Source organism: Lolium perenne, chromosome 5, assembly GCF_019359855.2.
Source record: "Lolium perenne isolate Kyuss_39 chromosome 5, Kyuss_2.0, whole genome shotgun sequence".
Taxonomy (NCBI): domain Eukaryota; kingdom Viridiplantae; phylum Streptophyta; class Magnoliopsida; order Poales; family Poaceae; genus Lolium; species Lolium perenne.
In genome coordinates, this window is record NC_067248.2 from 64,965,515 (window position 1) to 65,037,603 (window position 72,089).

The following is a 72,089-nucleotide window of genomic DNA, read 5'->3' on the forward strand; positions in this document are numbered from 1 at the left end:
CACACTGAACTAGAGAGTACCGAGTTTTTCGAGCCGCTAAAACAGCATTTACTACATCGGATTCATCTTCATCCGGATGCTCCCCTAGGGGTGAATCAAGCACAAATTGCAGATTTCCGCCGAGAGAGGAAGATCCTCACATGACGGAACCGGTCGGTGAAGTTGCTACCGTTGCTCTTAAGTTTCTCTTTCTCTAGGAACTGATTAAAATTGATTGGGGACGCCATCTCTACAACATATATTTGCAATAGTTTAGACTAAGTTTATGACAAATTGAGTTCAAATTTTAATTCAACATAATTAAAAACCTAAGTGAACTCCCACTCAAAACAATATCCCTCGCATTGTCTTAGTGATCACACGAACCAAATCCACCGCACCTAAACCCGATCATCACGAGAAAAGGTGTGATTTCAATGGCGAACACTCAAAGTGTTCATCATATCAACCATATGATTCATGCTCTACCTTTCGGTATCACGTGTTCCGAGACCATGTCTGTACATGCTAGGCTCGTCAAGGCCACCTTAGTATCCGCATGTGCAAAACTGTCTTGCACCCGTCATATGTACTTATTGAATCTATCACACCCGATCATCACGAGGTGCTTCAAACGACAAGACTTGGCAACGGTGCTACTAAGGATGAACACTTTATTATCTTGAGATTTTAGTGAGGGATCATCTTATAATGCTACCGTCGCGATCTAAGCAAAATAAGATGCATAAAAAGGATTAACATCACATGCAGTTCATATGTGATATGATATGGCCCTTTTGTTCTTGCGCCTTTGATCTTCATCTCCAAAGCACGGATATGATCTCCATCATCTTCGGGCATGATCTCCATCATCGTCAGCGTAGCGTCAAGGTCAATGGCGCCGTCTTCATGATTGTCCTCCATGTAGCAACTATTACAACTACTTTGAAATACTACTCAACATGAAATTTAAAGACAACCATAAGGCTCCTGCCGGTTGCCACAATACAATAATGATCATCTCATACATATTCATCATCACATTATGGCCATATTACATCACCAAACCCTGCAAAAACAAGTTAGACGTCTCTAATTTGGTTTGCATATTTTACGTGGTTTAGGGTTTTCGAGAGAGATCTAATCTACCTACGAACATGAACCACAACGTTGATACTAATGTTTTCAATAGAAGAGTAAATTGAATCTTTACTATAGTAGGAGAGACAGACACCCGCAAAGCCTCTTATGCAATACAAGTTGCATGTCGAACGAGGAACAAGTCTCATGAACGCGGTCATGTAAAGTTAGTCCGAGCCGCTTCATCCCACTATGCCATAAAGATGCAAAGTACTCCAACTAAAGATAACAAGAGCATCAACGCCCACAAACCAGTGTGTTCTACTCGTGCAACCATCTATGCAGAGACACGGCTCTGATACCACTGTAGGATAACGTTGCATAGAAAACAAAAATTTTCCTACCGCGAACACGCAATCCAAGCCAAGATGCAATCTAGAAGACGGTAGCAACGAGGGGGTATCGAGTCTCACCCTTGAAGAGATTCCAAAGCCTACAAGAGGAGGCTCTTGTTGCTGCGGTAGACGATCACTTGCCGCTTGCAAAAGCGCGTAGAAGATCTTGATCACGATCGGTTCACGCGCCACGAACGGGCAGCACCTCCGTACTCGGTCACACGTTCGGTTGTTGATGAAGACGACGTCCACCTCCCCGTTCCAGCGGGCAGCGGAAGTAGTAGCTCCTCTTGAATCCGACAGCACGACGGCGTGGTGTCGGTGGCGGTGTAGAAGTCCAGCGGAGCTTCGCTAAGCTATGCGGGATGTGGAGGAGCGGGCGGCTAGGGTTTGGGGAGAGGGGGGCGCCGGCCACTATAGGGGTGCGGCCACCTTGGTGGTGTTTGAGGTGGCCGGCCCCCTCCCCCTTGGCCCTCATTATATAGGTGGAACCCCAAGAGGTGGTGTCCAAGTCTTCGAATAAGACCCGAACCAAAAACCTTCCATAGGAGGGGGAAACCTAGCCCAACTAGGACTCCCACCCAAAGGTGGGATTTCCACCTCCCATGTGGGGGGTGGCCGGCCCCTATGGTGGAGTCCACTTGGGACTCCACCCCCACTAGGGCTGGCCGGCCATGGAGGTGGAGTCCCTTGTGGACTCCACCTTCCTTGGTGGTTTCTTCCGGACTTTTCTAGAACCTTCTAGAACCTTCCATAGAACCTTCCGCGACATTTTATTCACATAAAATGACATCCTATATATGAATCTTATTCTCCGGACCATTCCGGAACTCCTCGTGATGTCCGGGATCACATTCGGGACTCCGAACAAATATTCGAACTACATTCCATAATTCAAGTACTACCATTTCAACATCCAACTTTAAGTGTGTCACCCTACGGTTCGAGAACTATGCGGACATGGTTGAGTACTCACTCCGACCAATAACCAATAGCGGGATCTGGAGATCCATAATGGCTCCCACATATTCAACGATGACTTTAGTGATCGAATGAACCATTCACATACATTACCAATTCCCTTTGTCTCGCGATATTTTACTTGTCCGAGGTTTGATCTTCGGTATCACTCTATACCTTGTTCAACCTCGTCTCGACAAGTACTCTTTACTGCACCGTGGTATGTGGTCTCTTATGAACTCATTCATATGCTTGCAAGACATTAGACGACATTCCACCGAGAGGGCCCAGAGTATATCTATCCGTCATCGGGATGGACAAATCCCACTGTTGATCCATATGCCTCAACTCATACTTTCCGGATACTTAATCCCACCTTTATAGCCACCCATTTACGCAGTGGTGTTTGGTGTAATCAAAGTACCTTTCCAGTATAAGTGATTTGTATGATCTCATGGTCATAAGGACTAGGTAACTATGTATCGAAAGCTTATAGCAAATAACTTAATGACGAGATCTTATGCTACGCTTAATTGGGTGTGTCCATTACATCATTCACACAATGACATAACCTTGTTATTAATAACATCCAATGTTCATGATTATGAAACTAATCATCCATTAATCAACAAGCTAGTTTAAGAGGCATACTAGGGACTTCTTGTTTGTCTATATATCACACATGTACTAATGTTTCGGTTAATACAATTCTAGCATGATATATAAACATTTATCATAAACATAAAGATATAAATAATAACCACTTTATTATTGCCTCTAGGGCATATCTCCTTCATTTCTGGCCCTACCTATAACTTCCACTCACCTCGTCGTTTGTGATGCACTTCGGATACCCTACTTTTCCTCTCGAGCACCATTGCCCTCTACCCCATTCCCCTTCTCCGTTGCCTCTTCCCTTATAAAAAGGGAACATTTGAAACCAACCAACACCATGTACCATCCTTACCACACTGAACCTCCTTAGTCTCTTTCAGAGTGGCGGCGTCTACCATGGGCATGCCGACACAATGCAGTGAGTTATGTGCTCACTTTCGATAATTGCCAACATTAATGGATTCATTGTGTGGCTGCTCTTCTAGCGGCGACTCACACCCATCAGTGTACTCAATAGCTCTCATGTCTATTGCGTACGTGAAATCCATGATCCGTTAATTTCTCAAAGGGAATTTTATTCGACTCCTCTCGATAATCAAAGATGCGAGATTTACGTGATATATACGTACAACATGACGGATTGGCTGTATTTTCATTCTTTATTCTAAGATTTAGTACATGTACATGTGTGCTAAAGTACGCAACATCCTCGCTACAAACATTTCTTCCAACTACGCCACGGGTGGGGGTGGGTGGGGAGGGGGATGTAATAGCATGCAATGTGAATCACCAGTTTTCATTGATATAATAAAATATTTAGTATCGTGACCTTTTTTTTTAAGAGCATAGTAATTATTTGGGATATATAAATCTTAACAACCAATCATGTTTAGCAAAAGTAAAGAAATTATAGGCTGAACTAACCATCTCCATCATATGCAACATGTGTTGAAAGAAAAATTAAAATGAAATAAATTAATAGACATGCCACTTGATGCAAAGAATGAGGGGGACGATAAGAATTATGAATAAAATGGGAATAATTAGGAATTTAGGGCCAACTTTGCTAGTGGCTCCATACCAAGAAACTCTTCTGATTACGATTTGTGGAAATATTTCCACCTCTATTATCCACCACAATTAAAGCTACTAAAGGTGCTAAGTGAAGCCATCTGAAATACCAAATGATGATATATGTACAATCGTTGCCCAAATCGGTTGTGTAAAAAATCAAATATTTTAAGTTTCTTACTTACACAAACACGACCATGTAGCGTATTAGAATATTTGGGCACAATTGGCTTTGACACAAGAGTATCTAGAGTACAAAGAGACACACGAGGAAAAGAGAACAATGAAATAGAACTATTTTTCTGTTGAATGTTAAGCTTTGGTAGACAAAAAAACTCAAAAATAAAAATTATAAAAATAAACCAACCATTCATTAGCTTCACTCTACAGTTAGTTTGGTTACAAGGCAAGTAAGACCAACATAAATGTGTTACCTTGGCACTGGATATGCAATGTATATGTGCAGACATACTTTACATTGTCAGCAATTCCCCAAATGCCAACATTATGCAGAGTTTGAGAAACCAAACTTGATACCAGAATATGGGGACTGTTTTCCAGTTGGAGCATGATTTTCTTCTCTGAAACTAAAGTAGAGCAACGTTGAATTAGGATTTAGAACAAAGAAGATTTTGTAGACCATCCACTATGTTATTGCAGCTCTGCTTCATGTAAAGCGTTTCGGATTAGGCCTTGCAGAGAACATTATCAAGCAAAGCAAAAAAAATCACCATTATGGCAGATGGTTTAGCAAAACCGAACATATGTACAACACCCAATAACAAAATTAATAATTTATCATAAATAGATGGATTAGTACATAGAACACATAAAAGAGAATCTTTACTATTAAATTGGAGTTGGGGATGGTGTGTCACTTTGATATCAAACATTCAGAAGATCCCAGCCGTCCATCATCTCAAAATCGCCCATCAAATCACGTCCAACATCACACACACTTATTGCAAATCACGATTCTTAAGGAAACAAAACCAGCGTGCGTTGGCAACATCATAAGGAAGCTATGGTAATCATGGTAATTATTTAATAGACGGTAATTAATAGGATCAATGATCCACCGACCCAGAAAATCAAAAGATTTGATCTGTTGGTAAAAGGAAAGGAATCATTCCTATTTCGAGTAAATCCTTTGCAGCCGCCCCGTTCAGTTTCCCCATCTCTCTCCTCCTTCCCGGTCGTGAGCTGCGGACGACAGGGGAAGCACCCTCTGCCGATGGCAATGGCGGCCCTGCGTCTCCGGCGTTGCATCGACGGTGATGGCGTGTATCACGGGATAATGGGAACCGGCATGAGATGCACTGGGGCGACCTTCTCTCCTCGATGATTTGATCAGCTTGCCGGCGTCGCTGACCACCGCTCATCAAACAAATAAATTGCAAGACAGAGCTCACACCTGAACTCTGGAAGCTTGGTACTCCTTTTTTTTCTCTCTATCTCTCTCATGGCGACAGGAAACACAACAATGGAATTGGCGGCGAATTCATGTAGTGGAGGTGGGGTGGCGGGTCGTCACTGCCACCGTGTCGCGGGCACATCCTAGGAAGTAGCAGCGGCACAAGTTGGAGTCAGGCCGACGTCCACGAGAAGCAGTCCTCGTGGAGTTGGGGTTGGACTTCTGGAGCCACTTCTAACTCGTGCTCATCTGGTATGGGTCTCATACACGACAATCTTTATATACTCCGATTATTATTAGGTGTCTCCAATTTTTGATGGTGATCACACCGATCCTGATTAACAGACTACACTACACCGAAGAAAGTTACTTCAATATTGTTGAACTGGCAATATGACTATTGTGTCTTTCACCTGCTATAGAGTACTTTTTTCTTTCTTTCTGGAGAATGACTAATATCTCTCCCATATGTCATGTATATTTAAAAATAGTGGTAACGTGATTGCAGTGACCAATAATGAAACAATGTCTTTGAACTTCATGATTTCTTTCCGTGTATTTTGTATCTCCACGATACTAATATTCACTTTATCGGAAAATGATTTTTTCCGTATGTCCAAATCACATAGAAAACCATCTACAAGTTTTAACTGCAACAATTAACTGAATTTTGAAATCCCTTAATGCGGTAATCAACCATCTAGCAAAAGTAAAGAAATTATAGGCTGAACCAACCATCAAGCACAATCTAGGATACATGTGCTCCCTTTTTAATGGCCGGTGTGTATTTGTGGAGGTATTATCAAGTTTTCGTATCTGACTCCATGTCGATCACCTTCCAGAATATAGAGCACAATAAGAGTAACCGTACCGTCTTGTCGTAAGCTTAATTGTTTTAGTACTAATGCAGGTGGGTTTTGAATTATGGATCGGGTGAAGTTTCACAATGGTTCACTTAATTCAGGTTGATATATGTCCAGTTTGTGTTCAAAATAGACACATTTTTCCACTTTTTTGTCTTTCTGTTTATGAATACCGTTATCCACAACCATTCTCATTAGCACACTGACTGTGGTAATTAATTGCACTATTTCATGATTAGCAGGTATTCTCTTTTATGTGTTCTATGTACTAATCCATCTATTTATGATAAATTATTAATTTTGTTATTGGGTGTTGTACATATGTTCGGTTTTGCTAAACCATCTGCCATAATGGTGATTTTTTTTGCTTTGCTTGATAATGTTCTCTGCAAGGCCTAATCCGAAACGCTTTACATGAAGCAGAGCTGCAATAACATAGTGGATGGTCTACAAAATCTTCTTTGTTCTAAATCCTAATTCAACGTTGCTCTACTTTAGTTTCAGAGAAGAAAATCATGCTCCAACTGGAAAACAGTCCCCATATTCTGGTATCAAGTTTGGTTTCTCAAACTCTGCATAATGTTGGCATTTGGGGAATTGCTGACAATGTAAAGTATGTCTGCACATATACATTGCATATCCAGTGCCAAGGTAACACATTTATGTTGGTCTTACTTGCCTTGTAACCAAACTAACTGTAGAGTGAAGCTAATGAATGGTTGGTTTATTTTTATAATTTTTATTTTTGAGTTTTTTTGTCTACCAAAGCTTAACATTCAACAGAAAAATAGTTCTATTTCATTGTTCTCTTTTCCTTGTGTGTCTCTTTGTACTCTAGATACTCTTGTGTCAAAGCCAATTGTGCCCAAATATTCTAATACGCTACATGGTCGTGTTTGTGTAAGTAAGAAACTTAAAATATTTGATTTTTTACACAACCGATTTGGGCAACGATTGTACATATATCATCATTTGGTATTTCAGATGGCTTCACTTAGCACCTTTAGTAGCTTTAATTGTGGTGGATAATAGAGGTGGAAATATTTCCACAAATCGTAATCAGAAGAGTTTCTTGGTATGGAGCCACTAGCAAAGTTGGCCCTAAATTCCTAATTATTCCCATTTTATTCATAATTCTTATCGTCCCCCTCATTCTTTGCATCAAGTGGCATGTCTATTAATTTATTTCATTTTAATTTTTCTTTCAACACATGTTGCATATGATGGAGATGGTTAGTTCAGCCTATAATTTCTTTACTTTTGCTAAACATGATTGGTTGTTAAGATTTATATATCCCAAATAATTACTATGCTCTTAAAAAAAAGGTCACGATACTAAATATTTTATTATATCAATGAAAACTGGTGATTCACATTGCATGCTATTACATCCCCCTCCCCACCCACCCCCACCCGTGGCGTAGTTGGAAGAAATGTTTGTAGCGAGGATGTTGCGTACTTTAGCACACATGTACATGTACTAAATCTTAGAATAAAGAATGAAAATACAGCCAATCCGTCATGTTGTACGTATATATCACGTAAATCTCGCATCTTTGATTATCGAGAGGAGTCGAATAAAATTCCCTTTGAGAAATTAACGGATCATGGATTTCACGTACGCAATAGACATGAGAGCTATTGAGTACACTGATGGGTGTGAGTCGCCGCTAGAAGAGCAGCCACACAATGAATCCATTAATGTTGGCAATTATCGAAAGTGAGCACATAACTCACTGCATTGTGTCGGCATGCCCATGGTAGACGCCGCCACTCTGAAAGAGACTAAGGAGGTTCAGTGTGGTAAGGATGGTACATGGTGTTGGTTGGTTTCAAATGTTCCCTTTTTATAAGGGAAGAGGCAACGGAGAAGGGGAATGGGGTAGAGGGCAATGGTGCTCGAGAGGAAAAGTAGGGTATCCGAAGTGCATCACAAACGACGAGGTGAGTGGAAGTTATAGGTAGGGCCAGAAATGCCAAGGAGTGGGACTGCATGAGGGTTTCATAGCTTCAAGATGGGGGAGGGTACTGAATCTGCAAGTCCACTGGTTGAAGCTAGAATTTGTGCACGCGAAGGACAATAGGACAAAGTACGGAAAAAACACATACCACCCTTCAATAGAAAAGACAATAAGTAATAATTAGTTGGTCTAGATTTTGTCAAAATATACATTAAGCAAAGTTGCACCTTATATTATATTAAACACAATGATATTTCATGAGATTTATGTTTACACGCGGCCTAAGAAATTACAATTCCGTAGCAACGCACGGGCATTCAACTAGTACCTGCTAATCATGAAATAGTGCAATTAATTACCACAGTCAGTGTGCTAATGAGAATGGTTGTGGATAACGGTATTCTTAAACAGAAAGACAAAAAAGTGGAAAAATGTGTCTATTTTGAACACAAACTGGACATATATCAACCTGAATTAAGTGAACCATTGTGAAACTTCACCCGATCCATAATTCAAAACCCACCTGCATTAGTACTAAAACAATTAAGCTTACGACAAGACGGTACGGTTACTCTTATTGTGCTCTATATTCTGGAAGGTGATCGACATGGAGTCAGATACGAAAACTTGATAATACCTCCACAAATACACACCGGCCATTAAAAAGGGAGCACATGTATCCTAGATTGTGCTTGATGGTTGGTTCAGCCTATAATTTCTTTACTTTTGCTAGATGGTTGATTACCGCATTAAGGGATTTCAAAATTCAGTTAATTGTTGCAGTTAAAACTTGTAGATGGTTTTCTATGTGATTTGGACATACGGAAAAAATCATTTTCCGATAAAGTGAATATTAGTATCGTGGAGATACAAAATACACGGAAAGAAATCATGAAGTTCAAAGACATTGTTTCATTATTGGTCACTGCAATCACGTTACCACTATTTTTAAATATACATGACATATGGGAGAGATATTAGTCATTCTCCAGAAAGAAAGAAAAAAGTACTCTATAGCAGGTGAAAGACACAATAGTCATATTGCCAGTTCAACAATATTGAAGTAACTTTCTTCGGTGTAGTGTAGTCTGTTAATCAGGATCGGTGTGATCACCATCAAAAATTGGAGACACCTAATAATAATCGGAGTATATAAAGATTGTCGTGTATGAGACCCATACCAGATGAGCACGAGTTAGAAGTGGCTCCAGAAGTCCAACCCCAACTCCACGAGGACTGCTTCTCGTGGACGTCGGCCTGACTCCAACTTGTGCCGCTGCTACTTCCTAGGATGTGCCCGCGACACGGTGGCAGTGACGACCCGCCACCCCACCTCCACTACATGAATTCGCCGCCAATTCCATTGTTGTGTTTCCTGTCGCCATGAGAGAGATAGAGAGAAAAAAAAGGAGTACCAAGCTTCCAGAGTTCAGGTGTGAGCTCCGTCTTGCAATTTATTTGTTTGATGAGCGGTGGTCAGCGACGCCGGCAAGCTGATCAAATCATCGAGGAGAGAAGGTCGCCCCAGTGCATCTCATGCCGGTTCCCATTATCCCGTGATACACGCCATCACCGTCGATGCAACGCCGGAGACGCAGGGCCGCCATTGCCATCGGCAGAGGGTGCTTCCCCTGTCGTCCGCAGCTCACGACCGGGAAGGAGGAGAGAGATGGGGAAACTGAACGGGGCGGCTGCAAAGGATTTACTCGAAATAGGAATGATTCCTTTCCTTTTACCAACAGATCAAATCTTTTGATTTTCTGGGTCGGTGGATCATTGATCCTATTAATTACCGTCTATTAAATAATTACCATGATTACCATAGCTTCCTTATGATGTTGCCAACGCACGCTGGTTTTGTTTCCTTAAGAATCGTGATTTGCAATAAGTGTGTGTGATGTTGGACGTGATTTGATGGGCGATTTTGAGATGATGGACGGCTGGGATCTTCTGAATGTTTGATATCAAAGTGACACACCATCCCCAACTCCAATTTAATAGTAAAGATTCTCTTTTATGTGTTCTATGTACTAATCCATCTATTTATGATAAATTATTAATTTTGTTATTGGGTGTTGTACATATGTTCGGTTTTGCTAAACCATCTGCCATAATGGTGATTTTTTTTGCTTTGCTTGATAATGTTCTCTGCAAGGCCTAATCCGAAACGCTTTACATGAAGCAGAGCTGCAATAACATAGTGGATGGTCTACAAAATCTTCTTTGTTCTAAATCCTAATTCAACGTTGCTCTACTTTAGTTTCAGAGAAGAAAATCATGCTCCAACTGGAAAACAGTCCCCATATTCTGGTATCAAGTTTGGTTTCTCAAACTCTGCATAATGTTGGCATTTGGGGAATTGCTGACAATGTAAAGTATGTCTGCACATATACATTGCATATCCAGTGCCAAGGTAACACATTTATGTTGGTCTTACTTGCCTTGTAACCAAACTAACTGTAGAGTGAAGCTAATGAATGGTTGGTTTATTTTTATAATTTTTATTTTTGAGTTTTTTTGTCTACCAAAGCTTAACATTCAACAGAAAAATAGTTCTATTTCATTGTTCTCTTTTCCTCGTGTGTCTCTTTGTACTCTAGATACTCTTGTGTCAAAGCCAATTGTGCCCAAATATTCTAATACGCTACATGGTCGTGTTTGTGTAAGTAAGAAACTTAAAATATTTGATTTTTTACACAACCGATTTGGGCAACGATTGTACATATATCATCATTTGGTATTTCAGATGGCTTCACTTAGCACCTTTAGTAGCTTTAATTGTGGTGGATAATAGAGGTGGAAATATTTCCACAAATCGTAATCAGAAGAGTTTCTTGGTATGGAGCCACTAGCAAAGTTGGCCCTAAATTCCTAATTATTCCCATTTTATTCATAATTCTTATCGTCCCCCTCATTCTTTGCATCAAGTGGCATGTCTATTAATTTATTTCATTTTAATTTTTCTTTCAACACATGTTGCATATGATGGAGATGGTTAGTTCAGCCTATAATTTCTTTACTTTTGCTAAACATGATTGGTTGTTAAGATTTATATATCCCAAATAATTACTATGCTCTTAAAAAAAAGGTCACGGTACTAAATATTTTATTATATCAATGAAAACTGGTGATTCACATTGCATGCTATTACATCCCCCTCCCCACCCACCCCCACCCGTGGCGTAGTTGGAAGAAATGTTTGTAGCGAGGATGTTGCGTACTTTAGCACACATGTACATGTACTAAATCTTAGAATAAAGAATGAAAATACAGCCAATCCGTCATGTTGTACGTATATATCACGTAAATCTCGCATCTTTGATTATCGAGAGGAGTCGAATAAAATTCCCTTTGAGAAATTAACGGATCATGGATTTCACGTACGCAATAGACATGAGAGCTATTGAGTACACTGATGGGTGTGAGTCGCCGCTAGAAGAGCAGCCACACAATGAATCCATTAATGTTGGCAATTATCGAAAGTGAGCACATAACTCACTGCATTGTGTCGGCATGCCCATGGTAGACGCCGCCACTCTGAAAGAGACTAAGGAGGTTCAGTGTGGTAAGGATGGTACATGGTGTTGGTTGGTTTCAAATGTTCCCTTTTTATAAGGGAAGAGGCAACGGAGAAGGGGAATGGGGTAGAGGGCAATGGTGCTCGAGAGGAAAAGTAGGGTATCCGAAGTGCATCACAAACGACGAGGTGAGTGGAAGTTATAGGTAGGGCCAGAAATGCCAAGGAGTGGAACTGCATGAGGGTTTCATAGCTTCAAGATGGGGGAGGGTACTGAATCTGCAAGTCCACTGGTTGAAGCTAGAATTTGTGCACGCGAAGGACAATAGGACAAAGTACGGAAAAAACACATACCACCCTTCAATAGAAAAGACAATAAGTAATAATTAGTTGGTCTAGATTTTGTCAAAATATACATTAAGCAAAGTTGCACCTTATATTATATTAAACACAATGATATTTCATGAGATTTATGTTTACACGCGGCCTAAGAAATTACAATTCCGTAGCAACGCACGGGCATTCAACTAGTACCTGCTAATCATGAAATAGTGCAATTAATTACCACAGTCAGTGTGCTAATGAGAATGGTTGTGGATAACGGTATTCTTAAACAGAAAGACAAAAAAGTGGAAAAATGTGTCTATTTTGAACACAAACTGGACATATATCAACCTGAATTAAGTGAACCATTGTGAAACTTCACCCGATCCATAATTCAAAACCCACCTGCATTAGTACTAAAACAATTAAGCTTACGACAAGACGGTACGGTTACTCTTATTGTGCTCTATATTCTGGAAGGTGATCGACATGGAGTCAGATACGAAAACTTGATAATACCTCCACAAATACACACCGGCCATTAAAAAGGGAGCACATGTATCCTAGATTGTGCTTGATGGTTGGTTCAGCCTATAATTTCTTTACTTTTGCTAGATGGTTGATTACCGCATTAAGGGATTTCAAAATTCAGTTAATTGTTGCAGTTAAAACTTGTAGATGGTTTTCTATGTGATTTGGACATACGGAAAAAATCATTTTCCGATAAAGTGAATATTAGTATCGTGGAGATACAAAATACACGGAAAGAAATCATGAAGTTCAAAGACATTGTTTCATTATTGGTCACTGCAATCACGTTACCACTATTTTTAAATATACATGACATATGGGAGAGATATTAGTCATTCTCCAGAAAGAAAGAAAAAAGTACTCTATAGCAGGTGAAAGACACAATAGTCATATTGCCAGTTCAACAATATTGAAGTAACTTTCTTCGGTGTAGTGTAGTCTGTTAATCAGGATCGGTGTGATCACCATCAAAAATTGGAGACACCTAATAATAATCGGAGTATATAAAGATTGTCGTGTATGAGACCCATACCAGATGAGCACGAGTTAGAAGTGGCTCCAGAAGTCCAACCCCAACTCCACGAGGACTGCTTCTCGTGGACGTCGGCCTGACTCCAACTTGTGCCGCTGCTACTTCCTAGGATGTGCCCGCGACACGGTGGCAGTGACGACCCGCCACCCCACCTCCACTACATGAATTCGCCGCCAATTCCATTGTTGTGTTTCCTGTCGCCATGAGAGAGATAGAGAGAAAAAAAAGGAGTACCAAGCTTCCAGAGTTCAGGTGTGAGCTCCGTCTTGCAATTTATTTGTTTGATGAGCGGTGGTCAGCGACGCCGGCAAGCTGATCAAATCATCGAGGAGAGAAGGTCGCCCCAGTGCATCTCATGCCGGTTCCCATTATCCCGTGATACACGCCATCACCGTCGATGCAACGCCGGAGACGCAGGGCCGCCATTGCCATCGGCAGAGGGTGCTTCCCCTGTCGTCCGCAGCTCACGACCGGGAAGGAGGAGAGAGATGGGGAAACTGAACGGGGCGGCTGCAAAGGATTTACTCGAAATAGGAATGATTCCTTTCCTTTTACCAACAGATCAAATCTTTTGATTTTCTGGGTCGGTGGATCATTGATCCTATTAATTACCGTCTATTAAATAATTACCATGATTACCATAGCTTCCTTATGATGTTGCCAACGCACGCTGGTTTTGTTTCCTTAAGAATCGTGATTTGCAATAAGTGTGTGTGATGTTGGACGTGATTTGATGGGCGATTTTGAGATGATGGACGGCTGGGATCTTCTGAATGTTTGATATCAAAGTGACACACCATCCCCAACTCCAATTTAATAGTAAAGACTAAGGAGGACATGTGACACTTCATCTCCTCTAGTGTAGTGTAGGTGAGTTTCTTCCTAGTATCAGAGATCTGCTCTAGCACACCGTTATTTCCTTCTATCCTTTGTTAAATGTAAACACACGTATTCATGTCCTCTAGTGGACTTATTTGTCTTGTAACATTATTACGGCCTGCAACCTTTTAGACAGACTGGGCAAAAGCATTGTTGACCACCTGTGCCTCCATAGAGAGATGGAAGATGGTTTGCATGTTCTGTGAACACAACATAGCACATGGCATCAAATGCAAATTATAGCGAGCTAGACTCAAGATAACAGCACTTGCTCTATATTTCATATGTAACCCTGCAACTGAAGTATGTCCATATGTCTTGTTCCAATAAAAATTAAAAAGTGGAGACATTTCAATATCTGTTTCCATGTAGTGCCACAAGGTATAATAAAATGTGTAAAAGTGATACTGATGGCTCCAGCAAGAACTCTGAATCCAAACATGGAGCAAGATACAAATTCAATTTGCCGTAATCCTTTCATCGACGATATATTTATCTCTCCTGTCATCTACATTCAAGGGTGTGAAAAAAAAGTGCTGTTTGGAACCAGGAACAATAATAACAGGTGATACAAAATTATACATAGAACTCAGTACAAACTAGCAACCGCTATGCACCATGTTGAATCAAAATGTGCCCAACTCCTGATGTCAGGGACTCTGACGGAGGTCGCTGTCTCATCCATCAGTTTTCGCCAAGGGTGTACCTGACAAACCTCCTTACCTTGATGTTCTCTCCCAGGCCAGCAATCGTCTCCTTCACGAGATCCTTCACCGTCTTGCTGTCATCCTTGATGTAGGGCTGCTCCAGGAGTGCCATCACTCCGAGCCTCTTTGCTATCCGCCCTTCAACAATCTTCTCCCGGATGTTCTCAGGTTTCGACTGCAGGTCCTCCCTCTGCATCTCGATCTCCTTCTCCTTGCTGACAATACTCTCTGGTATATCCTCCACTGAGACATATTCGACCTGCGGGCATGCCACCACTTGCATCGCGAGGTCGTTCACCATCTCCTTGAACTTCTCATTGCGAGCCACGAAGTCGGTCTCAGAGTTTATCTCAATCATGCACCCTATGCGGTTGTCGTGGATGTACGAGCCAATCAGGCCTTCAGCGGTTAGGCGAGACGACTTCTTGTCTGCGGACGAGAGGCCCTTTTTCCTGAGGAACTCCTGGGCGCTCTGAAGGTCACCCCCAGTCTCGGCGAGCGCTTTCTTGCAATCCATCATACCAGCCCCGGTTTCATCTCGGAGTTGCTTTACCAATGCAGCTGAAATTGCCACGGCTGGTTTCCTGGAAACATAGGTATGTCAAATATAGATTGAATGCTGACTTTAAGGAGATGAAACATGCAGTTTAAGTTAGAAATGCATAGGCAGTGAACACATTCTGAAGCGCATACTATGTGTACCCTGGGAAACTATAACATATAAGCAACATGAGAAGAAAATTACTTCTCTGCAGTTTCTGCCGATTCCTCAGGCTTGTCATCCTTCTGCGGAGCAGCTGGAGGTGGCTTCGCGGCTGTCTGGGCTGCAACTTCGGCAGCGAAATCCTGGCTCTTTTTCTCCAGCCCTTCGCCCAGGTTGTACCGAACAAACCTCCTGACCTTCATGTTCTCTCCAGTTGTAGCAATAGTTTGCTTCAACCACTCACCAACTGTGACCTTGTCACTCTTGATGAATGGTTGTTCAAGCAATGCAAATTCTCCAAGCCTCTTCTTTACTCGGCCCTCGACAATCTTAGAGCGGATCTGCTCAGGCTTTGACTGCAAATCCTCCCTCTGCATCTCCAACTCTGTCTCCTTCTTCGCAACCTCCTCAGGGACGTCATCAATAGAAATGTACGTAACTTGAGGGCAAGCCGCAATTTGCATGGCAAGATCATCGAGCAGCTCCTTAAAGATGTCACCTCGCGATACAAAGTCAGTCTCACAGTTCAATTCAAGAAGGATACCGATTCTGCTGTCATGTATGTAAGAACCAATTCTCCCCTCCGCAGTGGCTCTTCCAGACCTCTTGTCAGCAGCCGCCAGCCCTTTCTTCCGGAGGAATTCTTGAGCTTTATCAATGTCCCCACTTGATTCAGCAAGAGCCTTTTTGCAGTCCATCATGCCTGCTCCAGTTGCATCACGCAACTGCTTGACAAGAGCAGGAGAAATAGTAGCTGCACAGATGCAGAAAAGAACCATCAATATCTTTCTTCTGCTAAGTACAATATGCAGTGAACTGTTCTATGAAAAATATGGGAAAGAGTATGAAAAACATGGAAATTGTAAATAATGGAAATGTTAATTAGAAGAATTAGTGCACCAGCTAACTTACTCTGCATCCATAAAGCTTTAGGATCATGTTCTGGTGTCGCATTTTAGAACAAATTATGATTGATATTTCGAAAAGATTTAAATCAGGTAATTACATTCTAAATGCATTTACTAGCCACAGTTACAAGTCAACAGGAAGTCTCTTGTGTTATCTTGATATTACTTGACAAAAAAACTTAAAATCTCCATTGCCGTTGAACAAATTTGTAGGAAAATATGTAGTTTCCACTTCATACAACACAATAGTCAGACCGAAACTATGCAAATGCAAAAGAGCAACAAAGCTCCTAATGTGTCCCAAAACTGAAGACTGACGAAAGTATCATGCTGAGGGCCTGAGGCTTATCCTTGATAATCCAAAACTGTACAGTGGGAGATGAGGTGATATCTGGATTGTATATAATCCTCTAGAGCCAAAAAAAAAAAAAAACGTCGAACAATTGAACCCTTTGAGCTAGCAAGAACAAAACTTTAGCACATTGATTCTTGGGTCATTTAACAAAGTACGGAACAATACCACAAGAAAGCTGTAAAAAGAACCGGAAAAAAGGAGTTGCTTGAACAGTTTACATGCAATCTATCCTAAATACTCTTCCTAGTTAGGTAGAGTTGCTTGACGAGCCTTTTGCAGACAGGATATGACTGATCAAATTACTACATGCCAGGGCCTTTGCACATAAGATCTGGTCGACAAAATTACTGCTGACCTGTGGTTGTGCTTGCTTCTCCAGCTCCAGCAGCAGCAACCTCCGTGGTTTTCTCACTCGAGGCTGCTACTTCCTCAGTTTCCACAGCAGCTTCTTTATCGACAGACTCGGTACTTGCAGTTGCAGGAACCTCTTCTACTGATGCTTCTGGCTCCTCAGCTACAGGAGTGATTTCCTCAATGGTGCCGGCAACAGCTTCGGCTGAAGAACTATTCTCCTCTTTGCTTTCAACTTCAGTAGCAGAAAGTGCAGGAGGCTCAACGAGCTCATCAACTTTGCTATCAACCTCAGAAGTTGCAACTGAACTCTCAGTCTCAACTTCTGCTTGTGCTTCTGGAGCTGTTATCTTTTCCCTCTGGTCCAAGAATGCAGAGATTTCCTTGCTCTTACGGAAAGCTAACTCAAACGCGTTAGTTCCTCTGGACCATCCCTGCTTCAGGTTTGTGTTTAACGATGCCAACTCGTCTTCATCATTGTCTCCCCCCTTCATTGTCAAGTTGACCTGCCCTCGTGATACATTCAATACTTTCACATCTACCTCTTGACCAATTTCCAGCCCGGAATGCCCGATAAGGGTAAAAAGTGCGGCCGCTTCCTCTTCCCTTGGGAGGAATCCTTCATCTCCATCAGGCAGGGTCACGAATGACCCTGTTCTGTTTGTACTTTTGACAATGCCAGTCAGAGATTTTCCTCGTGCATACTTTTCCTCATCTATCTTCTTGTAATCCTTTGTTTGCCTTGGCGAGCTTCTGGGTGCAGCTGAACTTGGACTCCTCCCACCGCCTGCGGCATTAGGTGCTTCCTTGACATAATCTCCACCCGTCCGCATTGTCAAGGAGATACGTTTTGTTTGCTTGTTTGCTTCCACTAATCTCACAGACACCTCTTGCCCAACACTGAACAGGGTAGATATATCTTCGACAAAACCGTCACTTACTCGGGAGATATGGACAAGGCCTTCACTGAACGCCCCAATGTCAACAAAGACCCCGAATGGCTTGATAGACCTGACTTTCCCAGTAAAAGATGCACCGGGAACAAGATCCTCGTCCTTCAACGGCGGCATCTCGCTCTTGCGCACGTTGCGTCCTAACTTGGGAGCGGACGAAGCTGCAGGGCGCGTGCCAGCCTCAGCCTTCTCAGTAGTTTCAGCAGCGGCAGGTGCGGCCTCGGAGCTTTCACCGGAAGTTTCTCCAGATGGAGACGATGAGCCCTCCACCGCGACATCAGTCTCCACTGCTGCTGCTGACAAGGTCCTTAGCCTGCTGGCAGAGGACCAGCTGCTTTTGTAGACGCTGATCAAGCGGAACGCTGTCTGCGGCTGCAGCAGCCCATGATGTGACGGCGATGTTAGTCTCGAGTACCTCTCCGAGCCACGGAACCTTCTTATTTGGATTTCTCTGCTGGGCCTGAAACTTCCTATGTGGAACAAGCTGACACTGCCCACCGAGCAATGAACCACTGGCGTCATGTTGAATTTAGGGGAACTGTGTCAGAATCTTGGTTCCTTCAGAACCCTGCACAAAGGGGGGAAACTAAATTCAGTATCGATTATTCTGATGATTATCTAGAGCAATACATGATAAAGATGCTGCGACAAACAGCAAAAGTAATTGCTTCCCCTAGAAAAAACATCAGCGAGAACTCCCAACATGCATAGGCAGTTTCAGGCCCAACCAATCTTTGCAGAAACCGAACTACCGCACTGCAGTTTGAATATGCATCCCGTCCAGCATTCCAGTGCCTACGTACACAATGAGTACCCGACTCTAAGACCCTACAAGTCATCGCTACTCGAGGCAGAGCAGGTTGAAGCGTGCCGAAACCAGCACGGCCATCGACGGTACCCCGCGCAGCGCAGGCATACCCACAAACACGCTCCGCGCAAGCGATAGCGAACAGAGATGCTGCGGAAGAGAGAGAATGAAGCAAAGGGACAGAGAAGGATATGGGATACACAGGCGACGGCTCGCTCAGCATTCCCCTCGCCCACGGCGCGCGCTGGCCGCATTAGTATCACTGACGAGCTAGCCACACGGCATACGAGTCCAGGCAGTAAACAGGTATTTGGCGAGATGGCTCGGAAGACGGGCGTTACCTCGTCGGGGGACGCCGGCGAGGTCCGGCGGTAGCCGTGGTGAGGTGCGGAGGCGCGGGAGGCTGAGGAGGAGGAGCTGGGGATATATATCCTTATCTCGAAATGGAGAAAGAGCAGAGGGGCGCGCGCCTGATGATAGACTGACGGTACTAGTACTAGTGAACAGGCTGGGCCGGGTCGGCACGGGAGAGGCAGTTTGTGTGTGCAGAACTGCAGAGCCTTGTAAGAGCATCTCCATTCGCGTCCCCCAAAGCTATTTTTGGGACGGCGCCAGATAAAAAAATGGTTCTAGCTGTATTCTCCAAAGCTGATTTTTGTCCGGCGCTTTGAGCCCGTCCCCGCCCCACAGGGGACGCTTCGGGCACGCCGGACACAACGAAAAGCGAGGCGGGCTCCCACATGTCGGCGAGTATTTGCATAAACCGTTGATTCGCGCCTTTTTTTTTTCTCGTCACTCCTTCCTTCCAGCGCCTCCCACCCCTCCACCGCCGCTGGATTTGCCGGCCGTTTCGGCGTCTGATCTCTTCTGAGAGTCGGCACCGTCGTCGCGGCTGGCGCTCCCGTCGGTCGTTCCGCCGCCGCCGCTTCGCCATCGCGTCCCAGAACGCGACGTCAAATCCGCCCCACCTCCACGCACAGAAGGTGCTCGACGACTTGTCAGGTAGGCGCGATTGGCCGCTGTTCATTGCGTCGTCTGCCTCGGCGCAATTTTAACCATTGATTTTGCTTTAGACATGGATAGCGACGATGAGATGCTTGTCCTGCTGCTGGAGGACGAGCAAGCCTTCGACGACGACCTCCGGGAGAATTTGCTGATCATCGTGTCCCTCCAGGACATGGTTGAAGCCGAGGCGGAGAAGAGGAAGAGGCCGCGCCGCGGAGGATCAAGGCCGGGGAGAAAGAAGTCCAAGCCCCGACAGAGGATGGAGGGGCATACCATGCTGCACAACGACTACTTTGCAGATGGTGTAACACATGAAGACAATTTTCGGTGCCGGTACAGGATGAGCAAGGGTCTGCTCATGAATATCCTCCACGACGTTCGAGAGTTCGACCCCTACTTCAAGCTCAAGCTCGACGTTGTAGGCGTTGTCGGGTTCTCGTCGATTCAGAAGTGCACCGCCGCCATGAGGATACTTGCATACGGAGCACCTGTCGATACACAGGACGACTACCTTCGCATGAGTGAGTCTATTGTCATTGAGTGCATGTACAAGTTTTGCCGAGCTGTGGTGGGAAAGTTTGGGAAATACTACTTGAGAGGGCCAACTGAGGAAGAGACTGCAAGGATCATGGCACAAAATGCTGCCAGAGGATTTTCTGAAATGCTTGGAAGCATCGATTGCATGCACTGGTCATGGAAAAACTGCCCGTTTGCTTGGCAAGGTATATACAAAGGGCGTCATGGATATTGCAGTGTGGTGCTTGAAGCTGTGGCAGATTATGACCTGTGGATTTTGAAGGAGATATGCCCTAGAGGCAATAATAAAGTGGTTATTATTTATATCTTTATGTTTATGATGAATGTTTATATATCATGCTATAATTGTATTAACCGAAACATTAGTACATGTGTGATATGTAAACAACAAAGAGTCCCTAGTAAGCCTCTTAACTAGCTTGTTGATTAATGGATGATTAGTTTCATAATCATGAACATTGGATGTTATTAATAACAAGGTTATATCATTGTATGAATGATGTAATGGACACACCCAATTAAGCGTAGCATAAGATCACGTCATTAAGTTATTTGCTATAAGCTTTCAATACATAGTTACCTAGTCCTTATGACCATGAGATCATGTAAATCACTTATACCGGAAAGGTACTTTGATTACATCAAACGCCACTGCGTAAATGGGTGGTTATAAAGGTGGGATTAAGTATCCGGAAAGTATGAGTTGAGGCATATGGATCAACAGTGGGATTTGTCCATCCCGATGACGGATAGATATACTCTGGGCCCTCTCGGTGGAATGTCGTCTAATGTCTTGCAAGCATATGAATAAGTTCATAAGAGACCACATACCACGGTACGAGTAAAGAGTACTTGTCAGGAGACGAGGTTGAACAAGGTATAGAGTGATACCGAAGATCAAACCTCGGACAAGTAAAATATCGCGTGACAAAGGGAATTGGTATCGTATGTGAATGGTTCATTCGATCACTAAAGTCATCGTTGAATATGTGGGAGCCATTATGGATCTCCAGATCCCGCTATTGGTTATTGGTCGGAGTGAGTACTCAACCATGTCCGCATAGTTCACGAACCGTAGGGTGACACACTTAAAGTTGGATGTTGAAATGGTAGAACTTGAATATGGAATGGAGTTCGAATATTTGTTCGGAGTCCCAGATGAGATCCCGGACATCACGAGGTGTTAGGAATGGTCCGGAGAATAAGATTCATATATAGGAAGTCATATTCCAAGTTTGGAAATGATCCGGTGCATTTATGGCAGGTTCTAGAAGGTTCTAGAAAAGTCCGGAAAAATGGCACTATGGAAGGTGGAGTCCCGGAGGGACTCCACTAGCATGGCCGGCCAAACCCTAAAGGGGAGGAGTCCAAGGTGGACTCCACCTTGGTGGCCGGCCAGCCCCACCTCAAGGAAAGGTGGGAGTCCCACCTTGAGTAGGACTCCCCCCTTGAGTAGGTTTCCCACTTTTGGGAGGTTTTAGTGTTGGGGTCTTATTCGAAGACTTGGACTAGAACTCTTGGGGCTTCCACCTATATAATGAGGGGCATAGAGAGGGGGCTGAACACTTCAAGCCTCAGCCCTGGCCGCACCCCTTAGAGGGCCGGCGCCCAACCCCCCTCTCTCCCCAAACCCTAGCGGTCTCTCTCCTCCACCACATCCCGCACGCTTAAGCGAAGCTCCGCCGGATTTCTCCACCACCACCGACACCACGCCGTCGTGCTGTCGGATTCAAGAGGAGCTACTACTTCCGCTGCCCGCTGGAACGGGGAGGTGGACGTCGTCTTCATCAACAACCGAACGTGTGACCGAGTACGGAGGTGCTGCCCGTTCGTGGCACCGGAAGCGATCGTGATCAAGATCTTCTACGCGCTTTTGCAAGCGGCAAGTGATCGTCTACCGCAGCAATAAGAGCCTACTCTTATAGGCTTTGGAATCTCTTCAAGGGTTAGTCTTGATCATCCCCTCGTTGCTACCGTCTTCTAGATTGCATCTTGGCTTGGATTGCGTGTTCGCGGTAGGAAAATTTTTGTTTTCTATGCAACGTTATCCTACAGTGGTATCAGAGCCGTGTCTATGCATAGATGGTTGCACGAGTAGAACACAATGGTTTGTGGGCGTTGATGCTCTTGTTATCTTTAGTTGAGTACTTTGCATCTTTGTGGCATAGTGGGATGAAGCGGCTCGGGCTAACTTTACATGACCGCGTTCATGAGATTTGCTCCACGCTCGACATGCAACTTGTATTGCATAAGTGGCTTTGCGGGTGTCTGTCTCTCCTACTATAGTGAAGATTCAATTTACTCTTCTATTGAAAACACTAGTATCACCGTTGTGGTTCATGTTCGTAGGTAGATTGGATCTTACTCGAAAACCCTAAACCACGTAAAATATGCAAACCAAATTAGAGAACGTCTAACTTGTTTTTGCAGGGTTTGGTGATGTGATATGGCCATAATGTGATGATGAATATGTATGAGATGATCATTATTGTATTGTGGCAACCGGCAGGAGCCTTATGGTTGTCTTTAAATTTCATGTTGAGTAGCATTTCAAAAAGGTTGTAATAGTTGCTACATGGAGGACGATCATGAAGACGGCGCCATTGACCTTGGTGCTACGCCGACGATGATGGAGATCATGCCCGAAGATGATGGAGATCATGTCCGTGCTTTGGAGATGAAGATCAAAGGCGCAAAGACAAAAGGGCCATATCATATCACATATGAATTGCATGTGATGTTAATCCTTTATGCATCTTTTTTTGCTTAGATCGCGACGGTAGCATTATAAGATGATCCCTCACATTAATATCAAGATAATAAAGTGTTCTTCCCTCGTATGCACCGTTGCATTGTTCGACGTTTTGAAGCATCTCGTGATGATCGGGTGTGATAAACTCGACATACAACGGGTGTAAGCCATGTTGCACACGCGGAATACTTGGGTTTGCTTGACGAGCCTAGCATGTACAGACATGGCCTCGGGACAACGGAAACCGAAAGGTTGAACACGAGTCATATGGATGATATGATCAACATGTTGATGTTCACCATTGAAGCTACATCATCTCACGTGATGATCGGTTTTTGGTGTAGTGAATTTGGATCGTGTACCACTTAACAACTATGAGGGATGTTGTATTAAGTGGGAGTTCATTAGTAATTAGATTAAAACATGAACTAATTATCATAAACATAGTCTGAGTAGTATTTTGAATTAATTTTGTAGTATTGGCATCCGTTTACTACTATGCGCTAGTCTTATAATTGAGATAGAAATACTGTTAAAATCTGACTAGAAACTTTACGGATTAGTACCGTATTGTTAATGAATCAAGAAATGATTAAGTCCTATTGCAAACATTTAGTGAAACTCACTTTGTTGATTCAGAGAGCTATGGTTTCAATTAGTACCTAAAGTTATCTTGTCTCCGTGAAACTTGAAGTTCAAATCTGTTTGAAAAGTAAGGAGCTGAAAATTAGTTTTCAGAAATAATCAAGGTACGAGATATATGTGATATCTAAGACCTTATTGCAAGATGATAGAATATAAATTTGGTGAGACTACATAAACTCATAAGTTTTATGGGAATGTACGAAGGTTGAAGACGCAAGACGTCCCAATCCTCCAACTATTGGGGCACTAACAATATTCGCATATCCATGAAGTGATTGTCCTTAGTATGCACCGTTGCTAAGACTCGTCGTTTCGAAGCATCACGTGATGATCGGGTGTTATAGATTCTACGTGTGCTTACAACGGGTGCAAGCCAGATTTGCACATACGAATACTAAGGTTAAACTTTATGAGCCTAGCATGTACAGACATGGTCTCAAAAAGTTGTCATGAATTGATGGATAAAATTATGAGTGAAATTGTTCATCATAGTTACTAATAAGTGAAATCTAGAACACTTATCATATGATAATCAACTTCAAAGTAAAAACCTCAAGGTTATTGGTATTTGACCAACAAACCTAGAAGTTATTGATGTTGAAGTGTTTTTCTGAATAATGAGGAAAGCTAAAAGAGAAACTGCAAAAGATATTCTGGCAGAAAGAAAGAAAAGACTAGAAAGTCTAGCTCAGGTGTATATAAATGATATACATGTTATGGATGTATTCCTAGTTTAGTCACACAATGAAATTCTTGGGTATTAGTACTATATTGGTTGGTATGAAGTGTCATACAAAACAACACAATACAAGAATACAATGGCCTAAGTGACTGACAAGGAATATGATAGGAATACACGTCTGGAACAAAATAAAGTGTTATTATGTTCGTCGTTGGCATTCTATCTAGCCCTTAGAATTTATAATAAAGAACTTAATAATTGTTATTTTGCTCTGGTCAAATGAAAACAATGAGTTGTTCAAATTATGACATTACTCCATGTACGATGGATAAGTTATTATAAATCTTAATGGTGAAACACATATACATAAAACTGACGCTAAAATGCCATAAGGCAAATGATTTGAATTCCGCTTATTTGTGGAACCGCCATTTAGGTCATGTTAGAAAGGAACGCATGAAAGGAACTCCATGCAAATGGATTTTTGGAGTCACTTGATTTTTGAATCATTTGGCGCTTGCAAATCTTTTCTAAAGAGAATGATTAAAATACCGTTCATAGGCCAAGAGTTGAACGGGCAACTAACTTAGTGAAAAATACATGATGATGTATATGGTTCACTGGGCATAGTTGTGTGCGGGAGATTCTTCTACTTCATGAAAACTTTCAAACAATGAATTGAGTATATATGTGGATATATTCAATAAGGAAAAGTTTGAAACATTTGAATATGATTCAAATAAATTTCAGCATGAAGTGGAAATCATCGTAATAGAAAAGTCAAATATCTATGATTGGATCATGGAGGAAATATTTGAATTACGAATTTTAGCGAACATCTAAGAGAGTTATGAAATTGTTCTACAACTCACATTTCTTGGAGTATCATAGTGATGATGAAGTATCCGAGAGATATATCCAAACCTTGTTGGATTAATGATGAGATAAAATATTATGACGCCATTATATTTTTGTAGATTATGCTTTAGTGACTACCGCTTTTACACTTAATAGAGCATCATCATGATCCGTTGAAATGACACCATACGAGTTATGGTATGGGTATAAACCCTAATAGTCAACCAAAATTGGATGAATGTCTTTGTTGGTTATCCCAGAGATTTAATTGGGAATTCTTCCCACGAGACAAAGACAAAAGTGTTTGTCAATGTTTCTTATTTCCGAGAAATTGTTTCGAGTGAAGTATTTGAGTGGGAGAACAATATAATTTGATAAGGTTTATGAACCTGAGCATAATGATCAGAGTAGCGCAGCATCGGAATTGGTTTCGGAAGCGGCCACGACGATCATGGCTCTCATGACTACAAAGTGTTTTAGCCATGGAGATCGAAGTACATATTGAACCTTGTAGGTATGGTTTACTTTGTGATCAAATAAATGATTTGTGGACAAAGGATTGATTTTGATCAATGATAAACCAACTACAAAACAAAGAAGTTATGATGGGCCCTGACTCCGTTAAAATGGCTATACGCCATGAAATCCAAGATAAATAAATACTTTTTGAAAGTAAATGGATCTATAAAATTGATGGACTTGGATGAAATATCCTTGAAGAAGCTTAACTTGTCGAAAAGTTGTTTACGACAAAATTCAAATAGTTGACTACAACAAGATTAGATCTTCCGTAGCAATGCTTATAGTCTATGTGGATTATTCTAGTAATCACTACATATTTCTTTTATGAGATATGTTAGTAGGATGGCAAAATACATTACTTATCAGAAGTGTGTATTAAAGGTGTATACAAGATACAACCAAGAGTTTTGCTGGTCCGTGGAATACTAGATAGGTATACGAACTTCAATTGGATGAAGTGAGTATCACGGAGTTGGAATCTTCACCAAGATGAAATAGTCAATGAGTTTTTGATTTCATCAAAGACGATGAAGAGGCTTGCATTTGCAAGAAATTAAGTGGGAGCGCTAAGACACATTTATAATACTTTATGTAGGTGACATATAATTGGTTATAAATGATGTAATTATATACTTGATTAAAAAGGTTTCATTGAGAATTAAACTTCAATGAAAGGATATGGACTGAAACAAATTTAGTGTCAAGATCTATGAAGATAGATTGAAACACATAAATAAGTTTAAGTCAAAGTACATATGATGGATATTGAAGTAGTTCAATATAGAAAAATTAAGAAAATGTTCTTGTCATGTGAAGGTTTAACAAGACTTGAGTGTATCTGACACTCAATGAATAAAAACACATGAATGATTATAGATCACGAATAATATGTACACAATCAGATATCATGTGCTATAAAGTGTTATGAGCATATACCAGAATGATTCATATGATGATCATTGGACAACAGTAAGAATATCCTTGAGTACTTTAGAAGAACTAAGGATATATATATATATATTTTTGTATGAAGAAATGACAAACAAATCGTTGTAAGGTGTTACACCGATATTGGTTTTGTCACATATAAAATATAATTTCAATCTCAAATTAGACTAAGTGTTGTTTAAAAGGTAGCACAATGAGCTAGAAGTTGTCTATGCTAGATTTAGAAGAGTTCTAAATATTGTGACGGAATCTACAAAAGAAGGCAGAGTATGTCATTGTTTTGACAATGACAAAGGATGTTAAGTCAAGAGGTTCTTTGAGAACTTGGTGTATTTCCGACAGAGTCAGAACTTTGAAGCTATATTGTGTGTGACAATATTAGTGACATATTTCAGACCGCGGAATTAAGGTTCCACCAGAAGACCAAACATATTTAAGGCCGACTCATTTGGAAATGAGTGATGCGTTGAGACGCAAATGAATTACAAAATACATACGGTTCTGAGCATGTCAGATCCGTTGACTAAAACCTCTCTCGTGAGCGAAACATGATAAAGCACCAGAAGGCCAAGGTGTTATATCTTTACAAATGTAAACTAGATTATTGACTCTAGTGCAAGTGGGAGACTGAAGGAGATATGCCCTAGAGGCAATAATAAAGTGGTTATTATTTATATCTTTATGTTTATGATGAATGTTTATATATCATGCTATAATTGTATTAACCGAAACATTAGTACATGTGTGATATGTAAACAACAAAGAGTCCCTAGTAAGCCTCTTAACTAGCTTGTTGATTAATGGATGATTAGTTTCATAATCATGAACATTGGATGTTATTAATAACAAGGTTATATCATTGTATGAATGATGTAATGGACACACCCAATTAAGCGTAGCATAAGATCACGTCATTAAGTTATTTGCTATAAGCTTTCAATACATAGTTACCTAGTCCTTATGACCATGAGATCATGTAAATCACTTATACCGGAAAGGTACTTTGATTACATCAAACGCCACTGCGTAAATGGGTGGTTATAAAGGTGGGATTAAGTATCCGGAAAGTATGAGTTGAGGCATATGGATCAACAAAGGATTTGTCCATCCCGATGACGGATAGATATACTCTGGGCCCTCTCGGTGGAATGTCGTCTAATGTCTTGCAAGCATATGAATAAGTTCATAAGAGACCACATACCACGGTACGAGTAAAGAGTACTTGTCAGGAGACGAGGTTGAACAAGGTATAGAGTGATACCGAAGATCAAACCTCGGACAAGTAAAATATCGCGTGACAAAGGGAATTGGTATCGTATGTGAATGGTTCATTCGATCACTAAAGTCATCGTTGAATATGTGGGAGCCATTATGGATCTCCAGATCCCGCTATTGGTTATTGGTCGGAGTGAGTACTCAACCATGTCCGCATAGTTCACGAACCGTAGGGTGACACACTTAAAGTTGGATGTTGAAATGGTAGAACTTGAATATGGAATGGAGTTCGAATATTTGTTCGGAGTCCCAGATGAGATCCCGGACATCACGAGGAGTTCCGGAATGGTCCGGAGAATAAGATTCATATATAGGAAGTCATATTCCAAGTTTGGAAATGATCCGGTGCATTTATGGCAGGTTCTAGAAGGTTCTAGAAAAGTCCGGAAAAATGGCACTATGGAAGGTGGAGTCCCGGAGGGACTCCACTAGCATGGCCGGCCAAACCCTAAAGGGGAGGAGTCCAAGGTGGACTCCACCTTGGTGGCCGGCCAGCCCCACCTCAAGGAAAGGTGGGAGTCCCACCTTGAGTAGGACTCCCCCCTTGAGTAGGTTTCCCACTTTTGGGAGGTTTTAGTGTTGGGGTCTTATTCGAAGACTTGGACTAGAACTCTTGGGGCTTCCACCTATATAATGAGGGGCATAGAGAGGGGGCTGAACACTTCAAGCCTCAGCCCTGGCCGCACCCCTTAGAGGGCCGGCGCCCAACCCCCCTCTCTCCCCAAACCCTAGCGGTCTCTCTCCTCCACCACATCCCGCACGCTTAAGCGAAGCTCCGCCGGATTTCTCCACCACCACCGACACCACGCCGTCGTGCTGTCGGATTCAAGAGGAGCTACTACTTCCGCTGCCCGCTGGAACGGGGAGGTGGACGTCGTCTTCATCAACAACCGAACGTGTGACCGAGTACGGAGGTGCTGCCCGTTCGTGGCACCGGAAGCGATCGTGATCAAGATCTTCTACGCGCTTTTGCAAGCGGCAAGTGATCGTCTACCGCAGCAATAAGAGCCTACTCTTATAGGCTTTGGAATCTCTTCAAGGGTTAGTCTTGATCATCCCCTCGTTGCTACCGTCTTCTAGATTGCATCTTGGCTTGGATTGCGTGTTCGCGGTAGGAAAATTTTTGTTTTCTATGCAACGTTATCCTACAGATTTGGCATTCTTTCTTTGGCACGGCGGGATCACACAATGACATCAACGTGTTGCAGCAGTCTCCGGTGTTCAGCAGACTAGTAGAAGGGCATGCTCCACCATGCAACTATGAGGTCAATGGCCACCAATATACCAAAGGCTATTATCTAGCCGATGGTATATATCCAAAATGGGCCACTTTTGTCAAAACAATCTCGAATCCATCAGGTTTGAAGAATTCCCACTTTGATACGCGATAGGAGGCTTGCAGGAAGGATGTCGAGCGGGCATTTGGTGTGCTTCAAGCACAATTTGCCATTGTCTGGTACCCTGCTCTAAGCTGGTCTCACGACCAAATGTGGGAGGTGATGCAGGCTTGTGTGATCATGCACAACATGATCATCGAGGATGACCGCAAGAATCATGTCTGGACACATGTTGGTCCCTATGAGTGTGAGGGCCCTCTTGCGGAGGTTGATCATGAGTTGCCTGCAGATTTAGCTGATTTCCTCGCCATGCACGCAGAGATCCGTGACAGTAATTTTCATGATCAACTTCAAGCTGATCTCGTTGAGCATTTGTGGAGGATCAAAGGAAATGCCGCGGCACCTTGATCTAGCCCTATTTATTATGTTTGTTTAGTTGTTTTATTGTTTGTTGTATTTTAATTTGAAAACAATCTCCGCAAACATATTTATTCCCATGCTATATTTAATAAATGGTCGTGTGTAAAAAAAGCATTATTTTTAATGTTTGGGGGCGGCATTTGGGGGACGCGGCTGTGGAGCGACGTCCCCCAAAGGCGGCATGAAGAAAACACATCCCCCGAACGCTCAATCCGGTGCGGTTTGGGGACGCTTTGGGGACGCGACTGGAGATGCTCTAATCTCATCTAAATAACAGAGAGGAATATTAGGAGTACATAAATATAAATGGTAGCAAAAGATAACCATAGTAGAGTATATGTAGTACATTCTTTTAATAAAGCATAATATATTAATATTAAGATGGTACCAAAAAATATGTATATAAATCAAGAAAAACCTCAAGACTAAAAAATTTCAACATCACTTTGCTCTTGGCCGTTAGATGATCATTGGGGTAATTTTTGGATTTTTTTTCCTTTCATCCAGTATTGGCTGTGTTGTAACTGGGTTTGATTTACCGTCGACATAGGAAAATGATTGTGTTTAACCGCAAATTGCATAAAACAAATTAGTCGCTTAGCTCGATAGAGAGAAAACGATTTGGTCGAGCTTCTCTACTAGCTCACCCCTTCTCTCTCCCTCGGAGCAAGTTTGTCGTGGAGGGCGCAACCCATCAGCTTTTCCTCTTGATTCGCACCCTCATCCTCCCCCAATCCTTCTCCTTTTGGCCCCTGGTGAAAGCTCACATCCATGGACGGTTTACTTCGTGGAAGAGATCGAGTCCACGACACTGATATTGCTCCGATCAGGCTATGGTGAGTTGGATTCGTCGCGGAGAGCTCGGTGCTCTGAATCGAGATTAACGATTTGCGATTTATTTTTGTGCTGCATATGTTTTTCTCACACATGTTACAAACTCTTGTGTGTCTTCATGCAAACACACGAGCGAGATGATGTGATGCCTCTTGGTGCCGGCTGCAGACGTTGTGTTCATATTGCAAGTGTTTTCTATGTTAGCTGCAGGCTTTGGTTTCTATGTTGTGTGTCATAGTTCTTTTGGAGGATTTGCTGCCAGAAATAGAGTTTTGATGCATACGCATAAAATTGTGTTGCATTCATGTTTCAAAAAATATTGCGACATGCGTATGGTTTTGACATATTGGAAGAAGAAATGCTATGACCATGTAGCAACGATGTTGAACTAGATCTCACGTTTAATTAAAGATCGGACAAAAATACACCAAAAACTCCACTGTTGTTGTAGCATTTCTTTTGAGCGGTACGGTCTTCTGAGCGTTTGATCGATCGACAACAAATGAGTAACATGCGATGAACTCTACTCTGATGGAATCAAAGTCTGCCCATCCAATATTGTTAAGGATATCAAGTTAAGACTGAATGTTCTGCAGGACTAACAGGTTTTCCAAGTCTAAGGTATGCCGATCAGGAAATCAAGCCATCAAGGGGCACATGAACGTGCGAGGGCAAACTGATCAGTCGTTATTGTTTTCTATTCCTTTCGCTCCTAAATACAAAATAAGTGAGTTGGCTTTGTTGGTATCTAGACGAAGCTGAATTACTTATTTCTGAACCAAGGGAGTATAAACATCTTATATTTAGTAATAGAGTGATACTTGATTGTAATATAAGCCCAAATTAAGAAAAAAACATTGCTATATGGACCTGTTCCCAACTCCCTACAGCGAATTTCCTAGTCTCCATGTATCAATTTCCATAAATCACAGTCTTATCAATTTCCATAAATCACAGTCTTTGTGAACAATCAGCAGTACTTAACAATTATAACCAGTTCCATCTCAAAATCAACCAAAAATGAGCCTAAATGGGTTCACAAAAAATCAATGCAGCAACTTGAAAAGACCTGCATTATTACAGGATTACCTTGCAACCTACCAAACAGACAAAACCACGCAGATTAATTTTGGCCTGACTTCTAAGAGAGACATCTCCTAGAAGTTTCATCCATGAAACTCAGGTTCCCACGAGATCTATCGTTAGTAAAACAATCCAACTCAAGCAAAAAAATGCAACTCCCTGCTATCCATAATAGTAAGTGCCAAGGTTTTAGTTCAAAGAAATAAAACCTGGACTTATTATGGACGGAGGAAGTATAAACTTTGAAGGGACTCTACGATAATTCAGGTCATTAATTAGGTTGCAACAGTTAACTAAGTACCGGAGCCCACTCATGGCAACAGCATTCGAGAAAGGCCATGCTTCACGATCAGGTGATCACAGAGAGCATGGATGATTCCTTGTACAGGAGCCAATCTACTACTGCTCTTTAAATTTCTACAGCAGGGGCACCAAAGAAGTGACACCATTTCTAGTTTCCATTCATGAACTAATTCATTCATCGCTTGAACTCTCCTTCTTGGTAACTTCGTCCACCACGCTATCTTCAGGGGTCTCCTGCGACCATCAGGAATGGGAAAGGTCAAATGAAATATTGCAGAATTATATCGTAAGCATACACTGATATGCAGTATACCAGGGAAAATAAGACCATCAGAGTATGTAATTTTCATCATACAGTTACTTATCCACCTACTTGTTTTTCTGGTACTACTGCTAGCATACATACTCAATGATCTCAGAAAAGAATTAGGTGTGGCTCCTCTGCTTCTCCACAGTTCACGACCGAAGCATAAATTGGAGTAACTTATTCATACTTATTCTACCGGCACTATTGTTAGCATGATCCAAAAGAACTACATATGTCATATCTGCATCTCATGAATTTAGTGGATGGGGTGTTATTAAGTGCTTCTCCAAGAAAAATGAGGTCTCTGTATACTCCTCTAAATAGGACAAGTGCAGAAGAACAGATTTGATCGTTCAACAAAGTTGAAATCCTACACTTAAGTTGAGAAAAGAAAGACAACCAAGTCATGAGCATATTTACATCTTTATTAAGATAGGATCATGCTACATTAGGACAGATGCCATGCTAAAATTCAGAAAATTTGAATTTCAAAATTCTCAAATTATCCAAGAATAAGAACATCGATTGAATTTTGAAATTCCAAAAGAGATACAAATCAATCATTGCAATCTGCTCATACACTAGCAGTGTAATAAACAGATACTCACATTCTTTTCCTCTTCAACACCACTGCTTTTGTCATGATTTTCTGGATTATCATCCAACTGAAGAAAGAGGGGAAAGGCACAGGTTAGGAAACATCGTCTGTAATTAAGTGCAATTAAAACCATTAATAGGACACGAGAATTTTGACTATCCTATGGCTGGGACTAGCAATATACCCATAAATTGTGAAGGTGATAACCAAGATTAGAGCACAAGTATTGTACGGTTGCAACGAGTCATACACCCAAACATTATAACAAGCCATAATATACTTACTTTTAGGTTGCCCAAGTCAGTTAGTGCACCCTCGCTTATATTCTCATCCTCACTTCCCTTTTTCCCATCATTTTCAGTAGCATCTTCAAGCTGAAAGAAGAATCAGATACAATTGATACAAAAGTACACAGCTATGATTTCCCATAAAAATTACACCATCATGAATGTAGAAGGGTAATTACCCCCAAATTCTTCAAGCTAACCGTCACATCTTCCTGTTGTTTCTTAAGGGTGGTCCTCAGTTCTTGGAAATCCTAGAAATGGCAAAGGAGATAAACTGTTTGCAATAGGTACAAAATCAGATTGAAACTTTTACAGAATATTTGGACATGGCCTTACTGATTTTAGCTGATCTATTTCACTATTGAGTGCAGTTTTGATATCGGAGATTTCCTGCAGAACATATAGAATCATATAAGCTGGTATACGAAAGCAACGAGTGTCACCGTAAGTCATGCTGTTGGGAACACATGTAGGGATTTTCTGAAAAAAGGAATTATCATCTTTCATAATCCCCTAGCATATTTTATCTTACTAGCAGATATTTTTTCAAGATTTTATTGAATAGTAAAGAATCATCTAGAAAACACAAACATGACAACAAAGTAAGCTGCCTTCTGAAAATAAAGTGTCAACACAATAATCATAGGATACAACTCATATTTTCTTTATAACAATTCAATACATATAGCATCAAGTAAAGTGCGCAAAAACTCACAGTTTTGTATTTCTTGACTTGGGTATCCAAATTGTTTCTCCAACTCTGCAAATCCTGAAAACAACAACAGGGTAATTATGAACAGTGCAGTTGCAGTCTGTAACAGTTCAAAGTAAAACAATGAAACAGTATGCAAAATGTTAACAGAAATGTAGTCACGCCTTCCGTAAGTATAACAATATTCATATTATTTCAAGATATAGATATTACAAGTAAAAAAAACACAAAGATGTAAATTCTTTCTATTTATGATGAGCCCACCCTCATTGAGTATCATTCAAATGGGAAGATAAAACTTGTGCATACAAAGTTACAAATAACATATATTATTACACTAACATCGAATAAATGGAGACTTCTAACGAAACTCAACATTCATGAAATAAATAATGAAGATGCTTGGATAAAAGAAGAATAAAGATAACCACTTTCACAATATTTCAGCATACCTCCTTTAGTCCTCGGAGTCTGCCCAAAAGCTCTGACTGTGATTCATTTAATTCCTGTTATTTAGAAGAACCCGTTAATTCCTCCACATTCTCTTAGAATACAAACATTACTTACAAAAAAAAGATCAACACAAAATGAAAAAAAAATGAAACAAAGAGTAAGGGCAGATATAAGTATAATCATCAACCAAATCAGAAACAAGGGAGCCGTAACATTTCACAGGTAAAACAACTTTGGTTGGTAAGGATTTTTTTACCAGACCAATATGTGATCATTACACAGTACTCCCTCCATCCTTAAAAAAGCTGCTCAACTTTATCCACATACGGACGTATATAGGCATATTTTAGTTATATATACATCTGCATCTAGTTATCTACAAAACAGTTGAGCAGCTTTTATAGAACGGAGGAAGTACATAGTTGATAAAGTGATGTGTATGACATAGCAGGCCTATAACTGTACATCCATAAATCTTAAAATCGGAAGGTCAAGGACTAATGGTTCAATTAAGCAATATTGCTCACAGAGAGAGGAAGGTTAACACCATTCACCACCCAGTAGTTCAGTGAAGCGATGATCTTCTGATCCTGATCACTGAACTCTATTTTTTCTAAATCCTAGAAGCATAATCTGTAATTTAAGCGATTCAACCATACTTGAGTTTGTCCTGGTAACCATAGTTGTGGGTGTGCAGTAACGAGGAACATATGGAAGCCATTCTCAAAGTACTGGGCTTGGGGTAAGTTCAGGAAAATAGTACATAGGACTTGAAACTATGTACCGTATGTGGACCATGACTTCTCAAACATGACAGCAAGATGCCAATACGTCAAACATTTACAGCAACCATACTTACAAGTACGGTACTCATCTAATCATAGATGGAAAACCGACCAGTAACAACTAATTATGACGCCTTCCAGTTGCATTTAGTACTATTTTTCTCCTCGTTTTCATGCCCGCAAATAAACCAAAAGGGGCTACGTTTGGGGAAATCTACAGTTTATCGTAGCCACGGAAGAAGATGCTAAAATAAGAAAACTTGGAAAATAAAATACTAGGGCCAATCAGGAGGGGATCCTCACCGAGATCTTCTCCCCGACCGGCACCAGCTCCTCGCTCCACTGCAAAACGAAACAAGGATCAGAAACCAGGCCGCGGCCACTGAGATCGGAGGAAGGGCTGGCCGATGCTCACCGCCGGAGACGGGGAACTCTCGCCCGCCGGCGCCTCCGCCAGCGGTGCAGCCGCAGGCGACGGGGATGCTTCGGAATCCGACATGGGGCGGGAGGGTGGCTAGGGTTAGGGTTTCGCCGGGCGGCACTAACGTTGCGCGTGAGAGAGAGCGAGAGATTTGAAACTGGAATGGAAATGGGGAAAGTGGTGAGGAGCGGAGGCGGTGGTGGGACCCAAGGCAAAGATATAGCAACCGCTATGTCCCGTCCGCGCCGCGGTCCGCCCGTCCCTGCACAGCCCGTCGATTTTTTGAGGGGAATTTTTGCCACTGTTTTCTTTGAGACTCTACGATTTGCCCTTGTTTACATGGGACTCTCTTTTTTGCCTCAGATTACTTTGGCACTTGATTATTTGCCCCTTGACAGGATTAGCCCACGCGCAATGACTAAATTATCCCCCTTACGGCCTTGCCTATTTGACTTGGATGGACTCCCCGTACCATTCTGCCTCGCGTTTGTCCCCACAGGAGCCCAGCTATAGGGACGGCGGTGGCCGTGGGATTCGCGCAGGGACGGCTCCGAGCGGCGGAGGTGGAGCGCCCTGCGGCAAAGCTACAGGGGTGGGCGCGCAGGGACAGCTGCGAGCTTCGTCGGTGCAGCGGTATGCGGCACGGGGGTGGAAGCCGGAGCAGCGATCTGCAGCACGGACGGCAGCCGGGCAGCGTAGTAGGCGGTGGAAGCCGGAGCAGTGGAGGTGGTGCAGTGATGGGGCGCCGTGGCTGGGCCGGACAGGGGCGCTCCGTAGAGACAGGAACTGAGCCAAACGAGGATGTGGCCGGACCTGGAGAAGAACGCCGTATTTGGCAGCGGAGGCGTCGATCCAAAGCTGGAAGTGGCGTGGAGGTGTCCGTGGGAAGAAAGGCGACATAGTTGAACATCACCGACGGCTACGGCAGCCAGCGGATCCGGCGGCAACGACGGCCGCGGCGGCAACGACGGCCGCGGCGGCGCGGCTTCGGCCTTATGGGGCAGCTCGGTCTGTTCGAACGAAGGAAACAAGCGACCAGGGTAGATTCGTCTTGCAGATTTTGCGTATGTCCTCAAAAGAAAAGAAGGCAATTTAGATTAATAGAAAAAGGGCAAATGGTAGAGTGGTAAAGAAAACAGGGGCAAAAAAGAGAGTACCTAGTAAAGAAGGGCAAATCATAGAGTGGCAAAGAAAACAGGGGCAAAAAATAAAATTTCCCATTTTTTGAAACGATGCTTAGAGTATTTTATAGTGGTTCCGATAGTGTTTTGGGGGCTAGTATGTTTTTGACTTGCATTGATGCGTTTTTAAAAGGCGCCGACTAGTTTTCGAGCCCAATAAAATAGTCGGTAACTCTATGCCGGCTCCTTTCTAGAGGACGTGAATCGGGTGTGCCGGCGCCTCGCGGCACGTCAGAAAACGAGCGTGGGCACCACCTGGCAGCCAGCCACACCGCTTTTCCCATCTCCTACCCACGCCTGAGCTTAGGTATGGAACTAAAACTCGAAACTCGCGACTCGGCTCACCTTGACTCTAACTCGATGTATAACGAGCGGAGCCGAGTTTTAAATTTTATCGTTAAATGAGTTTAAGCTAAACGAGCCGAGTTCATCGGAGTCGCGAGTAGCTCATTTAGCTCGATAGAAAATGAGTAGTAGGTTGTATAATCTGGCGAAACAAATTAATCCAACATGAAATAAGCAAGCAGTGTCGTGTCGGCTCAAGCCCACCATAATGGGCAAGTATATTTGTGCATCTCGACATGACGATCTTATGCTCATGATATTAGATTGTTGTAGTTTATATTGTTCTGATACCATAATCATAATGATTGTTGTGCATCGTTCATGCCCAAATATTCAGGAACAATGCATTATACGTTTTACATACTTTATTTGACAATTTTAAACGAGCTACCTCAATTTGGACTCAATTTTAAGCGAGCTTTGCGAGTCGAGCCAAGTTTGAAATATGGACTCGATTGTTAAACGAGTCGAGTCGAGCTAACTCGATTGTTGATCGAGCTTTAGCGAGTCGAGCCGAGCTGGCTCAGCTCGGCTCGGATTCCAACCCTCTCCGGTGTTTTCCAGGCTAGCTGAGGGACAAGCTCCTGCCGTGAACTTTGAGGTAAACGGTCACGCATACACCAAGGGGTACTTCATGTGGTTTCTTAACAGCAAAGTGTTACTCACCAAAGATAACCTAGTTAAATGAAATTGGAAAGGGTGCCAAAAGTGTTGCTTCTGTAATGAATCAGAGACTGTACAACACTTATTTCTAGTTTGTCCTTTCGCTAAGATTATCTGGGCGTATGATTTATTTAACATATGATTTGCCTCCTCCGGCTAATATTACCAATATGTTTGGCACATGGCTCAGTGGGGCCAGTAAAAATGATAAAGCACGAATACAAATTGGAATTTCAGCTATATGTTGGTCTATTTGGATAACTAGAAATGACATTATTTTTTACAGACAAAAGGGAACTAATTTTTTGTAGGTTATTCGACGAGCAACATACTGGATTCAGCAATGGGCTTTTCTTCTCCCGAAGGATCAGCGGGAGACTTTGGTTACTGGGTGCAACCGTCTGCTAACGACTTCTATTTCTAGGCTACTGGGTGGCGGACACTAGTAGATTACAAAATTCTTAAGATGATATTGTTTTTCATTTTTCGATGGTTGATATATGTCTCAGCCCTCTCTAATCTGCGATGTAAAACTACTACTCTACTGAACTCCGCAATAGATAAAGGCAGTGTGCATCGTTTCGATGCAGAGGCTGGGCTATGCCCCATTTCGACAAAAAAATATACAATATGACAAGTACATAAGTTTGAAGTGTTGCATGCCATCAAAGAGAAGAGATTGTTGCCCAAATACCATAAAACTAGATGATACCCCGCGCATTGCTGCGAGAATTTAGAAAACAAAATCATGTGTAATAAGTTAAAATCTGGTCCCAAAAAAAGTAGTAGCAGAAGGAAGGGCAAACGACAGACAAACTACTCAGTATCTAATAGAAATGTCCAGTTGGACATAATAAGATGTAAACAGTAGTAAAATGAATCTGAAGATCATAAGTGAGTACGTAGATGAAACATATTTCTTTACATTTATCCATAAAACAGGAATTTGAGAAGTAAACACTAAAAGATAGTAACTGGATGTAAGTTCATTTGCAGCCAGTGAGATGCATACATTGGAAAAAAAAAGATTCATGTTGTCACAAATTCTTTGAGGTTTCTTATGTATTCTATTGGATGTTCCTCAGAGAAGGATATTTGTGACAACATGAATCAGCCATCAGGTGTGGAATGAACTGCACTTAGAGACATGGTGACATCTGGTCAGTAAGGACGTTGTCAGGACAATGGGCAAAATGATAGTTTTCAGCACAAACTCTGTTTTCTCTCCAACGGAATATATTTTTCTTTGAGGAACATCCAATAGAATACATAAGAAACCTCTATTTATTTTATATCTTCCCTACGTACAAAGAAGCGACACTCATATAAGCTTTATCTATATAGTTCTTAATTGAGTAGCAATGGATTTATAGGACCCATTAGCATACAATAAGAAACGTACAGTTCCAGCTGAACCATCAATAAGCAGATGATGAAATTCATCTTGGACACTGCAGAGTAATACACATTTTAGCAATCCCAAAGTACTATGGAGAAATAAAGCAAACACACGATACTCCTCTGCCCGCATTCCATAGTATAATCACAGAGAAAACAAAATACACTCAGCGTGATCTGAATGTTCAATATAAAATATCAGAAGTGGCAGGGTTTGCATTTATACTTCCTCTGCCCGCATTCCATATTTGCATGTTCTCTGATGAGGGTAAGCAAAATCAATTTGCGTTCTATATACCTGATTAGAAAGGATTGAGTAGTTTCATATCTGAACAATGAAACAAAAAAGGGAAGCTGACATAAACGTCATCAAATGTATCAATCTCTTGGCTTAAAAGTCTGCAGAACAACACTTGCATGCTTTAAACATTAATCTGCTAGCATGTAACTCAACTTGGGCAAGGAGGCATGAAGCAAACAAAAACGGCTAGAAGAGCAGGACGAAACTTACATTGTCACTGCATGTTTTTGTGAAGTGGGAGGAGATCGATAAAGCCTGTGAAAATCTGAGTCAACTCGCTAGGGCACCTCTGAACTATGCCTCTGATACAACGTTGTTGTTGTGGAGCGTTGCACCTGCAGGAATTAAGAAAAAGAAGAACGACACTGTGGCAGATGGGGGCTGAGGGAAAGGGGACGTGGCCATGAAACTCATGTTGATGGATCTTTATAGCTGCTCCTGGATTATGCTTGCTGGGAGGTCTCTGCTCAATGGGGGCGTTTGAGATTTAAATCAGCGCAGGTGTGCTCCGGTGTAGGGAATGGAGCTGCTCCAATGAGTGGTTATTAAAAGGCATTAATCGGCCACTCTTGCTTGCAGAACTTGATGAAGAAAATCTATGAGTGCCTTTTTATTGCTGTTCTGCGTGATGAAGAGGAAGGACAATACTAAGGAGGCGAAGAGTGCCGTGGAGAGATAAATTTGAGGAGATTAATAGACCGTGGGGAGAATGCCAGGTGACGCCCGTGGATAAAAGAAATAGAAATCAAATATGATGTGGCAGATGACATGGGTTCACAGATTGCAATGAGTCAGAAGTGTGATGACGTGGAAGGCTCATGAGGTGGCATAGCTGCATGTTGAGAGAAATACTTTTAGTGGGTTGCTCCTATTTAGTTATTATAGATATGTCGTTTACCTTACACGATTTAAATATCTCTATTGGTTTAGACATGCAGGTCTCTCAGTATAGTTACACGAACATTTTTTTAGTTCAATTTGAATGAGAAGATACAAAGGCAATGGAATTTTCCTGGCCATGGTTACAAACTGGAAACTACTCTAAAATATAAATGGAAAATTGCAGCCAAACAACGACCTAACATTGGCTTTCCGTCTTTACTCTGCACCAACCTGACGCAGATCAAGGTTAAACGTGCTTAAGCTTCTGAGTGCTAAAATCAATTTGTACCATCACTTTGCTCTCACCCGTCTATTTCTAACAGTGAAAATATAATAATAGCTTTCATTCAAGTAATACCAAAATACAGAGAGATTATATTGCATACGTACATCAGATGATGATAGCAAGATCCATTAATTGGGTGTCAACTTGACTGAACCCACCCGACAAAGCTTGGAGAATAGTGAAGGTTTTAGATCAATCTGATACGAAATCTCACTGTTGCATGTATTTCATAAGCCATAGTTTGACTGCAGTTTGCAACTTTTACTCTGAATGTAATGCCATATATGAACCTAGAGAAGTAAACCGCTGTGTTCCGAGTGGACATTTCAGTGAATAATTAACCATGTATAATGATTCAACCTGATCTCCAACGTAGCCGATGATGCAAGATAGCCAACGCGATATTCTCAGAGAACACAGTGGATTCCCATGTTTTCATGGCTGTAATACCGAGACTTGTGCTTGATCATCTGAAGCCCATCGCCGGCACGCACCACCTCCACGCCCGTCAACACAGTAACAACCCTGGCCTTGTTCACGTCATGTTCCTCCTCAGGGGAAGGCGTGTAGAAGCAGCGGGTGGCGATACAGAGTCGGCCCAGGTCCAGGTTCACCAGGTGGCGCTCCGAGGGATACCACCCATCAGGCAGGGCATGGAGATAATCCCAGGCATGCAAGGAAGCAGGAGCCTCCACTGCAGCGGAGGCTAGGTCGAGAGCACACAGACGGTGGTTGTAGGAGTTCTTGGGACCTTCGAGACCGAACCAGAGGCGAAACTCGGGGACATACTCCGCTGCACCGTGGAAGGGCAGCGTCCACCTGCCGGCCTGCCTCCACACGCCCCTGGCCATGTCGAAGGCTTAGGTGCCTTCCTTGGACGACGCACATATGGTGGAGCTATCGACCACCGCCGCCGCGAAGGGAGGACTGGCAGAGCTAAGAGCACCGTAGCTGTATTGTAGTCACGGCGGCACGTGCCCCAGAGGCTGCCAGTTCCAGTCGTCTGGAAATTGAGAGCAGTAGGGGAGACTAGTCGTCCTGCAGTGGTTGAAGAGTTCGAAGCTGCCGTCAGTAGTGCTCATGACATAAAGACGGTGTTCGCCAAAGCGTCGGCTGGCATTGGCCATAGACAAGGTGATGGAATTGACTGGCTTGCAGAAGTTGGCCCGGGGTATGGCGACGACGGACTGCATGTCTGCATCGTAGAGCGAGACGCTGCCGGACTGATCCACGAACATGACGCAGCCCTCGCCCTGCGCCGGCAGCAGGGAGAAGAAGTGGGAGCCTCTGTTGCTGGTCAGGCTAGGCCGGGCCGAGAAGAAGATCTCCGGCCTGGGCAGGCGTCCGCAACTTAAGAATTTCGACGGCCACCCCCCGTTCTTCTTCTTGGCGTCCGCGGCTTCTTGCGCCTTGGCGACATCTTGGGCGGTTGCGTTTTCAGTCGCTTCGTAGAAGAGGTTCTTGGAGAGCCTGATTCGGTGCAGCGCGTAGCGTCTGGTGTCGGGCTCGCGCACCACTAGGTTCAGAAAATACCGCTGCCATGGCATCGCACTCAACCAATTTATATCTTCCTGACTCGGGAAAAAGGATACTAGTATCAGTTGTCGAGACGGTAATACCTGATCGTTGGAAAAGGATAGATTTCAGGCTGTAATTTCCCTGGCAAGGAGGATAACAAATCTGGAAGTTCATATATACCTGCAGCAGCAGTCCGAGCCTCCAATTCCGAAGTCCAAACCAGGGGTAGCTGTTGGGGTGCGAAGAACTAATTTAGTTGCACAATCACTAGCCTGCAGTGCCGTCAAAGATGTTAATCAACAGTTCGAACGGAATCGAATGCAGTCTCTCGTTGTACCTCCAATTGCTGATCATCCACCAGAGGCCGAGCAGAAGGGGATCGATTAGTCTGATGATCTGCCGAGCATTGGAAGGAAACGGCGACAAGTACCACACAGATGCGTTAGAGTCGGGGAATAGAAAGGCGACGGCGCTGGGAACCTGGGATGGGATGGCGGCTGGGACTGGGAGTCCTAGACTCTTCTGCTATTTGGGCCAGCCATGGGGAAGAGTATTATTCTAGCGGATCGCCAAAACAAGAGTACCCTTTCACAAGGTTAGGCCTGTATTGCATACTCCTGGAAGATTTTTTTTCTTTCTATCGTTATTAGTTGTAGAAAAAAGAGCTGTGCCTATGACCTATGTGTTATTTCCCATACTGAAACTTCAAAAAAGAAGGTAACTCATAGAAGAAACATCCAAATTTAAAAAATCGATTCGATCGCTGCGTTGCTTGCGTCGATACCATGGAAAGAAGATCCTACATTCAGTGACCTTTTGTTGACGCCTTTGTGTACTTCCATATTAGTGTGTATATGAACCGAAAATTCACTTTGGAGCTTAGGTGTCACGAAGCTCTTTATTTTTTGAAATTAAGAACATGATTTTAAAGTTTCAAAATATTCTAGAAAAAACCTAGACATAGATAATTGGGCCTTTCCAGTTTCGAGGTCGCTGCAGCCTGCAACCATTAATGGAGACCAACAATACTATTATGTTCCCAATCATCTCTCCTTCCATCCTCAAAGTTGCCCCTCTCCTGATCTTGTTCCTAGCTTATTTGATTTGCTATTAAATAGCCCTACTGAAAGGACAAACTAGCGACTAGAAGGGGGGTGAATAGGCGCTACCAAATTATATATTTTTCAATTTTTATGTTGACTTGCGGAAACGTAAAGGTGAGTGCGGGATAGTAGATATGATCCTATATGAAATGCAAGCACAAACAAGGAAACACCAAATGCAAGACAAGATGAAAAGGAAGCGGTACGACCGGGGAAATGCGTGGAGACGAAGGAGACAAGGTTTGTTTCCCGTAGTTCCCTCCACAAAAGGAGGTATGTCTACGTTGAGGAGGTGTGGCACCACAAAGGTGCCAACTGCCACAAAGGTGTCACCTTATTCCTCGTAGGCACACCACAAAGGTGTTCCTACTTCTCCACTGAGCAAAACCGATCGAGGTGACTAGCCTTCACACAAGGTTGGGCAAACTCCACAAAGGACGGAGGCTCCCAACAACATCACGAACTAGTCACAACAAGATATAGGATGAGATTGTCTTCCAACAACAACGATCCCCACAAAGGAATCTAGGGTATCAAAGTCCACAAAGAATGAGTAGGGGAATCACGAAATTTCATGGGTAGATAGGTAGATCTAGCCCTCCTCCTTTGATTCCCCAAGTTTGGGGGATTCGGTTGGTTGAGGAGGTAGATCGACTCGATTTGAGCTGCAGAACAATGGAGGAGAGAGAAAGTCTTCGTGCCACTCAGATCTAATTTGAGGAAGAAGAAGGCCCCCCTTCTTCTTGAGCGAGGGGGCAGAATTTCTGGGTTTATTTACCCCGGAAGTTCCGGTATGCTCTTCACTTGAGGTTGGGGCGGAAGTTCCAGGTGCCCCGGAAGTTTGGGGCCGGATGGAGTGAACATCTGGCCACCATGCCGTGAGATGTCACTCGGGGGGTCCTTAGCTGGTGAAAGGCGGGCCGAAAGTAATTCACTTCCGGTGTGAAACTTCCGGCGAAGATGGTCGAAGTGGATTCCCGCAGAAGCTGGGGCCGGACGTAAAGAAGTTCCGGCCCGGCAAAACCTTCAGAAAACCCTTGGCATGTAGTGGCCGGAACTTCCGGCCGCTTAGGGGCTGGAACTTCCGGCCTCGAGAGAATTCATCTTCTTTTCTTCAACTCAGCAACAAGGTGACCTTTCTCCTCACAAGTTCTCTTCCACCAATTGTAAAGATCACATACCCAATTCAGAGGAACCAGATACAAAACCAAAACAAAAGGTGGGTCTTCATCCATAGTGCTAAAATTGATTCCTACACACTTGCTAACATATGATAAAATTCTTATTCAAGTGTTGTGATCAAACACACAAAAACACTAGGGATAGAGCATGCTCTTTCAGCTGCTTCCACCCTCCCCTAATCTTACTCCTCATTTGATTCGTTGTTAAAAAGTGTGGCTCCCTTGCTCCGACTGCTCCACATCTCTAATTCTTCTCTACTCATGTTTGTTCTGGAGTTCTTCAAGGTCAAAGAGAGGTTCAATTGTCATTTTTTTAGAACTGGAAGTTCTTCGAGGGACTCCCTACAGTTGGCCATATTAAACATTCAGGAGCAAAAAAACTCAGAATTTAGCTGATTATTGTGATGTAGAAACGTTTTCTCGGAGTGATGTTGAACTAGATGATCTCTTTTCTGCATTAAGTTTGCTGCAAATGGCTATACCAAAATCCGGTGTGCCATTCAGTGTTATGGATATTTTTTAGTTTGTTAGACATATGATGTTTCTCAAATGTACTAATAGATTATCGATTTTCATAGTTCAAATAACATCCATATATGCTATGTACTGGATAGCTTTTTTTTTTTGAAAACATCATAATATATTAAGCACGCAAGCCGCCTCATTAAAAACCTTCCAGTCCCCTTTGGTACCCTGGTAAGGAAAAGAGCGCGTCTGAAACTTGCGGCTACACAACAGAATTCAGTTTACATAGTAAAGAGGCTTACATCATTAGCTAACTCAGCTATTACAAAATCAGGAGGTTCATCAATCCAAACTACTGATTGATGCCCCTGTACTGGATAGCTTTTGAAACTAGATGATACCCCGCGCGTTGCAGCGGGACATATTGTTCTTCATTTTGCACATAATCCCTCGTAAATAATTAGCAAAAAAATATAAATAATTTAAACTTAAGACTGCTCGCGCAAAGAGAAAATGTGATTGTTTTCGTAGAAAACATATATGCATATACGGAGTATTCTGCTGGATGAAATGAAGAAGAAAACAAATAAACACGTAATTGTACTTGGTAGAACCTAGTTCAAAAGACCTATGAAGGGTGATATGATATACATGCCCCTTATAAAATGAAGGTGGTACATATTTCTAGATGAAAAAACAGCAAGTGAGTCATGTAACTCCAAATATCCTGCCGGCCTTCCATTTGTAAGGCGGGTGTGCAGCTTTGAGAGAATACATAATAGAAATAGTAGGTAATTACAGATTGTTACCCGGTCCATCTTATTTGTTTGCATTCTAGTGAAATGAAGCTCCACTTTGAAAAAAAAAATGAAGATCCTTATAGATTTTTACCCGGGCTATCTTATTTGTTTTCATTCAGGTGAAATCGCTCCACCTTGCACATGCAAAATAATAAATCAAGAGGAACAATCAAAATCACATGAATAGAAAGGGCGTGATGAGTAGGAGCCATATAGTAGGAGACGGTTAACATATTGTATTTTATTGCAAAGCGGCTCACTTGAACAACCAATGAGTAAAACAGACTCGAGTGCAGACTCTTAGATGTTTCAAGTTCTTCTTCCGCCATAAAATGAGAGATTAATCATTTCAAGGAAAGCCTCAACATCATCATGTACTCCGGCCAGCTCATATGGGTCTGCCTCCAGCCAGCTCCAACCTGACATAAGTAGAGATGACAATCACATAGGAATCTGATAAGTATTTAAAGATAATTAATAATGGTCAATCTAAGAGATCTGGTGCAGTCAGTTCAGCCCATCATTCCATCAGCACATGTACACGGAGCAGATGACTTTCACGAACAAACACAGACTATAGGAGAGAAAAACTCGGCTGATTATTGCATATAAGCCAGAATTCGAGAACTGAGATCATCAATATAGGTGAGGGACCATCTAATTCTGCCAACAAATTGTGATCCTTATTCAGATGACATGTGGCCAATTCAATCAGAATGCGAGAGAACGGGACGCCCTTGGAAATGTGTTCGAAATTGTACGATTAAAACTCAATCAGAATTTATCCAAACCTGCAAAAAAATGAGTAGGAAAATTAGGAACCTTCATGGAGGATAGCATCTCCATCCTCTGGTGCTTCAGGATCATGGCTGAGAAAAATATATGGATCAAATCAGATTTAAAAAAATAGCATCTCATGGCCAAAAGGAAAGAAATTTCTCATCCGGACCGTCAGTGCCTAGAACTCCTCGACGCGGCAGTGCTTCTCTTCCTGATCACCACGGCGATGCTTAAGTTGTAGTTGGCGGCAGCTGATTGCAGGCTCTAGCTGATTTGGTAGATTAGTAGATGGAGAGGAAGGTGTGGGAGACAATAGGCCACCTTGAAACTGAGGATGAGAGGAGGGGACGATTGCTCGATGGCATTGGTGAGCGAAGCGACAGATAGGAAGCAAGGATAGCAAGCCGGCAAGGGGTATCATCTTTATAGAAAGGGAAGAAAAATCAATGGTAACGTAATTAATATGATGTCTGCCCATGTAATGGGAGCCGAGAGGGCCCGATGGTTGATCTTTTATATACCCGAACAGCAAACCCACACATAAATAAAGCTAGATTATTGGCATAAAGGCAGGATAGAAATTCGAACAGCCATCAGAAGAATTCTTCGTATGAACTGGTCAGCTCCACTTTGCATGCATGGCATGAGGTGAACCTGAGTTGGGAGATGTGGTGGGCTTGATGAGGTGGCATAACTGCATGTTGAGAGAAATAGGTTAGTGGGTATGAACTTCTTAGTTATATAGGATACCAGGCATTCTAATTTTTTTTCACTTTTCCTAATAAACAGCTAGTTGTTTTTGCAATTGGCAAACAAACACTTTTTGCACCCTCCGATGTCCCCACCAATCTCGGCGCAACTCTGTCTAGCTTCTACTCTGTTTCTATCAAGGCGTCGTGGGAGTTTCCTTTTTAGTCTTTACTAGGAAATATGCCCGCGCGTTGCGGCGGATCGATTCGTTCAGTATTATTTTTCCTCGGTGGTAGCCGGTAAAACCGGTTCCCTCGGAAATATCGGAAATTCCGTCAGAGAAAAAAAACCTTCATACATATACAGATTATCTTCGGTTGTAGGCATTGGATTTGTTCCAAATAAAGAAATAACAACGCTGTTGTATGAACAATGCAAACAATTTGTATCAACTCACGCCTGAGAAAACATAAACTTAAAGATGGACAAAATTCACCTAAAATAGAAAAAGAGTACCGTTCTCAAGGTGAGAATTGTTGGAGATATGCTCAAGAGGCAATAATAAAGTGGTTATTATAATATATCTTTGTGTTTATGATAAATGTTTGCATACCATGCTATAATTGTATTAACCGAAACATTAATACATGTGTGTTATGTAAACAATAAGGAGTCCCTAGTGAGCCTCTTGTATAAACTAGCTTGTTGATTAATAGATGATCATGGTTTCGTGATCATGAACATTGGATGTTATTAATAACAAGGTTATGTCATTAGATGAATGATATAATGGACACACACCCAAATAAGCGTAGCATAAGATCATGCCATTAAGTTCAACTTGCTATTAGCTTCTGATACATAGTTACCTAGTCCTTCGACCATGAGATCATGTAAATCACTTATACCGGAAGGGTACTTTGATTACATCAAACGCCACTGCGTAAATGGGTGGTTATAAAGGTGGGATTAAGTATTCGAAAAGTATGAGTTGAGGCATATGGATCAAGAGTGGGATATTGTCCATCCTGATGATGGATTGATATACTCTGGGCCCTCTCGGTGGAATGTCGTCTGATTAGCTTGTAACATATGAATGGTTCATAAGAGATGATATACCACGGTACGAGTAAAGAGTACTTGGCGGAGACGAGGTTGAAAAAGGTATGGAGATACCGATGATCAAACCTCGGACAAGTAAAATATCGCGGGAGAAGTCTCAACCATGTCTGCATAGTTCACGAACCGTAGGGTGACACACTTAAGGTTTGATGTCGTTTTAATTAGATATGGAATATGGAATGGAGTTCGAATGTTTGTTCGGAGTCTCGGATGGGATCCAGGACATCACGAGGAGGTCCGGAATGGTCCGGAGAATAAGATTCATATATAGTAAGTCACTTTCCAAGTTTGGAAATGATCCGGTGCATTTATGGAAGGCGCTAGAATGTTCTAGAACCTTCCGGATGAAATCACCATGGAAGGTGGAGTCCTGGTTGGACTCCACCAAACCCAACCAGCCAACCAAGTGGGAGGTTGGAGTCCATGGAGGACTCCACCTCCTTGGCCGGCCAACAAAGGGGGAAAGGGGAGAGTCCCTGTCCCTCTAGGTTTCGTCCATATGGCAGTTTTTGAATTGGGGTCTTATTCGAAGACTTTGGGCAAACCCTTAGGGTTCCACCTATATAATGAGGAGGAGAGGGAGGGGCTGCCCAAGACTTGGCCGCACCACCATAGGGGGCCCCTGGCCGGCGCCCCTACCCCCTCTCTCCCAAACCCTAGCACACCTCCCTCCTCATTGTTATCACCGGATTTTGGCCAAGTCAGGAAATGGGCCGTAAGTGAAGATGGGCTTGAAGGACGTACACATGGAGCATCTTCGAAGCGGCCTTGCGCTAAAAGTTTGGGCTAAGTTGCCCATGTATCTGTAATATAGTAGATTGTATCGTGTTTAGAATTAGCAGATAGAGTCCGGCCCGTGCACGGTTAGATGCACGCCTCAATTAGAAAGTCCCTTGGACTATAAATATGTATCTAGGGTTATCGAGAAAGGAGGACAATCACGTTCACAACAAACACAAATCAGGCGCATCGCCACCCCTTTCCTTCAAGGGTTTCTTCCGGGTAAGCATCATGCTGCCTAGATCGCATCTTGCGATCTAGGCAGTACACGTTTATCCGTCTACCTTGTGTTGCTCGTGCTAAAGCGTTGTTGATGGCGAGCAGCACTACTTATCATTAGGTGTTTAGGGGCTTGCATTGATGCTTTCTCGTGCATATCTGCGTGGCAATGCCGTCCCTCGACACCTAGCTGCCCTTACACCTATCTGGGTGTAAGGGCAGCATCTTGCTTGTTCGTTACTTCGTAGATCCGATCTGTTATAGTTGCTCCTTGCTCCGCAGGGATTAGTTTAATATCTGCATAGTTAGGCCTTATGCTGGGGTCGGACGATCCGGTAGTGCGTTAGGTGTTGTTTACCGTCCCTGCAAGGGATGTTCCGGGAATCAACGTTATGTTGGTTTTTAGGCCTCTTGTAGGGGTAGTTTGCATCATCTTCCGTAGCTGCTAGGCCCGATCGCACGTAGGACGTTCCGGTTATGCGGTGAAAACCCTAAACTATCGTAGATCGGTTTAGCTTTGTTTTGATCAAGCAGGATCCCCATGTCATTGCAAATCCAACGTGAACCATGGGGCGATCGGCTCTTTGAGCCGATCCACAGGGCAACCTGAGAGCCGATAGGGCTCGTATTTAATGTTTACGTGTCTACCATGCAGGAACAATCGAAGCACTCTAACACCTTCCTGATCGGGTCTAGGTCAGGTGGCACGCCCTAGCAACCGCCAGGACGTGGCTGGAAGACTTGCGGGACGACGCGAGGTGCCAGGGTCCACTAAGCGGCCTTGGGAGCCTCCCGGCTCTTCGTGTTGCTTAACCATTGCCCGACGGTGGGTTTTGGCGGGTAACACATTCTGGCACGCCCGGTGGGACATCTTCTGCAACATCCACGTCAACACCGACACCCGAGATGGCAGAGGAACAGATCACATACGAGGATCTCCCTGCTGAACACCAGAAGAAGTACGATGAGCTGAAGGCCATCGTTGATGCCGAACTCATCGGCTCCTTTGAGAAGACCCGTTCGCACGGCATCAGGTTCAAAGGATTCACGCCACAAGACGTCCTCGACGGGTTGGATCTGTCTCTCCCTTCAGAGGAACGTACCAGAGCCCTGCGACAGGAAATCAACTACGTGGTGGCTCATTCGCTGCATCGGCATTCTGAGAGCCTGGTAAATGCTTTGGAGCGCGTAGCGCTCCAGGTGGTGCAAGAGATCATGAAGCATCAGTACTCCCCTTCAGGACCTGCTCTAGGGACTCACCAGGGAGAGGTGCAACTCCACACCAGGCCACCATTGCCGTACTCGATGGCAGCTCCACAACAACAAGGTTCACCGGCATATGTTGTCTACAAGGTTGGAGGTGATCCGGGCGACTATCAGTTCTTATATGAGCCGCCCAAGGAGATCCCGCACGGATACGTGTGCACGTTTGTGCCGGACTGCAACAACTGGACGCAGGCGATCCAGGCTCCGACAGGAGGGATTGCCGGAGCAGGAGCAATTGTTCCGGCAGGAGGAACGGCTGCAGCAACGGGGAGTTTGGGGGCAGACGCTGAGAAACAGGCGTGGCTAGCCAAGTACGCCACTGCACCAATTCATGAAAGCTCAGCTGCTACTGCCTCCACCGCGGATCAGATCAGTGCAGTCCTGAGAGATCAGTTCGGCATCCTGCCGAAGAAGAAGATAATCGGCTATTCCAAGCCGTACCCCAATGAGTTTGACCTGATCCCACTACCACCTAAGTACCGGCTCCCGGACTTCACCAAATTCAGTGGGTCAGAAGGATCAAGCTCAATCGAGCACGTGAGCCGATACTTGGCCCAGCTGGGCATGGTTTCAGCATCGGATCAGCTACGGGTGAGGTTCTTTTCGCAATCCCTCACCGAGCCGGCTTTTGGATGGTACACCTCGCTGCAGCCAAATTCAGTGCGATCATGGAAGCAGCTAGAGGAACAGTTTCATACACAGTACCATTCAGAAGCTACTGAAGCTGGCATTGCCGAACTAGCACAGGTTCGGCAAAGGCGAGGAGAGACAGTGTCGGAATACATTCAGCGTTTCAGAACTGTCAAGAACCGATGTTATTCGGTTTATTTAACTGAGAAAGAAGCAGTCGAGCTGGCCGTGGCAGGCCTTGCAGCGTCATTCAAGGATCTGACGTTCCAAGTGGAGTACAACTCGCTGGCGCACATGGTCCAGAGACTGACCTTATATGAACAGCGCCATCCCGAACTATACCAGGACAAGTTCAAGCGCGCGATAACCCTGGTCAATGCTGATGAGGATGAAGATTCTGCGGAAGATCAGGAAGTCGCAGTAGCCGAATGGACTCGGACGGCAGTACCTGTGTCCTGCAAATGGGTGAACCCGCAAGGGACTCCAAGAGGGTTTGACTTTGATGTGAGCAAAACTGAACAGATCTTCGATCTGCTACTGAAAGAGAAACAGTTGAAGCTACCTGAAGGCCACAAGATCCCTATGGCACAAGAGATGAACAAAAGGCCATACTGCAAATGGCATCATACGTTCACGCACGCCACCAACGACTGCAAAGTATTGCGCGCACAAGTTCAGATGGCGATAGAATCAGGCCGATTAACTTTCGGACAGTTTGCCATGAAGGTAGACATGCGTCCGTTTCCGGACGTCAACATGGTGGACCTAAGCCACTCCATAAGGGAGCCAGGGTTCTCTTGTGATGTCAATATGGCAGGGTTTGTGATCCGCCATGGCAAAGATAAAGCAGAGAGCAGCAACTCTCGTGGCAAAGATAAAGAGGAAGCCGTTCCACGCGACCGGCCCCAAGATGATGATAGACGGTACCTAACCGAGGAGGAGGTGAGAAGCATACGGTATCAGCGCCCACTCTCCGTGCATCTCCTCAACAAATACGAGCCGCAGTATGACCGACGTCGGTGCTACGACGAAGACGATGAAAGGCATCGTCGGTCTAATGCAGCAGACAGGAGGTACCGTCAGCACGACAGAAGCAACGACGGGTACGAGCGTCGCGCTAGAGGGAGGTCAAGGGAGCAAGACAACGTGGATAAGCACTGGGATTGTCCTTTCTTCAAACATTGCTGGGACTCCGGAATGAGCCGATTGCCAACAATCGAGAATTGCCCAGAATGCAAACAGCAAAGGAGGAGGATAAATGAAGTTTCAGTGTTCGAGCGTCTAGGGCCTCTCCCACCTCAGAATAAACGAGCTGAGTCATCTCAAGAAGAAGACTTTGAGGAGTCAGATGGAGAAGAAGATAGGTATCACCGACCAAGGTGGTGCCCTGATGGACTCAGCCATTCTCAGAAGCGTAGAGTGCAGCGGCTGCGAAACCTGGAAGAAGCCGAGGCACAGTACCTGTACACGTTGAGAAGAGCACGGCCCGATCTGGCCGCGAAAATTAAGCTAACATTGGAGACAAAGGCGCGCCCGCCAAAGAAAGTATGGCGCCCTAAACAGACGAAAGCCGATGCACAGGCATCGGCTGATGCCGATGCAGAGGCATCGGCTGACACAAACATGGTGTTCATACTCCCATCAGAGTTTCGCGCTCCAAGCGACGAGGAGGTTTCAGTGGCTCAATTCGACTGCGGTCCGCGACCAGTTATCTTTGAGAAGCCACGAGATAGAAGCTACAGGCATTTGAAAGCCCTATACTTGAGGGGTTACATCAATGGGCAGCCTGTCAGCAAGATGTTGGTTGACACCAGAGCGGCAGTCAACATAATGCCATATTCCATGCTACGACGTTTGGGGCACTCCAGTGATGATCTGATCAGGACCAACGTCACGTTAAGCGACTTCAACGGCCAAGCGTCAGAAGCGAAAGGTGTTCTGAATGTAGAGCTTACTGTAGGCCGGAAAACCATACCTACCGCGTTCTTCATCGTCGACAGCAAAAGCAATTACGCCGTCCTATTAGGAAGGGATTGGATTCATGCTAACTGTTGCATTCCATCTACAATGCACCAATGCATCATACAATGGGATGGAGATGAAGTGGAAGTCGTTCAGGCAGATGACTCAATCGAGATATCGTTAGCGGCCATGAGTGTGTGGGAGGCAGATGACCAAGAACCGCTCTCTGGAATCAGTTTAGAAGGCTGTGAGCGCATCGAAGCTTCGAGAAATGGGGTAAGGCTGGTGTTATCCACCGGCCTGACGGAGTAGCAACGTCCAAGGCCGTGGACGTACGTGGCAAGGCTGATCCCTGTGATCGGCCCTCAAACATGAAAAGCAAAGGATCTTATCTCCAGCATGTCACGTAGCTACAGTGGAAATCCAAGAAGTTGCAAACCATCGTCAAGCATTGCAACGGAAAAGGAGGCCGATTCTGGCAATCGGCCAAAACTATCCTTAACATACCTTTGTCTGTGTTCAGCATTGATCCAACAGATGCCTGAAGAGCCGATACCATCAATTACTTGACAGAATCGGCTCGGGGGGCACATAGACGGAGGAGACAAAGGATATGAAGCTGAGAATGCATGTCAAATGCCCAGCAGAACAGCTCAAATATGGGGGCCGATACGTAGACAAATCGGCCGTAAAAAAAAGGAAAATCCAAAAAATTTAGGCACAGCCGATGCATAGACATCGACTTAAGAATTAAAAGCCGATGCACGGCCATCGACTCAAGGGATACGACTGTTACAAGATCCGATGCAGTCACCAAGGTACGTAGCGAGGTTCTACTGAAGGAGTCCCTCAGTGGAATGGTTGGTGGTTCCGGTGGCAAATCTTCAAGATCAGCAGCGCCTGCGTAAGCATGCAGATCAGGTTAGGATCATGAGAACGGCCGATGACCATCCAATTGGCTGTGATGTTTCCTCCTGGGGCTTGACCAAGGTGACAACTTCATCAAACATCTTCACCAGAAGCTGCATCAGTCGCCCGAGGTGATGAACCAATCCGAGCAGCAAGACGCAAGAATGGGGATAGGAGGAGTTCAAGGGCCACTACGTTTGAGGCTTCTTAGTTCAAGGGAGCTGCTGATCTCCTTGGGCGTAAGCTTTCCTGCCCTGTTTTGATGAAGAGCTGGAGTGGCTCGGGGGGCAGCTCACCTTGAAGGTTCTCTGCTATTGAAAGCCGATTTGGTCAGAATCGGCTGACGCTGCACTACAGTTGGGAAGCCGATGATGGCCCATTTGGCTGGTCCACTTCTGTTCTCGCCTTGACTGAGGCTCGGGGGGCAGCTAGCCCTGAAGATTCTTCGCTCTGAAGAGCCGATGGTGTCGAAATCGGCTGTCTCCGCATCATGACCATTTCGAAAGGTGGCAAGCTCTTGCAGAAGAAGACTACCAGGTTGATGGGAGGAGTTTGAAGAAGGAGCCATCATCATTGATTAGGCTCTAGACCAGTGTGTTGCTGCAAAGAAACAGAACATCACAGGGGAAGCTGTGAGCAAATGGCACCTGTTTTGCAAGAGTATCAGCTTCAACATCAAGGTTGTCAGCAGCGGGCTAAGAAGCTTTCCTGGAAGCATTAACCCAGGAGTTTTGCCGTCAGAACAAACATCACGATCGGGTGATTTTGAAGTCCAAAGATCTTACGGTCTCAAGGCTGTGTGCTGGATGTGTTCGATTGGGAGTTTGGATCTGAATGTCAAGGATTGCAAGTTACCATTTGAGGAGGTGATTAGATTGATCAGTCTTGCAAGTTATTATAAGAGCTGATGCATTGCCATCGGCTCATTGGACATCGACCAAGGTGATAATCGGCAAAATCAATACAAGGGAGAATCGGCTAAATCAATTTGCAAGGAATCGACAGAGTCAAATTGGGGAAATTCTTCATTGATAAACAAGATTTCTTACATGAAGAGCTGATTGCTCTCAAAAGGAAGAATTAGGGGTACATTGCCCCTCCTACGACTACTGATCCTATGCTAGGGGTCCTATTTAGGGGCTATTGTTGCCCTCATCATCGCCGCCACCATCGGTGCTTCCGGCGGGCTCGTCGTCGCTGCTGCCGCGACCACCTGGAGGGCCCTCGTTGTCCTCATCACCTTCGCCAGCGTCGTCTTCGTCGCTGTCGAAGTCACTAAGGTTGCCCGGCCAAGGGCAGAGGCGCTTGGCCGGCGGCTCGTCGGAGGAGGTGCTGTCCTCCTCCTCTTCTTCTTCCTTCACCTCCTCGGCGGAGGAGAAGCCGTCCCAGGAGTAGCGATCATCGTCGCTCTCCTCCTCCGGTTCCCCAAAGGCGAGGAAGCGGAGATCGCTCTCCCCGTCCGTCAAGGACTGGTCATCTTCGGACCAGACGGAGGAGTCGTGGCTCGACTCGTCCCCGTCGGCAATGGCGCGGCGGATGATGGCTGCGTGGGCCTCTTGCGGGTCCCACTCTGGCGTCGGCTCTCGGAGGGGGGAGGATTGGACAGAGAGGCTTGATGCCGCAGAGGAGGAAGAGGAAGAGGACATGGTGGCAGAGAAGGGCTTTTGGAAGTGCTGATGCAAGGGGATGAAGAGGAGAACTGTTCGATGCGGTTAAATAAAAGGAGATGGAAATTTAATTGTCGAGCAGTTTTCGAGGACATGGTGCCAAAACTGTCAAATCGTGCAGAGAAGTTGGGAAGGCAAGTCGTCATGATGAGAAAATACTGCGACGGTTCTGCTCTGCCACGACATGACCCTTCGAAGAAGACAGATGGTTTTGCAATTATCATTATCAAAACCAGGGGGGCATGTGTTATCACCGGATTTTGGCCAAGTCAGGAAATGGGCCGTAAGTGAAGATGGGCTTGAAGGACGTACACATGGAGCATCTTCGAAGCGGCCTTGCGCTAAAAGTTTGGGCTAAGTTGCCTATGTATCTGTAATATAGTAGATTGTATCGTGTTTAGAATTAGCAGATAGAGTCCGGCCCGTGCACGGTTAGGTGCACGCCTCAATTAGAAAGTCCCTTGGACTATAAATATGTATCTAGGGTTATCGAGAAAGGAGGACAATCACGTTCACAACAAACACAAATCAGGCGCATCGCCACCCCTTTCTTCGAGGGTTTCTTCCGGGTAAACATCATGCTGCCTAGATCGCATCTTGCGATCTAGGCAGTACGCGTTTATTCGTCTACCTTGTGCTGCTCGTGCTGAAGCGTTGTTGATGGCGAGCAGCACTACTTATCATTAGGTGTTTAGGGGCTTGCATTGATGCTTTCTCGTGCATATCTGCGTGGCAATGCCGTCCCTCGACACCTAGCTGCCCTTACACCTATCTGGGTGTAAGGGCAGCATCTTGCTTGTTCGTTACTTAGTAGATCCGATCTGTTATAGTTGCTCCTTGCTCCGCAGGGATTAGTTTAATATATGCATAGTTAGGCCTTATGCTGGGGTCGGACGATCCGGTAGTGCGTTAGGTGCTGTTTACCGTCCCTGCAAGGGATGTTCCGGGAATCAACGTTATGTTGGTTTTTAGGCCTCTTGTAGGGGTAGTTTGCATCATCTTCCGTAGCTGCTAGGCCCGATCGCACGTAGGACGTTCCGGTTATGCGGTGAAAACCCTAAACTGTCGTAGATCGGTTTAGCTTTGTTTTGATCAAGCAGGATCCCCATGTCATTGCAAATCCAACGTGAACCATGGGGCGATCGGCTCCTTGAGCCGATCCACAGGGCAACCTGAGAGCCGATAGGGCTCGTATTTAATGTTTACGTGTCTACCATGCAGGAACAATCGAAGCACTCTAACACCTTCCTGATCGGGTCTAGGTCAGGTGGCACGCCCTAGCAACCGCCAGGACGTGGCTGGAAGACTTGCGGGACGACGCGAGGTGCCAGGGTCCACTAAGCGGCCTTGGGAGCCTCCCGGCTCTTCGTGTTGCTTAACCATTGCCCGACGGTGGGTTTTGGCGGGTAACACTCATACAACTCCCGTAGCGCTTAGGCGAAGCCCTGCCCGAGATCTCCACCACCACCGTCACCACGCCGTCGTGCTGGCAGGATTCCGAGGAGGATCTACTACATCCGCTGCCTGCTGGAACGGGGAGAAGGACGTCTTCATCAACACCGTACGTGTGACCGAGTGCGGAGGTGCTGCCCGATTGTGGCACCGTCAAGATCTTCTACGCGCTTTTGAAAGCGGCAAGTGATCGTCTACATCCACCACGAGATTTATCTCGTTAACGCTTAGCGATCTTCGAGGGTATGTTGATCTTCACCTCGTTGCTACCATCTACTAGATTAGATCTTGGCTTGTTGTTCGTTCTTGCGGTAGGAATTTTTTTTTTCAATGCTACGAATCACAACAGTGGTATCAAAGTCGTGTCTATGCATAGATTGGTTGCACGAGTAGAACACAATGGTTTTGTGGGCGTTGATGCTTTTGTTGTCTGTAGTTCGTGTACTTTGCATCTTGCGGGATGGTGGGATGAAGCGGCCCGGGCTAACTTTACATGGCCGCGTTCATGAGACTTGCTGCACGCTCGACATGCAACTTGTATTGCATAAGTGGCTTTGCGGGTGTCTGTCTCTCTCACCATAGTGAAGATTCAATTTACTCTTTCTATTGACAACACTAGTATCACCGTTGTGGTTCATGTTCATAGGTAGATTGGATCTTACTCGAAAACCCTAAACCACGTAAAATATGCAAACCATATTAGAGGAGTCTAACTTGTTTTTGCAGGGTTTGGTGATGTGATATGGCCATGATGTGATGATGAATATGTATGAGATGATCATTACTGTATTGTGGCAACCGGCAGGAGCCTTATGGTTGTCTTTATATTTCATGTTGTAGTATTATTTCAAAACAGTTGTAATAGTTGCTACACACGGTGAAAAACCATGAAGACGGCGCCATGGACCTTGACGCTACGCCGACGATGATGGAGATCATGCCCGTTGATGATGGAGATCATGTCCATGCTTTGAAGATGAAGATCAAAGGCGCAAAGACTAAAGGGCCATATCATATCACATATGAATTGCATGTGATGTTAATCCTTTATGCATCTTATCTTGCTTAGATCGCGACGGTAGCATTATAAGATGATCCCTCACATTAATATCAAGATAATAAAGTGTTCTACCCTCGTATGCACCGTTGCTACAGTTCGTCGTTTTGAAGCATCTCGTGATGATCGGATGTGATAGATTCTACGTTCACATACAACAGGTGTAAGCCATGTTCCACACGCGGAAATACTTGGGTTTGCTTGACGAGCCTAGCATGTACAGACATGGCCTCGGGACAACGGAAACCGAAAGGTTGAACACGAGTCATATGGATGATATGATCAACATGTTGATGTTCACCATTGAAGCTACATCATCTCACGTGATGATCAGTTTTGGTGTAGTGGATGTGGATCGTGTGCCACTTAACAACTATGAGGGATGTTGTATTAAGTGGGAGTTCATTAGTAATTAGATTAAAACTTGAACTAACTATCATAAACATAGTCTGAATAGTATTTTGAATTAAATTTATAGAATTGGCATCCGTTTTCTACCATGCACTAGTCTTGTAATTGAGATAGAAATATTGTTTAGTCTGACAAGTAACTTTACGGACTGGTACCGTATTGTTAAAGAATCAAGAAATGATTAAGTCCTATTGCAAACTTTTAGTAAACCTCAAATTGTTGATTCAAAGAACAATGGTTTCAATTAGTACCTAAAATCATCTTGTCTCCATGAAACTTGATGTTCAAATCCGTTTGAAAAGTAAGGAGCTGGAAATTTTGTTTTTAGAAATAAGCAAGGTATGAGATATATATGATATATGAGACCTTATTGCAAGATGATAGAATATAATCTAGTGAGACTACATAAACTCATAAGTTTTATGGGAATGTACGAAGGTTGAAGACACCAGGCGTCCCGATCCTCCAACTAGTTAGGCACTAACGATATTCGCATATCCATGAAGTGATCGTTCTTAGTATGCACCGTTGCTAAGACTCGTCGTTTCGAAGCATCTCGCGATGATCGGGTGTTATAGATTCTACGTGTGCATAAAACGGGTGCAAGCCAGATTTGCACATGCAAATACTAAGGTTAAACTTTACGAGCCTAGCATGTACAGACATGGTCTCGGAAAGTCGTCATGATTTGATGGATAAAATTATGAGTGAAATTGTTCATCATATTAAAAGTTACTAATAGTGAAATCTAGAACACTTGTCATGTGATGATCAACTTCAAAGTAAGAACCTCAAGGTTATTGGTAATTGACCAATGGACCTAGAAGTTATTGAAGGTGAAGTGTTTTCTGAGAATGAGGAAAGCTAAAAGAGAAACTACAAAAGATTTTTGGCAGAAAGAAAGAAAAGACTAGAAAGTCTAGCTCATGTGTATATAGATGATATACATGTTATGGATGTATTCCTTGTTTGGTCACATAATGAGATTCTTGGGTATTTGTACCATATTGGTTGGTATGAAGAGTCATACAAAACAACGCAATACAAGAATACAATGGCCTAAGTGACTGACAAGGAATATGACAGGAATGCACGTCTGGAACAAAAATAAAGTGTTATTATGTTCGTCGTTGGCATTCTGTCTAGCCCTTCAGATTTATAATAAAGAACTTTATAATTGTTATTTTGTTCTGGTCAAATGAAAACAATGAGTTGTTCAAATTTTGAAAATATTCCATGTACGATTGATAAGTTATTATAAATCTTTATGGTGAAAAACACATACATAACACTGACGCTAAAATGCCATAAGGCAAATGATTTGAATTCCACTCATTTGTGGAACCGCCATTAGGTCATGTTAGAAAAGAACGCATGAAGAAACTCCATGCAGATGGATTTTTGGAGTCATTTGATTTTTGAATCGTTTGGCACTTAAAAATCTTTTCTAAAAGAGAATGACTGAAATACCGTTCATAGGCCAAGAGTTGAACGGGCAACTAACTTAGTGGAAACATGCATGATGATGTATGTGGTTCACTGGGCATAGTTGTGTGCAGGAGATTCTTCTACTTCATGAAAACTTCCAACAATGAATTGAGTATATATATGTGGATATATTCGATAAGGAAGAAGTTTGAAACATTTGAATGGATTCAAATAAATTTCAGCATGAAGTGGAAATCATCGTAATAGAAAAGTCAAATATCTATGACAGGATCATGGTGGAAATATTTAAATTACGAGTTTTTAGCGAACATCTAAGAGAGTTATGAAATTGTTCTACACCTCACGTTTCTTGGAGTATCATAGTGATGATGTAGTATCCAAGAGACGTATCCAAACTTTGTTGGATTAATGATGAGATAAAATAAAATAAAGCCATTATATTTTTGTGGATTATGCTTTAGAGACTACCTCTTTTACACTGAATAGAGCGTCATCATGATCCGTGAAATGACACCATACGAGTTATGGCATGGGTATAAACCCTAATAGTCCTTTCTTAAATTTTGGTATGCATAGCATATGTAAATAAGTTTACAACCAAAATCGGATGAATGTCTTTGTTGGTTATCCCAGAGAATTGATTGGGAATTCTTTCCACTATGAAGTAAAAGACAAAACTGTTTGTTAATGTTACTTGCTTATTTCCAAGAAATTGTTTTCTAGCGAAGTATTTGAGTGGGAGGACAATAGAACTTGATAAGGTTGATGAACCTAAGCATGATGATCAGAGTAGCGCAGCATCAGAAATAGGTTCTGGAAGCGACCACGATGATCATGGCTCCCATGTCTACAAAATGTTATAGTCATGGGGATCAAAGTACCTATTGAACCTTGTAGGTATGGTTTACTTTGTGATCAAATAAATGATTTGTGAACAAAGGATTGATTTCGAACAATGATAAACCAACTACATACAAAGAAGTTATGATGGGTCCCGACTCCGTTAAAATGGCTATGCGCCATGAAATCCAAGATAGATGAGTACTTTTTGAAATTAAATAGATCTATAAAATTGATGCACACGGATGGAATATCCTTGAAGAAGCACGACTTGTCAAAAAGTTGTTTACGACAAAGTTCAAAGAGTTGACTACGATAAGATTAGATCTTCCGTAAACGATGCTTATAGTCTATGTGGATTTTTCTAGTAATCGCTACATATTTCTTTTATGATATATGCTAGTAGGATGGCAAAATACATTACTTAACAGAAGTGTGTATTAAAGGTGTATACAAGATACAACCAAGAGTTTTGCTAGTTGTTGCCGTGGGAGGCAATTCTCTGTGGTGTAACTTTTCTTTAGTTCCCCGGCAACGGCGCCAGAAAAAGTAGCTGCTAGCGTGTAGAAGCTTCCTTGTGACGGTACAACACACGTCCGTTGGGAACCCCAAGAGGAAGGTATGATGAGCACAGCAGTAAGTTTTCCCTCAGTAAGAAACCAAGGTTTATCGAACCAGTAGGAGATGAAGGCCACGTGAAGGTTGTTGGTGGAGGAGTGTAGTGCGGCGCAACACCAGTGATTCCGGCGCCAACGTGGAACCTGCACAACACAATCAAAATACTTTGCCCTAACTTAACAGTGAGGTTGTCAATCTCACCGGCTTGCTGAAAACAAAGGATTAAACGTATGGTGTGGAGAATAATATTTGCTTGCGAAGAACAACAAAGAACAGAGATTGCAGTAGATTGTATTTCAGACGTAAAAGAATGGACCGGGGTCCACAGTTCACTAGTGGTGTCTCTCCAATAAGATAAATAGCATGCTGGGTGAACAAATTACAGGTGGGCAATTGACAAATAAAGATTCAATACATATCATGATGATCACTATGAGATTTAATCAGGGCATTACGACAAAGAACATAGACCGCCATCCAGCATGCATCTATGCCTAAATAGTCCACCTTCAGGTTAGCATCCGCACCCCTTCCAGTATTAAGTTGCAAACAACAGACAATTGCATTAAGTATGGTGCGTAATGTAATCAACACAAATAACCTTAGACAAAGCATCGATGTTTTATCCCTAGTAGCAACAACACATCCACAATCTTAGAACTTTCACATCCTTGTCCTGCATTCAATGGAGGCATGAACCCACTATCGAGCATAAATACTCCCTCTTGGAGTTACAAGTATCAACTTGGCCAGAGCCTCTACTAGCAACGGAGAGCATGCAAGAACATAAACAACACATATATGATAGATTGATAATCAACTTGACATAGTATTCTATATTCATCGGATCCCGCCAAACACAACATGTAGCATTACAAATAGATGATCTTGATCATGTTAGGCAGCTCACAAGATCTAAACATGATAGCACAAGAGGAGAAGACAACCATCTAGCTACTGCTATGTACCCATAGTCCAAGGATGAACTACTCACGCATCAATCCGGAGGCGGGCATGGTGATGTATGATGACCCACAAGTATAGGGGATCGCAACAGTCTTCGAGGGAAGTATTACCCAATTTATTGATTCGACACAAGGGGAGACAAAGAATACTTGTAAGCCTTAACAGCGGAGTTGTCAATTCAGCTGCACCTGGAAACAGACTTGCTCGCAAGAGTTTATCAGTAGCAACAGTTTTATAGCAGTAGGAGTACTGAAATAACAGCGGCAGTGAAATAAAGACAGCAGTAGTGATTATAGTAAATAGCAGGATTAAAATACTGTAGGCACATGGATGGATGAACGGGCGTTGCATGGATGAGAGAATTCATATAACAATCATGGTAGGGCATTTGCAGATAATAATAAAGCGGTATCCAAGTACTAATCAATCCATAGGCATGTGTTCCGTATATAGTCGTACGTGCTCGCAATGAGAAACTTGCACAACATCTTTTGTCCTACCAGCCGGTGGCAGCCGGGCCTCTAGGGAAACTACTGGAAATTAAGGTACTCCTTTTAATAGAGTAACGGAGCAAAGCATTAACACTCCGTGAACACATGTGATCCTCACATCACCGCCTTCCCCTCCGGTTGTCCCAATTTCTGTCACTTTGGGGCCTCGTGTTCCGGACAGCAACGTGTGTATACAACTTGCAGGTAAGATCATAAAACAATGCATATCATGATGAAACAATAACATGTTCAGATCTGAGATCATGGCACTCGGGCCCTAGTGACAAGCATTAAGCATAACAAGTTGCAACAATATCATAAAAGTAACATCTACGGATACTAGGCACCATGCCCTAACAATCTTGTGACTATTACATGATCAATCTCATCCAATCCCTACCATCCCCTTCAGCCTACAGCGGGGGAATTACTCACACATGGATGGGGGAAACATGGCTGGTCGATGGAGAGGCGTCGGTGGTGATGGCGGCGATGATCCCCTCCAATTCCCCGTCCCGGCGGAGTGCCAGAACGGAGTTTCTGGTCCCGAGACGGAGTTTCGCGATGGCAGCGGCGTACTGGATGGTTTCTGGAAATATGGTCGAACCCCCTGGCGTTTTTAGGTCGAAGGGGTTTTGTAGCCCGAAGGAGAGCGTCGAGGGGCCGCCGAGGCGCCCAGACCATAGGGCGGCGCGCCCCCCTGTAGGCCGCGCCAGCCTATGGTGTGGGGGCCACGGGCCCTCCATGGTTCGCCCTTTCGGCCTCTCATCTTCAAGGTGAAAATAGGCCCATTGCGATTATTTCCGGGGTTTTTCCTGAAAGTCGAGTTTCTGCACAAAAACGAGACACCAATGCAATTCTGCTGAAAACAGCGTTAGTCCGTGTTAGTTGTATCCAAAATACACAAATTAGAGGCAAAACAATAGCAAAAGTGTTCGGGAAAGTAGATACGTTTTGGACGTATCAACTCCCCCCAAGCTTAGCTTATTGCTTGTCCTCAAGCAATTCAGTTAACAACTAAGTGCGATAAAAGAACTTTCACGAACACATTTGTTCATATGATGTAGATATTCTCATGATATGGCAAGTGCTTAAGCAATTCATAATAAGGTACATGCAAATAAAGTCATCTAGTAGCTGTGTCAATCATGAAAAAGATACCAACAAACTAATAACAAGCATCATGAAACACTTCTATAAGCAGGATTGCAATGTTCATAGAAAGATATGATAAAGTGGTATCTCGCTTGCCTGTATTTGTACAGCAAAACATAAATGCCCAGGCACCTCTGAAGTTCATAGAAAGACTAGAAGTAAAATTGTCAAAGATAAAAGCATCAAAGTTATACCACAGCTGATCATATTTTGGGACAAGCATATTATACTAAGAATGACAGTTATGCTCTCAAGAAGGTACTCAAAGAAAGGATGGTGACTCAACATAAAAGTAAAAGATTGACCCTTCACAGAGGGAAGCAGGGATTAACATGTGCTAGAGCTTTTCATTTTTCAAAGGCAGAAATAAAATTATTTTGAGAGGTGTTTGTTGTTGTCAACGAATGATAGTGGGTACTCTAACCACCTCGCCAACCAGACTCTCAAGAGCGGCTCCCATGAAGGACGTTATCTCTACCAGCAAGGTAGATCATCCCTCTTCTCTTTTGTTTACACATGCATTTTAGTTTCATTATGGATGACACTCCCCCCAACCTTTGCTTACACAAGCCATGGCTAACCGAATCCTCGGGTGCCTTCCAACATTCACATACCATGGGGGAGTGTCTATTTGCAGGTTAAGTTGCTTACTGATGAATCAGAGCAAAACATGTGAAGAGAATTATTAATGAAGGTTAATTAATTGGGGCTGGGAACCCCGTTGCCAGCTCTTTTTGCAAAATTATTGGATAAGCGGATATGCCACTAGTCCATTGGTGAAAGTCTGTCCGGAGTAAATGACAAGGTTGAAAGATAAAACACCACATATTTCCTCATGAGCTATAAAACATTAACACAAATTGAGAAGTAGTTTGAAGGTTTAAAGGTAGCACATGAGAATTTTCTTGGAATGGTTTGAAATGCCATGCATAGGTATTTATGGTGGACACTTTGGAATAACTTGGTTTTCAGTATTTGGAAGCACGAGCAGCGTTCCCGCTCAGTACAAGTGAATGCTAGCAATAGACTGGGAAGCGACAATCAAGAGAGCAATAACTGTCATAATCATGCTTGCGACAAAATAAAATTAACGGAGGCATAAAAGTGATACAAGAACTCTGAAGCAAAGTAGATCATCGAGGCTTAATTGACTTTTGTTCAGTCATGTGCATGCGTGAGCATGTGCCAAGTCGATTCAAGTGAATTATTCAGAGGAGGATACCACAATGTCATACCTATCTATGAATAAAGCAATGCAAGCAAATATTCATGACATGCTACTCATTACTAATAAATTGGAACTAATCATGAGAGATCATGAACTACTAGAATTTCATTAAATGACATATACCTCACATGAACCAACTAAGCATGCTCACATGGATGAGTATATGTACAAAAATGAAAAAATAGAGTTCATACCAGCCTCTCACCACAGTCAAATTGCCGTAGATCGTCATTATTGCCTTTCACTTGTGCAGCTTGAATAATAATATGGAATGAAACCAAGCTCCAACCACCGGAGACCTCTGAACTCCCTAATGAACTTTAAAAAACCAAAGAAGAACAACAAATATTTTTGGTGTTTTCGGGTTAGAAGCAAGAACAAAAGGAAGCAAGCAAACAAAACAAAATCTTTTTGGGTTTTCTCATAGCAAACCAACGATAGCAAATAAAGTAAAATAAGAGCAAAGAACCAAATAAACAAATGGTGAAGAGAAACAACAGAAATATTTTTGGTCTTTTTGTGTTTAGGAAAGAAACAAAGCAAAAACAAGAGAATACAAACTAACAGAAACACATAAAAGCAGGATGACAGAAATCTGCCAAAACCTGACAGCAGTACAGAAATCGATTTTTACAAAAATCTTCCATTGCTCAGTTCGAAAAGTGTTCAACTAATGAAAGTTAGATAACAACCTGGGGAACATGCAAAAAAAATTCAACTCAAAATAACGTTCTGGCTGTGCGTACGATTTTTTTTTGTAACAGCCCAGAATCTGTTTTTGGACAGCACTTCCCCAAATATCATCTCCCTCTCATTAGAAAACCACTTTAAGAAACTAAACAAGTATGTACAAGTATCCAGCAACCATAATATGCAAAGAATGAGTGATGCCGGTATACCTCCCCCCAAGCTTAGGCTTTTGGCCTAAGTGGAGATCATTCCCACGGTCCCCATGAAGTGGTGTCTCCGTAGTATGACGAAGAAGGACCCTGTTCTGGGTATGTGCTGGAAGAAGCAACATGATACGTGACGGTGTAGTCGTAGGAGGGCTCTGCGTCCTCGGAGTCATGTTGCTGGTGGAAGCCTTGTATCTTCAATTCCTCATCCACCTCCTCCTTAGAGCGCGACCATGGTTCCCTGTGAACACTGAACAAATCGGTTTGGGGCAAGAGGACTTCCCTCTCATCCTCGTCAGCAAATAACATTCTATAGACAATATTATCCATACTAGAGTCAGTTGTAACAAATTGGTGACTCTTCATAGCAGCAATATCTAACCTAGCAGGGGTTAGTTCCACATCAGTAGGGTCAAGAGGAAGATCTAGATGTGCCAAAATACGCAATGCAATTATTCCTCCAAAAATAGGCCCCTTGTTAGACAAACGGCGAGCAACAAGAGCACCAAGATGATAAGGTGTCTCTCCAGTGAGTGCAGCAATTAAGAAAGCAATATGATAACTAGAAATATTACTAGTATTCTCCCTACCAAGAATGCTAGTAGCAAGGTAATAAGCAAAATACTTAATGGCAGGGAGTTGGATGTTTCTTATCTTGCCACGCTGAATGGTGCGGCAATCATCATTGGTGATTTCTCGATAGAGCTGCAGCAAAGCCTTGGGGTTGTCCTCGATCTTCTTTGCTGTACCTACAGGGGCAATATCCAATGCAGCACAAAAATCTTTCAACTTCATAGTAATGGGATTACCATAGATCCTGAATGCAACTGCAGGGTGAAAGTGCTTGTTGTTGAACTTGAAGCTCTCCACAAAGATTTTAGTGAGCATGTAGTATTGCTTCCTCTCATCCTCCATATAGGTGTTTAACCCCGCCTAACCGACGAGAGTCAAGAAATCATCCAACAACCCTGCATTACTCAAAAAGTTATAACATGGGGAAGATGAAGCATTAGGGACTCCATTGTCCTCTTCGAAGCTCGGTGCAATGACGTCCTCATTATAGGATCGTCTAATCCGAGTGGATGCCGTTGAGGGCCTCCCCGTGCTCGTCGTCTCTCTTTCGAACACCTCTCCAAAGTTGTGGTTGTCCATTTTCCTTTTCTGAAATTTTTCAACAATCATTATAAAATTTGATTTCAAGGTATATAATTGAGGGGAACTACTATAGGAACTTGCAAGAGTACTAAACATGCATCAAAACTAGTTTTTATCACTTAGAACAAGCATGCAAGCTCACTAAACATGTTACCTACAGCAGCAAAATATTCAAGATATACTCAACCAAACAAAATTCTAATTGGATAATCAAAGGAGTCACATACCGGAGAGCAAATGTGCCAAATTTCAGACAGAAATCTGGGCTGAGCAAAGAGATCGAGAAATCTTGAGCTCTTGAGCAGAAACGCGAGTGAGAGAAAGCTGGTGCGAGTTTTTTCGGGAGAGAGAGTGAGCTGGGAGGAAGAAGTGAAGAAGTGGGGGAAGGAGGGGCCCACACCACAGGGTGGGACGCCCCCCTTGCTGGCCGCGCCGGCCTGTGGGGTGCCACCCTGGGGTGCCCCACTGGTCATCCCCAGGTGCTCCCAGGTGCCCCTTCGAAAAATAAGACTACCAGTAAATTTTTTGTAAATTTTTGAGAACTTCGAAAAATGCACATTTCTGGGTGTTAAAGTAATTATTACATCGCAGGAAAATGATTTCCAAAATCTTAAACAACTAAAGCATCTTGCAAAACAAAAAGTGCTACAGCAAGTAAAACAAGTGGAGGAAGAAATAAATGTTGTTTAGCTCTCTTATGCATTAAAATATATTTGTTAACAAGGTTGATCAGGTCTTGCTACCAAATAAATTTTATATGACCTAAGAAGAAATAAACCTCAAATCAATCATGTTACCTTATATTGAATTGATATGGATCCAATCACAAGAGTTTGATATTCTTCTTTAGGCTCATATATAGGACAATCAAATGATCCCACCTTGATAGTTTCACATTACAAATTGTATTTACTCCATATACTTTATCAATCTTCTTTGGAAAATAGACAGTATGTTCCTTGTCATCAACATTGAAAGTAACTTTTCCTTTATTGCAATCAATAACAGCCCCTGCAGTATTAAGAAAGGGTATTCCAAGAATAATAGACATATTATCATCTTCAGGCATTTCCAACACAACAAAATCAGTTAATATTAAGCAATGTTGAGTAACTTGAACAGGAACATTTTCACATACACCAACAGGAATAGCAGTAGATTTATCAGCCATTTTCAAAGATATATAAGTTGGTATCAACTTATCTAAATCAAGTCTCTTGTAAAGAGAAAAAGGCATCACACTAACTCCTGCTCCCAAATCACATAGAGCAGTTCTAACATAATTATTCTCGATGGAACAAGGAATAGTCGGTATACCTGGGTCTCCCAGCTTCTTTGGAACCTTACCATTGAAAGAGTAATTAGCGAGCATAGTGGAAATCTCCTCATTGGGAATTTTCCTTTTGTTAGAGACAATATCTTTCATATACTTTGAATAAGGAGGCAATTTAATAGCATCAGTCAAAGGGATTTGCAAAAATAAAGGTTTCATCCAGTCACAAAATTTATTATAATGTTCCTCCTCCTTTGATTTTAGTTTCTTAGCAGGAAAAGGCATTTGCTTTTGAACCCAAGGCTCTCTTTCATTACCATGTTTCTTTGTAATAAAATCTTCTTTAGTGTACTTCTTATTTTTAGCATGCTTTTCAGGTTCTTTTTCAATTTCTTCTTTATCAGGAATATCATTCTTATCATTATCTTCATCATGTTCATTACCACTTTCAGTTTCAGCATGAGAAATAGAAATACTATTAGGATCATTAACAGGTTCAGAGGATTGTACAACAGTTTTATGTTTCTTCTTCTTTTTCTTAGAAGGACTACTAGTTTCTTTAGTTCGTTGAGAATCTTGTTCAATTCTTTTGGGGTGCCCTTCAGGATATAGAGGATCCTGGGTAGAAACACCGTCTCTAGTTGTTACTTCATAAGCATGTTTTTCTTCATGAGTATTTTTTAACAAGTCATTTTGCACTTTAGTAAGTTGATCAATTTGAGTTTGAATCATATTAAAATGTTTAACAAGCATCTTAACATCATTGGAGGTTCTCTCCACAATATCATGCAATTTACTAATAGCTTGAGAATTTTCCATTAGATGATTCTCTACTCTCATATTAAAATTATTTTGCTTAACAATATAATTATCAAATTCATCTAAACATTGATCAGGAGGTTTTGAATACGGAATATCTCCTCTATCAAAGCGTTGAAGAGAATGTACCTCAATTGTGGATGAAGGGGGAATTATCTTACATAGGTCTTCTATAGGAGGTAAATTCTTCACATCTTCAGATTTAATACCTTTCTCCATAAGAGATTTCTTGGCTTCCCTCATATCTTCATCATTTAATTCAATCATACCCATCTTCTTCAATATTGGTGTCGGGGTTGGTTCAGGTGTAGACCAATCATCATGATTTTTGCTTATCTTAGCCAATAATTCTTCAGCTTCGTCCGGAGTTCTCTTCCTGAAAACACAATCAGCACAACTATCCAGGTATGCCCTAGACTCAATGGTTAGTCCACTATAAAATATATCAAGTAAATCATGCTTTTCCAAATCATGTCCAGGCCGAGCTCTAATAAGAGAGCAAAATCTTGCCCAAGCTTCAGGCAATTTCTCTCCATCTTCTTGATCAAAACTATAAATTCTCTGCAGAGCAATATGTTGAGCACTAGCGGGAAAGTATTTCCGAAAGAAAACATCAAGGAAACAACTTGGACTATCAATAGAATCAGGAGGCCAATTATTATACCAAATATTAGCATCATCCTTTAATGGGAACGGGAAAATCTTAGCAAAAAAATAAGTACGCATCTTAACATCATCAGAGAACAAGCTACTTAAAGTAGAAAGCTCATTCATATGTTCTACAGCACTCTCTTTTTCGGTACCACAGAAAGGTGTTTTCTCAACAATAGATATATGAGATAAATCAAGAGAAAAGTCATAATCTTTATCCTTAATGTTTATAGGAGATGTGGCAAATTTAGGATCAGGAGACAGTTTATATCTAACAGCATGTTGTGCAATAAGCTTTGTAAGGTTACTAGTACTAGTAGTAGCATTGCATTTATCAATAAAATCGTCATCAAGTTCCACATAATCTTCATCAAGATCATCAGTCTCAGGTGAATTAATAGGTGTAACAATATTTTCATTAGGAGTTTCAGTATTTTCAATTTGTCTAGACCTAGCAATTGTAGCATCTAGAAAAGGACCTAATGAACCAGTATTATCAAGCACAGTAGAAGCATCATCAAAATTATCAGAGGAATTTTCAGATTCAGCAGAAATACCAACACGTGAAGCTTGTGGTGGTGAAACAAGTTGACTTATCACAGATGGTGAATCAAGAGCAGCAGAGGTACTCAGAGTTGTACCTTTTCTTGTAGTGGATGGTAATATGGCGACTTCAGTATCGCGAGGTTTACCCATGATGGAGGATTTGCAGCGAACAATATCAATCCAAGTGAACTTGCAAATAAAGCTATGTTCCCCGGCAACGGCGCCAGAAAATAGTCTTGATGACCCACAAGTATAGGGGATCGCAACAGTCTTCGAGGGAAGTATTACCCAATTTATTGATTCGACACAAGGGGAGACAAAGAATACTTGTAAGCCTTAACAGCGGAGTTGTCAATTCAGCTGCACCTGGAAACAGACTTGCTCGCAAGAGTTTATCAGTAGCAACAATTTTATAGCAGTAGGAGTAGTGAAATAACAGCGGCAGTGAAATAAAGACAGAAGTAGTGATTATAGTAAACAACAGGATTAAAATACTGTAGGCACAGGGATGGATGAACGGGCGTTGCATGGATGAGAGAATTCATATAACAATCATGGTAGGGCATTTGCAGATAATAATAAAGCGGTATCCAAGTACTAATCAATCCATAGGCATGTGTTCCGTATATAGTCGTGCGTGCTCGCAATGAGAAACTTGCACAACATCTTTTGTCCTACCAGCCGGTGGCAGCCGGGCCTCTAGGGAAACTACTGGAAATTAAGGTGCTCCTTTTAATAGAGTACCGGAGCAAAGCATTAACACTCCGTGAACACATGTGATCCTCACATCACCGCCTTCCCCTCCGGTTGTCCCAATTTCTGTCACTTTGGGGCCTCGGGTTCCGGACAGCAACGTGTTTATACAACTTGCAGGTAAGATCATAAAACAATGCATATCATGATGAAACAATAACATGTTCAGATATGAGATCATGGCACTCGGGCCCTAGTGACAAGCATTAAGCATAAAAAGTTGCAACAATATCATAAAAGTAACATCTACGGATACTAGGCACCATGCCCTAACAATCTTGTGACTATTACATGATCAATCTCATCCAATCCCTACCATCCCCTTCAGCCTACAGCGGGGGAATTACTCACACATGGATGGGGGAAACATGGCTGGTCGATGGAGAGGCGTCGGTGGTGATGGCGGCGATGATCCCCTCCAATTCCCCGTCCCGGCGGAGTGCCAGAACGGAGTTTCTGGTCCCGAGACGGAGTTTCGCGATGGCGGCGGCGTACTGGATGGTTTCTGGAA

At 43.0% G+C, this 72,089-nt stretch overlaps 2 protein-coding genes across 2 annotated transcripts; both read right to left on the reverse strand.

Moving 5' to 3' along the window:
- Positions 1-14,583: 14,583 nt before the first annotated feature.
- On the reverse strand, positions 14,584-19,379 carry LOC127299365 (polyprotein of EF-Ts, chloroplastic). The gene is made up of 4 exons (XM_051329319.2): positions 19,248-19,379; positions 17,150-18,666; positions 15,574-16,285; positions 14,584-15,412 (listed from the first exon to the last, which is right to left on the reverse strand). Exons 2-4 carry the CDS (start codon positions 18,618-18,620, stop codon positions 14,806-14,808), a joined length of 2,790 nt encoding a protein of 929 aa, XP_051185279.1. The 5' UTR covers positions 18,621-18,666; positions 19,248-19,379; the 3' UTR covers positions 14,584-14,805.
- A 12,684-nt stretch (positions 19,380-32,063) lies between these two features.
- On the reverse strand, positions 32,064-35,832 carry LOC127299366 (uncharacterized). Its single transcript, XM_051329320.2, has 9 exons — positions 35,665-35,832; positions 35,553-35,591; positions 34,464-34,517; positions 34,015-34,068; positions 33,636-33,689; positions 33,479-33,550; positions 33,297-33,386; positions 33,023-33,079; positions 32,064-32,341 (listed from the first exon to the last, which is right to left on the reverse strand). The coding sequence occupies exons 1-9, from the start codon at positions 35,746-35,748 to the stop codon at positions 32,279-32,281; spliced, it is 567 nt and encodes a 188-aa protein (XP_051185280.1). The 5' UTR covers positions 35,749-35,832; the 3' UTR covers positions 32,064-32,278.
- Positions 35,833-72,089: the final 36,257 nt, after the last annotated feature.

Coding starts and splice junctions, on each gene's coding strand:
- LOC127299365 (XM_051329319.2), bottom strand. CDS start 18,620: ATGACGCCAGTGGTTCATTGCTCGGTGGGCAGTGTCAGCTTGTTCCAC. Junction 16,286..17,149: donor AGAAGCAAGCACAACCACAG/GTCAGCAGTAAT, acceptor GCATCTGTGCAG/CTACTATTTCTCCTGCTCTT. Junction 15,413..15,573: donor TCGGCAGAAACTGCAGAGAA/GTAATTTTCTTC, acceptor CTATGTTTCCAG/GAAACCAGCCGTGGCAATTT.
- LOC127299366 (XM_051329320.2), bottom strand. CDS start 35,748: ATGTCGGATTCCGAAGCATCCCCGTCGCCTGCGGCTGCACCGCTGGCG. Junction 34,069..34,463: donor GACTCCGAGGACTAAAGGAG/GTATGCTGAAAT, acceptor TGTTGTTTTCAG/GATTTGCAGAGTTGGAGAAA. Junction 33,690..34,014: donor AAGTCAAGAAATACAAAACT/GTGAGTTTTTGC, acceptor TATGTTCTGCAG/GAAATCTCCGATATCAAAAC.